This window comes from Syngnathus typhle, linkage group LG6, assembly GCF_033458585.1.
Source record: "Syngnathus typhle isolate RoL2023-S1 ecotype Sweden linkage group LG6, RoL_Styp_1.0, whole genome shotgun sequence".
NCBI classification, from domain to species: domain Eukaryota; kingdom Metazoa; phylum Chordata; class Actinopteri; order Syngnathiformes; family Syngnathidae; genus Syngnathus; species Syngnathus typhle.
The window spans coordinates 13591694-13646201 of NC_083743.1; the positions used below are offsets into that span (position 1 = coordinate 13591694).

General features: G+C 39.3%; 4 protein-coding genes across 5 annotated transcripts; 3 read left to right on the forward strand and 1 right to left on the reverse strand.

Annotated features, from left to right (window-relative positions):
* Window positions 1-8365: 8365 nt before the first annotated feature.
* zgc:162730 (uncharacterized protein LOC564559 homolog) lies at window positions 8366-11059 on the forward strand. The gene is made up of 2 exons (XM_061280769.1): window positions 8366-8523; window positions 8854-11059. The coding sequence occupies exons 1-2, from the start codon at window positions 8491-8493 to the stop codon at window positions 10108-10110; spliced, it is 1290 nt and encodes a 429-aa protein (XP_061136753.1). The 5' UTR covers window positions 8366-8490; the 3' UTR covers window positions 10111-11059.
* A 17111-nt stretch (window positions 11060-28170) lies between these two features.
* Window positions 28171-31557, forward strand: LOC133156063 (mRNA decay activator protein ZFP36L1-like). Of its 2 annotated transcripts, none has more exons than XM_061281811.1 (2): window positions 28171-28621; window positions 29452-31557. In XM_061281811.1, the coding sequence occupies exons 1-2, from the start codon at window positions 28568-28570 to the stop codon at window positions 30628-30630; spliced, it is 1233 nt and encodes a 410-aa protein (XP_061137795.1). In that variant the 5' UTR covers window positions 28171-28567; the 3' UTR covers window positions 30631-31557. The 2 variants fall into 2 exon arrangements, with proteins under 2 accessions (XP_061137795.1, XP_061137796.1); XM_061281812.1 differs by lacking the exon at window positions 28171-28621 and adding an exon at window positions 28629-28767.
* Window positions 31558-34394: 2837 nt separating this feature from the next.
* trappc6bl (trafficking protein particle complex subunit 6B, like) lies at window positions 34395-37253 on the reverse strand. The gene is made up of 7 exons (XM_061281621.1): window positions 36996-37253; window positions 36597-36694; window positions 36412-36479; window positions 36226-36343; window positions 36062-36145; window positions 35875-35968; window positions 34395-35586 (listed from the first exon to the last, which is right to left on the reverse strand). The coding sequence occupies exons 1-7, from the start codon at window positions 36997-36999 to the stop codon at window positions 35555-35557; spliced, it is 498 nt and encodes a 165-aa protein (XP_061137605.1). The 5' UTR covers window positions 37000-37253; the 3' UTR covers window positions 34395-35554.
* Window positions 37254-37351: 98 nt separating this feature from the next.
* On the forward strand, window positions 37352-39654 carry bloc1s3 (biogenesis of lysosomal organelles complex-1, subunit 3). Its single transcript, XM_061281751.1, has 5 exons — window positions 37352-37412; window positions 37563-37681; window positions 37756-37942; window positions 38112-38212; window positions 38918-39654. Exons 2-5 carry the CDS (start codon window positions 37568-37570, stop codon window positions 39116-39118), a joined length of 603 nt encoding a protein of 200 aa, XP_061137735.1. The 5' UTR covers window positions 37352-37412; window positions 37563-37567; the 3' UTR covers window positions 39119-39654.
* Window positions 39655-54508: the final 14854 nt, after the last annotated feature.

A 54508-nucleotide genomic window follows, 5' to 3' on the forward strand; every position in this document is an offset into this window, starting at 1 on the left:
TGACACTGAGTATATGGCGGGTTGTAATACATTTCCTCCTGATTGTGTTATAATTTAGTTCATTTAGAATTTTTGAAGCTATAACTGGTGTGTAAATCTTCAGAGAATCCAGAGGTTATATACGTTGCTTGGTATAGACATATTACGACGTCATATTTGCCGTGTACACACAATGCATACGTTTAGAGCAGTGCTTCTCAAATAGTGGGGCGCGCCCCCCAAGGGGGGCGCGGTGCTATTCCTGGGGGGGCGCGTGTGACCCTGGGGAACAGGCTTTTTTTTTTGGCAGTACTAGAATAAAGTGTAATTGCGCGTTTACTACAGCAGGGTGCAGTGGCGCTCTCATTGTTACTTCTGTCACGTTTGCGACAAGCAACATTTTACGACTTACAAGACAAGTTAGGATAGTCACGGTGGGGAGGGGGGGCGCGAATAGTTTTCTTCTTGCCAGGGGGGGGCGTAACAGAAAATAATTGAGAAGCACTGGTTTAGAGTGACAGTGTAAGGAGGATACGTTCCAAGGGGAAGTGAATCGGCCCAAATGAGTTAAAAGTAGGTCAGAAAAATCATACTTGCTATTGGTAATCTCCATAAAATGGAGGAGGAGGAAATTAGGATGCTTGACATGACGATGATACAGCGTTATTCATGTTATACTTCTAAAGAATTCTGATGCAACAATTATTTTGAACAAGCCCAGGCATATATTTATTGCTTACCTATTGTAAATATTAACCAGATTCTTGTCACACCCATCACATCACCACTGAGTCATATCTTTGAGGGCATCACAATAAGGAAAGTTCATCATTTCCATAACATAGAGAAAGATTGCGCAAATTTACCGGTAATCACGTTGTCTTTAAATTCCAAAAGTCCTGAAGGATTAATAAAAGAAATCCTGATGGGGGAATCTAATCACTATTATAATAGCAAGTGTCAAATTGATTGCCCTCATACTTAATTCATATCTCACAACAGAATGTTAAGCAGTGTTTAGACTCGTAGGGGCATATAGTAGCACCTATATTAGATCATTTTTGACGTGACTTCTTCCCCTTTAAATAGTAATATAATGACTTAGAAATCAACAATGTGGGATGAATTCAGGAAAACTGTGTAGTTGAAAGTCCACGCAAAAAATTGCCTGATAAACAGTACAATCAAGGATGAGAGTGTGGTTTGCTGTAAAATAATAGTTATGCTTACAGCAAACCGAGCTTGTTTTGGTCACTTTTTTCTTTTCCCAAATAGATTCACACTTAGAATGTGTAGGAAAATGAATATAATCTACATTTGACATTCATGACATCTGTGTCCTTAGAGTTTAGAACTTCTAATTTTAGTGGAAAGCAGCATTAGGTATCTTGCTCTGAGACACCACAGCTGTGAATAGTATGTGTGGAGCCTGGGCCAATATTATTATGCCAGTCTAGGGAATCCAGCCAAGGGTGTTTGGGTAAAAGGTTATTTTTCCTGGCCACAGCCCCATTATCATACTAAAATCCAATTAAGCTTTCAAATATGACATATTTGTAAAAATGATGGTCAACATGCCGTTTGTTTTCATTGCATTCGACAATCCAAACAGGGTATTCTGTACTTTACGAGTACTCTAAAATGTGGCGAGCGCTCATTTCCTAGAAGTCATTCCTGCTTGAAGTTCAGGACATTTTGTTTCATTTTTCAACTGCGGTTTCCCATCTGTCCCTCCCCCCTCCTTCTCCCGGCCGGCTCAGTGCCGCTTGGCCCCATTTCCTTGTTTGAAGGAAGTGAGCATGGGCTTGAGAGCGGGAAGAAGAAAACAGAAATCAAGTGCATACATTAAGTCAGGAGGTGACACGAGGAAACAACGTAAAGGAAACAAAAACTGGCTTTGTCAATCATTTGCATCTCCTAGCAGTGATGTTGCTCAATGTGGAAGTTTTGTAATAAAAGAGAACACGATTCCAGTTTTTTGTTATACCCTCCCTGTACTTCAGGCCAAAGATTTCCTAATCCAGAGTCATTCCTGGCAGTCCAACCGTATGCAACATGCCAGAGCAGGCCTTTTTTCCATTTAGTCATCATCTAGTACTTTTTTCCCCTAGAGAACTTTTCTTCGAGAACTATTTCCATTTTTCTTCACCAAATTGTCGTTATGGCCCTGACTCTGACTCTGACTCTGACAAACATTTTATTATAACATAATGAAGCCAAATGGCAACTTTTTTATAGTCAGTGTGATTTCCACTTCCAATGATGTCATACGAGCACCATAAATGGATATCCAAAAACATAACAAGCACAACAAAAACAAAGATCTTAGTGTTCCCTGAACTCTGGATGAAATTTGGAATGAAGTAATAGAACAAAGTGGGAAATCACCTCCATGAGTCATGAGGAATGACAGTTGTAGAAATCTACTGACTCAGTGTTGTCCTTGAACTAAGCAAGCACCTGAAGTGCATTGTACGCACACACGCTGATACGGCATAACTAGAAGAAGAATAACAATGCATTTGATTTAGATATATGACTACTAATTGGGAATTTAAAGCAGATTTAGAGTACCAGATTAATGCCCTTCATTACTGTCAGAATTATTTACCGTAATTTTCGGACTATAAATTGCGGGTTTTTTTCATAGTTTGGGTGGGGGGGCGATTTATACTCAGGAGCGACTTATATATGTTTTTTTTCACAAATTTTTACTTGATCATTAACACATCACTTACAAGTATAGTTGACCACTTCACATATATTTTTTAGTATAGTTGATCACTTCACATGCTTTGATATCTTTATCTTGAACATATTCAAAACATGAAAAATAGAGAGAAAAAATCAAATAAAGTAATTAACACTTTAAAGAACCATATCCTCTGGACATGTCCTCTGTCACCAGGATGACATAAAGGACGAGAAATTTGATCGATGGATTTAATGATTTGGAGGGACACAAATGGTTTGATAATATTGTTGTTTATGTGATAGTTATTTAAAATATAGTTTATATATCGTTGTATGGGCCTGTGGAATAATTTGAACTGCGGCGCGGCACACGGCATTGTTGACAAAGGACGATCGATGAATTTAATGAATTGGAGTGACACAGATGGTTTTATAAATGTGTTATTTATGTGATAGTTTTTTTTAAATAACTGAATGTTACGTCAGGCCCGTTCTCAGCTCCTCGTTTGTGTTTGTCACGTTAGCATAACGTATCGTTAAGCCTGTTGTTGCTCGTTCTTGTCTGTTCTTGGTGTTGGATTTTGTCGAATAAATTGCCCCCCAAAATGCGACTTATACTCCGGAGCGACTTATATATGTTTTTTTTCACATTTTTGGGCATTTTATGGCTGGTGCGACTTATACTCCGGTGCGACTTATAGTCAGAAAATTACGGTAGGTATTTACAGTTTGTTTTGCTTTGCTTCCATCAAGTCATTTCAAGTAAGTTCTACTACTACTGCTTTTTTTATCAAGTCGAATTCCTGGTGCCAACGTTGCCTAGGAAACGCATAAGAGTAAGGGGAACAAATACTTTACTTAGAAAGGGTACATATTGTACTTTAATGTGACAGCTGTTGCAAAATCACAGAGCAGATCTTGCAACACAATTCAGATAAGTATGTCTTACACAAGAGAAACATCGTCAGTCAACGAAAAAGAACATCTTCAACCCAGACCAAAAGTGTCAGTTCCCTTCAGAATCTCTCTATTGTTAAAACCGATTTACGACATGGCATTGTGATTGCAGGTGAGATCACCTGGTGCATTTGAAGCAAAGGTCATTTAGAAAAGAAACGTTTAAAAATATCTCTCACGTGTATTAGCTGCAAGACATTTTTCAGAATTCACTTGAAGAAATCTCCAATTTACCTAGAATGAAAATTATAAGAGGACACTCTTTCAAGTGCAGTCACTCAAAGGTTTCCGTCTCATTGTCTACAATGTTTTTTTAAGTAAAACTTTAATGTCACAAATTGTCAGCCAATCTCCGGGATTTACTTGTTGACATCGTGGGACGACCATGACCCCGTAGGCAACCTTGGCCTTGGAGAAACGGATTGATGACAGACCAAGGAACGGAAGCACTTTGCAAACAATAAGGACAGATGGACAACCATAATATGAATAAGGACGAACTAGCGATGGAGGAAGGGTGCCCATGCCGTGGACGAAAAACGGTGGATGAACTGGCAACATTTTGGTAAGTGCCCCCCTCTGAAACTCACTATGATGAAACTTCCGTCACTATTATAAACCCAATTAGGACTCTCATACAAACTGAAAAGTAGGCTTAAATTCTTTGCTGCAATAAATCTTTCCAGCTGTGAACACCTGGAGAACAAAGATGGGTGTGTGGTTAAAAATAAAAAAATGGCCAAAAATATAGACACACATTCAAAGGGTTGTTTGTGAGTATTGTCTTGACTCACACCTGTTTTGGACATGTAAAAAAGAATCCGAAGAAACCAGTTGAACTCGTCCAGCATCATGCTGATCTTTGCCACAGGCTGCACCTCTAATCTGTGTATTTCAGTTTCAGACCTCAGCTTCATGTGACATCTTCAAAACAAGTCACCGGCAATACGTAATATGTGATTTGATTCTCAAGGATTTTGTAGTTTACGCAATAATACTTATTACAGCGTGGGATCAACAAGGAGAGAATCACAAGAAGGGTTGCGTCCAATTACTGATCCATCGAAACTGGGTCAAAGTGACTTTCAGGGAATGAAAAGAAAGAGCAAAGAAACAAAAAGATCTATTTTGTTTCCTTTGTGTTTTCTTGAGCATCAAAAATGCTGAAGAGTTATTCTTAGACATGCCAGTGGGCGGGTGATGACGCTAAATATTTTGGATGATAATAGAAACATGAAGCTATTTATCAAACACATTTACGTTCCTGGCAAAGAAGACAGCAATTGCAATAATAATTATAGTTGTATAACATCTATGTATTATATAATAATATATTTGTAAAGATTAGCCTATAAAGACCTGTAGGTTTCGCCAAACCCATTTTTCCAGAAAATTTTGGTTGAAATCCAAATCATTTCAGATTGTGGTGCGTTTGACTATTGAGATTCCATTCTACTAATCACAAAATACTTTTTTGTAAATTGCTTCAAATTGGAAGCCCTAATGATATTGCAGAAAAAAAACAGCTAAAAGCTTGATTTTGAAAGACGATAAGTGTCCACAATTCTGAAGCTATGTGTTCTCTTGGCGTGTTTTTTGTGGTGCAGTTTTCCTTTTGATTACCAGTCTCTACCAAATTCTGTGCCAGAGACGCTTAGTAAAGCTATGATAAAGTATTAGCGTGTATATGAGCACAATACAATATTTCATCTTACTATTCTTCTTTCTCACCATTCTGTAGAGTTGTTTTTATATACGGGGAACAAAAAGTTGTCACATTTCTCGAGGAGCCATGCTCTTCTCACAGAGCTGTTGCTAAGAAACTGTTGGAACTGTGCCTGCTTACGAGCATAATGTTGCAATGTTTGACAAGTCTCCATAGTAATGTTTCAATGGGCATGGTTAAATATTTGCAAACAATCACTTATTAGAGCAGTCAAACAGTAAATCTCGGTCGGGAAGGGGGAAAGGCAGGTCATAGAAGGGTTGTGTATTTGAAACGTTAGAAAAAAGGGGGGGGGGGGGGTCATAAATACTGTTGTTGAGATTATGATTATCTTTAGTCACTACCATAATCTTTGTCTTCATCCAACTATATTTCTGTCTCTGGACTATTTTACCATTGTTGTTGTTGTTGACATCACTTTACGATCATCACAAGTGACTAACACAACACAGTGACTAACTCCAGGATGAGTTGGTCTTTGGGATTTCGTTTTGACATCCAAACACTTCTTTCGCCAGGACTTCAGAAGGATGATGAAAATATGAGACTCATTTCTTTCTAAGGAAATTTGTAACAGGGTGATAATCACAGCTAGAGTACTTGCACATAGAGAAAGAGGACAACACATATATGAGAAAAGGAAAATAACAATGAGAGGATGGTGTTTGGAAATATCATGAGCAAAAAACAGTAATCACTACCTTTTATTTTTTGTAAAGTAAATTAAAAACAATTATACTTAATACTTTTATTTATTGACTCCCTATTGTCTCCTTGAATTGTGCTATAAATGACACTCTTAAGACTTAAGTAACCCAAATGGGTTGATAAAGTTATGATTAACTGGGTCCAAAAGGCATTGGGTCCCTGATGCCCATGTCCACAGTCATAGATCACGGAGCCATTCAATCACCACCATCTTCTTCTAATTGGAATGGTGCATTAAGTTTACCTTATGTGGTCTGTGGAAATTTTGGAATTAAAATCGCTTACTCATCTAGGAAAGTATTCAACTATCTGGCAACAGATAAGTAAGTACCTATGTGTGCGCGTGCATGCGCCCATGCATGTGTGTCGGCCCTTCCCTGTTCGGGTGTAACTGACGCGCGTTGCATAACAGAAACAAGTAGGGCGAGGTAACCACTAACACGCATGGGCACAGAAATACACATGACATACTACAAACATACACGGCGCTTCACCGCAAACCTCCCGACTTGTGTCCATTCGGTTCCGCACCCAGCATCATACTACAGTTACAGAGAGTCCAATGCTGTAAGGTTGAGATTTCGCCATGCTATTTATATCTTGCGACAGTTCTAAATTGGTAGACACGAGGGGCCCGTCTGGCCTCTGTCAGTATGCCTGTCCATAGGACTACAAAAAAGACCAATGAGTTACAAGCAAACACTTGTTTAAAACGTATCGAGAACGGACCTCATACAATTTAGTACTGCATAATCTCAAATCCGAAAAATGCCGTGGTAAAATGTTAAATTAGTGATTTATGGCAATTCACAAATTTGCCTCAAAATAAATAACTGCTTCTGAAAGAAAATAATCACTATTTAAGCAGTTGTATTTGTGGCTTTGTTCAAATTTGTGAGTTACCGCATGTCATTTTTGACATTTCTTAAAAAAATGATAAAGAGATTAAACTCTTTCAAAACTATCTTTAATTGCGCACCAATCACACTTGATTCTTTTTTCGCTCAGCTTTGATGACTAATGTACTAAAAGGTTCATTTAAATGAGACTGTTCTGGAAGTATGGCTGCTTACTGTAACTGCAACTGAATGAATATGTTGTAATAGGTTACTGAGCTAATTCTGGAAATGATGAACATAGTACAATATGTGCATGCGGTAACTATTTACAAAACGATCAGATAAGAGAAAAAACACAAACATAGCTTAGAAGTAGAATTGTCTACTGAGAGAACTGCTGTCATTTCCCAGAAATGATTTGAGAAGGTAAAGAAAAATATCTTTGGTAATCTCTGCTTTGAAACTGGCAATTAAAAAGCACACACATACAAAAGAAATCTACTCACCATGATAACAATAATCTTTTGGTAAAGATCTTCAGCTTGAGGGGTGTTTGGTTTTTTTTTTGTTCTTTTTTTTCATTTTCAGTTTTTTCTCAACAGTCAAAGAAAACAGACCACAGGTTTATTTCCACTTGGCCCATGAAGTTAAATGGGATGCAAATCCTCAACCAAAATACCCTGAAAAATTTCCTCATTGTGGTTCAGTGTGAACAATAAAGAAGCCAAAGTTTTTCTTCTCTGGCTTTTTTTTTTAACCAAATGCTTTAAACATCTGCTAATCAATAGGTGTGTTGGCATACCTCTTGGACTCATTCTGTTGAAATATTCATGATGTGCGGTAATGGTAACAGAAACTGAAATTTGGGCGGAAATATTAACCAATCTATTCTCGTAAGATTCAACTTTTTCAGCTGAGTGGGTAAGAACACCCAGAAACTATACAGTGAGCGGTCACCTACACACAATGATTTATGACACTTCCTGGTACCCTATGATTAGTCATGAAAAAAAACATGCTCAAATGTATCATTACGCTTCTCTGTCAGGGCTTTTGCAATGAAAGTTGTTTTGACTTACTGAAAGATCAGAATGGCAAAAAGCAAATGCTGCTTAGTTTTATTTGGGTGCTTAAGATGGTGAAAAAAATCACATAGTTGAATTCGCTTATCGCAATCTGGGGAGAACCTCTTATAGGGATAGATCGTGCACATTCATTGGAAAAACAAATACTCTCCCATTGGACAGCAGGCTAGAAGGGATTTTATTTCAAACAACCACAAAACTGACACAGTTCACGCAGCTACAGTGTCTGTGTGTGTGTGTGTGTTTGTGCGCACATTAATACGTGTATATGTTCTGTCTGTTTTGTAAAAACGCCCAAGCCTGACCTCACATGAAACTTGAGGTGGAGGGAGGGACATCCGGGAACATAGCAGCGGAAACTCCTCCCAACTTGGGAGGAGTTTCTAAGTCAGTCATAAAAAGTGCAGCACACCAGTGGACCTCAGCATACTTGGCTCTGGACACAGGTAGCAAACAGTGAACAGAGGATCTGAGTGAACTCTCTCGGCCTAAAGGGTACAGCATGTCTGAAATGCATGACAATATTTTGACAAAGGTGAGTCGCTTGTTTCCGGAATACTATTTTGAATTATCTTCTGTCATTTTGGCCTTGGGAAGGTGGCTGTTGTATTACTAAGCTAGTGATATGACATTTTGTTTCAGTTAACTAACCAACTGAGCAATTTAGGGTGTGTTTGAGTTATGTCTTCCAGTCATATCTTAAAGTTAAAGACTAAGAACGTTCAGTTGGTACTTTTGGTGTTCCTTTCGTATCTGAAATCTGTACACTATAGAAAAGAGCAAAGAGCAACCATCGCATTTGCTGAAAGAAAGTATGCCTTGAGCTTTATTGCCTGTTTTTAACAAATCAATCCATCTGCAACAGAACCTTTTGAACCTGGCGCTTGATGATGCCTTGCTCCCAAGACCGTCTCAGCTCAAAGTCCCAGGACAGGGTCGACTGAACCGATCCACGTCGTTCTTCGCGCCGCCCTCCCCACCTCTCTCCGCCAATCTCAGTTTCAGCACTGAGCATATCACTGACGATGACAGCGGCAGCTCGCTTTGGTCGTCAAACATCTGGAGCCAGGCCCCCAGTGTCCAAACGAAAGCATCCGCTCTGCAAGGACGCTCCATGAGCCTAACCGAGTCCAGCATCTCCCTGCTTTCTTCCTTTGGACAATTCAAGAACCTGGAAGCTTTCCCTTCAGGACCGGTCACAACTGTGGCTCCTCCACCAGGCTTCCCTCCCGCATCCAACCTGCCCGCCCAGGTGCCACCCATGCTGTCCTCCAACCGTTACAAGACTGAGCTCTGCCGTGGCTTCCAGGAGACAGGCAGCTGTAAATATGGCAACAAGTGCCAATTTGCCCACGGTGAAGCGGAGCTGCGTGGAATGTACCGCCACCCAAAGTACAAGACAGAGCACTGCAGAACCTTCTACAACTTTGGCTACTGCCCATATGGATCTCGCTGCCACTTTATCCACGAGCAAAAAATCAGTGGAGGCCAACTATCATCTGGCAAATTCCAGACTACACGCCAACCAACTCCCAACACAACCAATGGTCAGAATCCACGCCACCAACTCCGCCAGAGTGTGAGCTTTGCAGGGTTCCTGGGCTCGTCACGGACCTCCCCGCCGCCTTCATTCCCTACGTCCTTTACTGATGCAAACCTGGGCTTCAGCAGGGCTGCCTCAGTGTCTCCACCTCCACCAGATCTCATGTCCCCAGTGTTTGGTGACTCCCTCACGCGGGAAGTACCAACATTCCACTTTGGCAACCATCAAACCCGCGCCAGCTCTGGTGACATCCACAACATTCCTCTCATAGTGGAGCCAAAAGCCTCACGCTGCATGTGTGGCCACGGGAACGACTTCTCTGTTTTGCACAGCAACAGCGGCAGAGACTTTACCAAGGCGACAGATGGAAACCAGCAGGACAGCAATGCTTTATTTGTAGCTTCCAACCTCGGTGGATCGATGAAACACGCTAGTCTGCAGCGTTTCTCCTCTGAGGACTCCCTGGAAGACAGCTACAGCAGCAGCAGTGGAGGTTCCAGCGGGTCTGAGTCTCCGATCTTTGATGCCTCAGCCACCAAGAGGCTCACTGTCTTTGAACGCCTGTCCTTGTCCGACTAAGGGAAATAACAGAAGAAAACTGTGTCTAGTCTTTCTCTGGAACCAGAACTGATCAGGACAAGTCAACTTTTGATGACATGATAACACTTAATGTTCTTAATTCATGTTTGTCCCATCTGAACTTCTCTTGGACAAATTGTCATGATCAGTGTAGCAAATGAGACCTTCTTATTTGGTCTTCTGTAGATTTTGACCATACCAGCAATTTGGCTGGTTTGCAAATTTACACTTGTAGTGATCAAAATGGCTCATCGGTTGAGACAACCAATGGTATCGTGCCTTAAAAAATTCTCCCTGCCTAACAAGCCAGTGCTCCGCAGTGCCAAGAACAGTATGTTTGATTCCGTGGCCTTCCCGAGAAAGACCTCACGTGTTTAATTGATGCCATTTTATCTGTGACATGCACTTTACAGCAAATTTAAGAGGGAGAATATCGTCTCCCGGTAGCATTCAACCAAAGCTTCACTCTTCACTCTACTTTGTGCGTGTGTGTGCGTGTGTGGGCCTGTGAGATTGTGTGCGTGTAACCATCGCTTATTTCTGAGACCAGGGGTGCAACCGGATGCAAGATCAAAGTGTGCAACAGAAAATTTGATGTCAAATGTAAATACATGACCCACTTTACCATTTTGTAATTTTTGATGGTTTCTTCATGTCACCCTCCTGTACACCCCCTTTTAAGGTCCCCTGTTTGATTGACAGCCTGGTTCAGGGACTTGAACACAGTATTCTTTTGGTTATTGGTTGCCTCGCATTGTTTAACTTAAAGTAATATATTTATTATGATATTTATTGCTGTTTACATAAAAAGATGTATTTTGTACTTTATTTATGAAGAATTATTCCAAGGTCTGTGAATTACCAATGTGATAAAAGGGAGTTAAAAAAAAAAAGAATCTTATATTTTTAATCGTCCAAAAGTGTCTAAATAAATTTCTGAATAAGAAAACGGGTTTGTGTTCTGTTTTTGTCCTTGGTTGTTCTTGCAAACAATTCCACAAGTATTATGTGAGATAAAACACATATAGTACACACATTCATTTTAATTTGCATTTTATCTTGCACATAGATATTTCAATTTGTTTTTTTTACTAAACTAATAAAAAGTAGTACACAGGGAAATGAAAATTGCCAACTAGCTGATTTTGGGTGAAAGGGGGTCGGGGGTTCTCATTGTTACAAGCATACAGTATAAGATTACAGCTGAATAGAGGAAATGGCGTCTCTGACTCTTATAAAATTGACTGATAGAACAGTCCATTTACATTATGAGAGACTAATGGGACGATTTAGGCATACTGGGCATAAATACTAGTTTCACGTGTGACTAAAATACCCATTGTGTACATAAATTAAATAGAACATCATATAATTTCCAAAAGTATGTGTTGATGTTAATGCTAACTGTTTATTATATACTGCGGGTTAAACAGAATCATCTGAAATTACTGTAATGTGTCTTTGACACGGCACAATTGTTCACTGGCCCTTCTTCCCATGAATAGTGACAGAGCTGCTACAAATTTGTTGGTACAATACAATAGAAATGGGGCATAAGACTTTAGAATTTTGTTTTAAAACATTTCACTTCTCCTAAAATCAGCAGTGTTATTTGCTTTGCTTGCTTTTCAACCATATGAATCACTGCTTCTGTCTGATCTGTATTGCCATTGTCAGCAGAAAGTTTGGTGTTGAAATTTCATGACAATCCTGTGTTGAAATTTCCGCTTAAAAACTCCCAGTTTGGCCTTGTATTGAGCAAACCATCTCCAAAGCAAAAACCCCAGCTAGATACGTATTGTCAAATCACTCGACTCTTTGTGCTACATTTTATAAAAACAGGCATAATATCATGTTTATGCCAGTCCTACATCTTGTGCCCATACTCATTTGGTAACTGCACTCAGCATAAAAATGGGCACATTGTCATTTTCATGCCAGGGCAATAGTCTGGTTCCATGTGTTTAGGAATTTGAGAAACACACTACTTGGCTGGATGTACCCTGCCTACTGCATGAAAGCATTCTGCCTTAGTAAAGTACAATGGTATTATGGGAGTTGTGACCATTACTTTTAGCTAGAATTGGAGACTCTCATCAATCATCTTTCCTGTGCACTGTGTATGTGATAATACCACAGCTTTACTCCAATTTAAGAACACCCAGAATCAAACTTGTGGATCTGGGCTGTGGTTGCTAGTGTGCGTTGTCTTGACCAAAAGTAAACCCAGTTCCTCTTTGTAATGAAGGCAGGATGTGTTACCATGACAATCAACAATGTGTAGTCCACAATGTGTAAACAGTAAAGGCTGAAAGAATGGATCAGCGCCTGAGTGTTTGTGAGAGCGTTCACTTAGAGCTGTAGATTGTAACAGCAAGTAGAATGGTTAAAGTTCACCAAACTGTGTTCGCACAAGAAGCAATGTTTAGCTCAGCAGTCATTTATAATCGATTATATACACTTTTGACATATTGATTTTTCATCAGGGTTCATTTCAGTTTATTCAAGGTCGCCTGTACTTTTCATGAGGATTTTTTTTCTAACATGCTCTCGTGGCAAGGGAAAAGATTAGAAATGTTAGCGAACAACTGTGAAACGTTTACGACCTTGAACGAATCCTGACATGAAAGCACATTCGCTACCTTCGCCACGACTCACAAACCTTCGCCAATCTCTCTAGTAAGGGCTCGGTTCTTCCCTCACAAAATACATAATTTCATATACTGTAATTAAGGCCACTTATTTTTTTGTATATTCCTTCCTTGCTTCATACTACATAATCTAAACCCTGCACCTTATCAACACAGTGCAAAGATTACCAACAGCCGCTGTGGAGCTGTTAATAATCAACCGCAAAGCTGTTACTGTCGAAACCTTTCACCCATGTCAGTTGAGCCTTTACGTCTTCACCTACACCCGCACACAAGTACACGTGCACACACGTACACACACGCACACGTACACATCTACCAATCAGAAAAACACTAGATATGGTACAAGCTATACACGTAAGTAGAAATGAATGCAATGTCTAATACCCTGAACACGTCTACTGACGATGAAAACAATGATTTACCTTTGAAAACTATACGTGGTTAAAATCATGTTAAAAACAGTGAGTCAAATCCACAGAAGTAGCTGAGCCCCACTGTGGTGTCAGAAAGTATCAAAAATGTTTGACAAGGCGGATTAAACGTACAAGAAAAGGAGATTAGAAAAGGTGAAAGTACACCAGGTCCCCTGGGAAAAAAGCATTCAAGCGTAGAAGAGCATGACTTTGTACGTGCCACCAGGTGAGAGTTCCTCTCAGGAATTCTGTTGAAGCTTTTCCACTCGAGGCAACGAGAAACCAGGACAGAAGTCGTAAATCTTTTGGGCTTATGTGTGCCTGTGCACGTCTGTGTTTTATTAATTTATTGTAGTTAATAACAATACAGCTCGAACACTCCCCTCAAAACATCGTCACGGTTTCTGGATGGGAATAAATGATTGAGCAATTAATCGTCTACTGCCGTCAAAGCTTCAGGGAATGACAAAAGAAATTGGGTAACTTCTCCTTTACTCACGAGGTCATCAGACATCAGTTACCTACCATTATTTACTCCAAATATTAAACAAGCGGGAGGTTAATGCACCGAGCACAGTACTTTGCACTTTGACACAGTCCCTTTCCCCCTACGTTATTATGTTGCCTCTGCATTTCCATGAAACATGCTTCAGTTCATTCCTTGCTTTCTTCCTGACTGTAATTGGATCATAAACTGAATTTCACATCCATTGTGTTCTGCATAGTTTTTTAAAAGACCCAGTTTTGCGTAGTTGACGACTTATTTAGAGAAAGATGATGATGTGAGCCAAAATTAAGAAGAAGTTAGAAAGAAAGTGCTATGTCAACAAGTTGGAATGGTGGGGAAGGAAGAAGGAAATGTTTGAGAAGTGACATCACAGCAGCAGCAGAGTGGAAGTGCGATCCTTTTTTAGCCATGTTCGCTCCCTCTGCCACATTCCTCGCCACAGGCCTGAGCTCGTCCCGCCTCCTGCTCTCTTCTCTTCGACCTCACTCCTGCGCCAGAGCTGCTGCTGTGACACAAACCAAGGGAACAGTGGGAGGAGACTATGGGGGAGAGTAGGGAGTGTAAGGGGGGGTTGAGCCGTGAAGTGGAAAGCAGTAAAAATCCCTGAACTCTCCCTTGTTGACGGCTTCACTTTTTTATTTGTGCAGTTTTAACGCTCACTTCCCGGTGCAATTTATGAGATTCCATAAAACAAAAATCCTTATTATTTTACACCTCTCTACATAACTGGAAACTACACATTTATTGCGAATGTGGTGAGCCATCTGGGCCAGAAAGGTCGTCCCTGCTGGTCTAAAAACAAGTATCACGACCAACATTTACAACCTAATTCTAATATGAGTACCATTAAATCGCGTTAATTCATTCGTAACAGTGAATGCTTATATGTGTATGTGGATGTTGGATTTCTTCTGTCCAGATTTCAGACTCAAAGTGTTGCCGTGTCAATCTAATCTGGCTACGGCCTTCAGTTTAAGTATTGCTGTCAAGTGAAAGTTAAATGATAGCAATCAGAATCAAATCAAATTCTTCTCAGAGGGTCCAGTCAATGGCCCATAGCATTCTTCCATCCTTTGATTGGACAAAGTCAAGTCTGTAGCGATTGGCACACAATGCCTTTTATAATCAGCATTTGTGGTGTGTATGATTGATTTGATATAACTGTTTAAGTGTAAGGCGGCTCGGTGGCGCAATGGCTAGCACGTCCGCCTCACAGTACGGGTTCGATTCCACCTCCGGCCCTCCCTGTGTGGACTTTGCATGTTCTCCCCGTGTCCGCGTGGGTTTTCTCCAGGCCCTCCGGTTTCCTCCCACATCCCCAAAAACATGCTTGGTAGACTGATTGAGCGCTCCAAATTGCCCTTAGGTGTGAGTGCGTGTGCGGATGGTTGTTCATCTCTGTGTGCCCTGCGATTGGCTGGCAACCGGTTCAGGGTGTGCCCCGCCTACTGCCCGATGACAGCTGGGATAGGCTCCAGCAAGCCCGCGACCCCCGTGGGGATACGGCGGTACATAAAATGGATGGATGTTTGTCATGTTATATATAAAGATTCAGAAGTCTTCACAGATTGCTTGCGTTCTTCCTATTTTGCAGAATGGGAAGTGAAAATAGATGAGCAAGCGCCGTGCAAAAAGCATTACAGCATTTGATATACTTTGCCAGTGTGTCTGTAGATGCCTTTTCTCGTGGTAGTGTTATAAAAGAGAAATACACTGCCGTTCGGGGGTCACCCAGACAATTGAATGTTTTCCATGAAAACTAACATAGTTGCACAAGGATTTTCTCATCATCTGTTAGACTTCTAACACAATTAGCAACACAATGGACCATTCGAACACGGGTACGGTTGCTGGAAATAGGCTTTTATAGACCTACGTAGTATGTAGATATTCCATTTAAAAAAAAAGACATTTGCAGCTAGAAACAGTCATTATTCACATTAACAATGTATGGATTGTATTCCTGATTAGTTTAGTGCTATCCTCATTGGAAAATAGCGATTTTATTTTAAAAATAAGGACATTTCTAAATTACCCCAAACTTTTGAACGGTAGTATATGTACAATAAAATGTATTTTAGAGACAGGAAACGTGCACTGAGGCATAAAAATGTATGTGTTTTGATTATCGGGGTGATGCGTTTGGGACTTTGGTAGATCGCCCTGCGTCATGCTGGCCATTCCAGCAGACTAGGGGCATTTTATTTTATACGCAGCTAACTGTCAATTTAAAATAGACAAAACTATGGACCAACTGGAAGTAGGTCTCTATTGTTGCGCAAGTAGTGCAATGAGATTTTGGTGAACTAGATTTGAAAGAACTAGATCAAGGTGCAGGCCAACAGATTCTGAGTTTAATGGATAGGTGTGGGGGATGTCATCATTGTTTGTAAATATGACGGCAGCGTTCAACCCTCTGAATCATTGTGGGAATCAATTCATTGAATGCAAGCATTTTCTTGGGGTCACTATATCATTTTGAAAATAAATTGAATAAAAGTTTCATAAAATATTTTTTAACTTCTGATTTCAAAATGAGTTATCTATTGATTTGTTCTTTATACTGTATGTAATGATATGTTGTGGTGGTACATGGTTTCGCAGTCATAAAGGCTCTCTGAGGGAAGCCATAACTATACGGCCTTTCAAAAAAAATCTTTGACACCCCTGACTTAAGTGGGTGGTTAAGTTACAGGTTTGCACCCCTAAAATGAAGGCTCAAAGCCTGGTGGACTTTCAGCTCCTTCACAACCAGTGCTACTTTTTAGAATTCAAACACCTTATGGCCTGACACGCCACGTGTTTGTTTTGACTGCACTTAATTGATTTGTTTACACATTAATTCCACTCCACATCCTGTCTTTGAAAATGAACTGGATTTAAATATGACAAAGTTGTTTAGTTGTAACAGAACAGATAAACAAATCAATTTTATCTTTAGTGTGGTCAGTTGCAAGTTTGCTGTTGAGCAGCAAAAGAAAGTCCCTTCAGGCTATTTCACAGCTGTTTGCGTTATTAAAGCAGATCTTTCACAATGGGCCCATACATGTTCACTGCACGCTTCCTGTTCCCCCTCACACTCTGTGCATGCTTCTGCTTTTAGACTTCATGCTTCCTGTTTTTATGTACTTTTCGTAACTTGGTATGAAAATAAATTATTCCCGTGTCGCTACGCTTATTACAAACAGATGTGTGAGAAGGCACATGGGAACACGGCGTTCTATGCTGACAGCAAAATAACATTCAATATAAACTATGAGGAGATCATCTTATTACAAAACTCGGATTAAAAGAGGTCAACGTGTGGCTGCGTGTCGAGATCCTCAACAATGAATGAAAGTTACATGTATTAGTCGAGGGAGTGAACTTTTTTGAAAATGCCTAATTTATGGACTTGAAAATGATCCACAACCCTTTAACAAACTTTACATAACTGATTTAGAAACTACAAACCTCATATCACAATTAAACAACTAATTAAATGATACACACTAGTTTAAAAAAAAAAAAAGAGATCCAAAAGTTCAACTGAAAAGAATCCTTATAAGGTCACTTATCAATTGTAGAATTTAAAATTTAAGAGAACAGTTTCTAATCAAAATGCTGAGAAGATGAAATTCAGAGAATTTGAACAATTCTAAATTAAACTACATCTAAAAACAATTAATCGATTAATAAATAGAGAAATAGATCATGTGTTTTTTTTATCCCATATATATCTATATTCAGTCAAACGTACCGTAGTATTTCTCGTATTGTGATATACAGTAATTCTTATCCCAACAAAGCCAGACTGCTGAAGCCGTAGTAGCTCAGCTGCTTCCTTTCAAAGTTTGTTAATTCAGGTCCACTGCATTTGTTTTACGCTAAAATCAGATCTTGTGACTGCCAAGCCAACTCATGACACAGCACCACGTCTTAACCTGGCGGACAATAGACCCCTCTGTTAGGGATCGTTTTCACACACAGACACACACACACACACACACACATGCACATATTGTACACACACAGCTATGTTTAAACAGGTGGATTGAAAATTGAGTGGTTAAAGGTCTGCATGTGTGTGTCTGTCTGTGTGTGTGTGTGTGGACGCAGTTCTGGGGAGAAAAGGAATGACTTTAGAGTATGTGTATTCTTGGCTGTGATCCCAGGAATACAAAGTGACACTAGCACAGTGCAGAGTGAAGCTGAATTCCTTCTCATAAATATAAGCATCATGGAAAAGCAGAGGAGAGCCACATGAGCCAACTTGCCAGCTGTTCCTTGTCACACTCAATGGAAGGAGGCAGCTCGGTCAGCAACAATCACATCAGTTGTCTTTTCAAACTTCATATGATGTAAGTCTTCAAAGTCAATGCATTCATTGTACCAGCAAGAGTTTTCATTTGCACCTTAAGATTGTGGTTTGCATTTGTTCACAGATTGCACAGAGGGGCCTTGGTGATATTCTGGTGACAGACTTGAGAGAACTCGTGAGTGATAAATGTTTCCAGGTCTCTAACTGAAGTACCAAGATGGTCATTTCATTAAGTAAATGATTTATAAGGTCTTGCTCTGTCCTACCCGTCACTCACAATGCTGAACATAAGATGTTGCAAAAGTAACTCATTTCTGACTGATGAATTCAAACCGTGTCGATGAAACAGTTTTGGTTTTTTTTGGTTTATTTGTTTGAAACATTACAAAGGTTCACTGGAAAGTGCTTTCCAAAATCATTTATCAGTTGTTTAGGCAATATTGTTTTCTATCATCAGTATATGAAAGTTTACCTTCCAGATTGCAGTTGGGTTGGTCAAAGAAACTCAAAATACAGACAGTGATATTGTCGTATGTGTAATAAATCAATTTATTTTAAATGTCATTTGGCTTAATACATAATATATAGATTTTGTTGGATGAAGAACATTGATCTGAATAAAAAATATATACTTCAGTCTAAGTGTTTTATTTATAGATGTCTGTTCATCAGTTATACCCACCGTGGCAGACATTGTTTGGTCACTACTTTTTTTTTTCCTTTGGAGCACTTGTATTTTGGGACTTTAATTGCAGGGGTCAAATTTCATGTGAAGTATTTTCAGGTTTCACGGTTTTTGCTCAAGGTAATTGCACTGCATTCCACAGCTATCCAGGACGTTGTTTTCCTCTTTGTGTGTATGGCAAATAACACAGAATCAAAAATTCACATTTTTCTAATCACAATTGCCTGTGAGAAAGTAAGGTGACATCAATGACCAACTGCAGCCCAACTGCATATGTTGCTTCTCGTGCTGCTTGAACCTAACTTTGTCTGGTGCCCTCAAGATAAGACTTCCCAATAACACTCCAATTATACATGATCAACGTTTGAATTAATCAATCAGATGTGGAGTTGGATTTATTTGTTACCTGTGTCAATTATTTCAAATTGGTGCACACAGTTTGGAGCATGTTTCTTTCTTCATCATGACTCTGTCCCAGCACACAAGGCAAGGTTCATAAAGACAAGCACGGATGACCTAATTGTGAAATAACTTCACTGGAATGTGGTCTCAAGCTAATTAAAACACTTTGGAATGAATGACAGTGGCCTCTGACTTCACAAATGTTACTGGGATTAAAAGGGCAAAAATTCCCATAGACACGCTTAAAAACCTTGTAGAAAGTCTTCCCCAAAAGATGGAAGCTGTTATATGTAGTTTCATATCAGTTTTTTCAGTTTTCACTTCTTAAGTGTGGATGTGTGTCTCAATATTTTTTTTCTGTAGGTTAGGCTGGCAGTAAAAGTGGCCTGGAAATGATGGCAACAAAATGTGGTAGCAAAGCAGCATTTTCTGAATTGCCACATTTCATATGGGAAGTGGTTTTTTAGCGTGATGCTGGTTGTGAGGTACTAACGACTGTAAGAAAGAGGAAGCTGATTGACGTAGGATCGTTTTTTGGCTTAGTGGTCAAACAATATGTCAACAAGCAAGATAACATTAGCAGTTTTTTTTTTTTTTTTTACATCCTGCTTGCTTACCCCATTTTCAGCGAGCAGCACAATGAAGCGCAGTCATCGAGCATGTTGTTTTTTTACGCACAAAGTCATCTTTCACAACTACCTAATGTTTGCACTGCAACAGCTAAAGCACAACGCTGACAAAAACAAACCGGTGACGCCTAAATAGATGCAATCGTGTTTTTGAGTTTTGAAGTAAAATCACTTGAGCTTGACTGTTGGCCTATCCCTGTTGCAAATAGACTAGATAAAGTTGGGGGCTTGACTGTATAGTTCATTTTTTCATGTTAATAGAGATACAATGTTATGCAGAGGTGTGTTTATAACAATTTTGAGACAAGATAAAATTTATAGTCGTGCTGGAGAGTTGGAGCAGGAAACACTTCTTCCTGGAGGATGTAACAAAAATAATTGAGAAGCACTCACTTACACTGTAGTTGCATTGGTAGAATTGCGTCATTTGAACCATCCATCCATCCATCCATCCATCCATCCATCCATCCATCCATCCATCCATGTTCTATACCACTCATTATTTTCGAGATAAAAAAGAGGTGGAGCCTAACTCAGCTGACTTTGGGTGAAATTGGGAATTCACCCTGGACTGGTAGCATGTCAATCATATGGCACAAAGAGACAAATAACTAGTCATAGTCACATTTACACCATTACAGCAACTGTCCCTAGAACTATGCAGTAGAAAACTATTTGAAAAGGAGGTTTTTGGTGGAGGTAAACAGGTCAGTGAGGCCCACCCACTCTGAGAAAAAAACTGGCAGCTACACACGTTAATTAAACGTTGCCTAGACACCGTCCGGTGAAGTAAAAGCCCCACATTCATCAATATACGTCTGATCAAACAGTGATCAATATTATGAATGGTTGCTTAGATACAGTTACGTGAGGACAGTGTGACTATACACACTGGGAATTGTCGTTTGGCACACACAACACACTTTATCATACGTAAGCCTATTTTCCATCAGAGCTCAGCAGATAAAATATTGTTTAAAGCAAATTTTTCTCCCCAATAAGTAGTAAAATACCCTCCCACGCACAGGTGCATGGATAGATGATAGTAGGAAAAGTAAGGTTGTGATTAAAACTGATTAAAGCTTTCATGGCCAACAACACGTACAAGGGTTTGAATCTGGTAGGAGTAAAGTAGATTTTTGCAAACTTGGTAAACATTCATTGCAGCAGAAAGTTCACTCCCAAACTTCCTGGCTCACTTTTCTCAGGACAAGGACAGGGTCAAACAGTGATAAACATGAGCACGCAAATATGTATTCAGTACATACTTATGTTGACTCTTTGCTTTTAAATTGTAGAACAGTGCTATTAATCATGTAAAATAAAGAATATGAGTATCTAGCAGCCTTGGTTGCTATATTTCACAAGGAAAACAGATGAATCTTTTATGCCTATTTTTGAAGAGACATGTTTTCACAGTTCCAAGGTCTCTGACATTCATCTGTCAACAAAAGATGAAGAATTATAGTTTTGTACACTTAACATCCACCCTAGTTGATATTCTTCTTCTTGTGGGGGGGCACTGATTTTTACTTGTGGAGCCAACACGCCATCACCATCATAACACTTTTACCTAATGCTAATGCTGCTGATCCGCTTTCCTTGTGGCTTTGACATGCTTTTGTGCAGTCTGGCGGTCTAAACAATTTAATATAAACAAAAACACATTGTGGCACCTCTACTGTATTTTGCTACCCAAATGTTTTATTTTTCAATGCAAAACAAATCTGTTTTTGTCCCACTCTTGATTACAGGCAAAAATACGGGGGAGCTGGATGAAGATTGTGTTACTGTTACTGTGCATATTATTTATTAGTTCCTGAGCTGGTTATATGCCTGGTTGTGTAACGTGGTCACTCATTATGTAGACAGAAATCGACATCAGGCTAAGTAGACATAAACCTACAGTGCTATTGGCCTGTTATTGAAACAAAGATTTGTCCATTTGTTTTGTTTTGGGTTTAAAACAATTTTAAAGGACTGGTTGCTTGAATTTCACAAGTTGTGTAGCTCACTCCCAAGGACAAGGCTTGTGTAAATTGTTTGAATTTTTTTTATTTATTCTGACTCTCTTTCAATAATCCCACAGCATGCACCTTTTCAATGTGTTTTGCATTGGACAGACATAAAGAGCTACACAACCCCGGGGCAGGATTTAAATCCACGTTTTCATCTAATCAAATAAAAACGCGTATAGAAATGGGGCAACAGCTCCCCCTGTCATTCGTTTAAAACAAAAACTATATTCACTCTTGCCTGCTGAGACGTAAATAAACTCTCATTTTTAGTTTGTTCATGCAAGTAAATGTATAAAACTCCCCTTGGTAATTTAATTGGCAATCATAATTCTTTTTTTTTTCAATTTTTTTCTAACCCTCTATTTATTTACACACTTATTTATTCATTAACTGTTTGTGGGATGAGACTGAAATATAAAATAAACCAACTGAAAGTCAGTGTTGCGATGAAATGACTAGTCCGTGGGAGCACATCATACAAGGCTAATGTAAATTGTTAAAACAATAATAATAATAACAATCACGTGTCCTTCATGTTCCAGCAGAGGGCAGTATAATATTCTTGCGTGATCTTCATTCATGGAATGGCCATCTCAGTCCCCTGACCTGAATATTATTGAAAATCTGTGGTGTGATTTAAAGCGGGCTGTCCATGCTCGGAAAGCATCAAACCTGACTGAACTGGAGATATTTTGTCAAGAAGAATGGTCAAAAATACCTTCAACCAGAATCCGCTCTCATCGGAAGCTATAGGAAGTGTTTGGAGGCTGTTATTTCTGCAAATGGAGGATCTACTAAATATTGATATCGTTTTTTTGTTGGGGTGCCCAAATACATGCACCTGCCTACTTTTGTTCAAGTGATGATTGCACACTTTCTGTAAATCCTATAAATGTAATTTCACTTCTCAAATACGTATCACTTTTTGTTTGCTACATGATATATTTACCTGAAATTGCTGATCAGAACAACCAAGGAGAATCATAAAAATTATCAGGGGTGCCCAAACTTACATATGACTGTATTTACATTTAGCATTATAGTCGTTTCACATGCATCTGCTGTGGAAACCTGCAGGTCTGATGATCTCTCCAACAAAACAGATTCCTCCTTTGCTTCTATCCACCCAAACCGATGAGTGATTGGACACCCAGACACACACACCCTTCTCTCGAAATGGTGCTTCCCTTTTCCACGCCAGTCTCCGTGTTGACATTTGTTGATGTTATCATGGTTTGAAAGCTTCTTTTGACTTCTCTCTTGCTCTCCTCCACTCTCACCTTCTAACCAAATCCACAGGAGAGAATTCCAGTGAACAGCAGAGAATGGGGAAGGAGGGAATGATGTCAGAGGTTAAAGGTTAGGTTGTGAACTTTGCACCAGGAGTAGAAACCTACGGTGCGTCGTTTGTCGGTGTGCCTTATGTGCTTGCCTAAACAAAAACAAGAGGGAGTCATATATTTAACTTATACTTCTTAACCTGGGTTCGGTAAGTCGGTCTCAGGGGTTCGGCAGAGCCTCCACTGTGGAGGTCCGAACATACCGTGTAAATTTGTGATGACGTATATCTGAACTGGTCTCGCAAAGGCAACAGCAGTAGTCACATTGATTTGCAGGTGTGTAATTTGTTGAGTTCATAAATTGTGTTGGTTTTGTTTCTGCACAGCTCATTTTGTGCACCAGTTAAAAACATCGACGTCTTAAATTTGAAAAACAATTTTATTTTTCACTAAAGAGTGAATGCGCATACGAAACGAGTGGGGTTCGGTACCTCCAACAAGGCTAAGAACCATTGGTTTATACATTTGCTGCGCTTCTAATGACGCACAGTAGTGCATGTGCTAAATCGACAAAGTTGTTGAATATCAGAGAGAGTCAGAGTCAGCTTTATTGTCAATTCCTTCATGCCAAGACACACAAAGAAATCGAAATTACGTTTCCCCTATCCCACGGTGACGAGACACAGTACACGATAAACATACAAGTAAACAACGGAAAATAAAAACAAGAAGGCACAAACAATGAACAATAAGAGTGATGAATAAATAATAAATAAACAAATAACACAGTAAATAAAAAGAGCAAAACGGAGCAAAAGCGCACAGCAGACAGGCAGAACAAAGGGCAAAAGTACAGGACGCCACGCAGAAGGGGGGAGAGAGTTCAGGACCCTAACAGCCTGGAGATCACAAACTCCGCCAGTGGCGAGCAGGGCTCGCATACCACCACAGAGTCCCGGCACCCTCCGGGTGTTTGCATTTACTTTTACTTGAATATTGCCTGTTTGCATTTACTTTTACTTGAATATTGCCTGTTTGCATTTACTTTGACTTGGATATTGCCTGTTTGCATTTACTCTTACTTGAATATTGCCTGTTTGCATTTACTTTTACTTGAATATTGCCTGTTTGCCTTTACTTTTACTTGAATATTGCCTATTTGCATTAACTTTTACTTGAATATTGCCTGTTTGCATATATGTTTACTTGAATATTGCCTTGTTTGCATTTACTTTTATTTCATAGTGGGAAAAGTAAAATAAAACAAGTAGGTTTTAAAATCAATAATGTACTGTACAAGACAATAAGTTATCAAAAAGATGTTTGATCCAATGACAGAAAATATAGTAGAATGCATCCTAGGCCAACTGTTGGCAGAATTTTACTGCTTTTCCTCCCAGGGTCATAAGTGGAGGGAAACTGAAGCTTCAAAGTTACTTTGTGAACCAGACTCCTCTAGATGGCACTGATGGTTTGAAGAGAGAAATGAAGAAACGGCCACGCTTTCAGCCTTAGATTGAACAGTGCCATCTAGAGGAGCCAAAAAATAACAGCATTACAGCAATATACTAAACTGCTGGGACTTTTTTTAGTAGTGGCACAATTAGATTAAAAGAATAATATAAAGCACAAAGTTAGCAAACTCTAAATTTTGGGATTTTCAGGCATCAAAATGTGCTACTTTTTTTAAATGTGTATTTAGTTCTAAAGTGTGCATAGCCCCTCAAATCCAAAGACTCTCTGAAAGAAGGAACACTCACACATTGGTGGTTCATTATTGAAAGTTAGGGGGCTGAAGGGTGGGGGTAGGGGAAAGGAAAAAAGGAGCAGATGTTCATCAGGTCTACGGAAACCCGCCCCACCCCAACACATGGAACCCCCCAGCCCCCCCCCTCCAGCCACCCTCTTTATTATGTCATTGGTTATAGTAGCCTCTTATCTCAAGAATCGTTTGTGGGTCTGCAGAGGAATTCCTTCACTTACACACAAAATAATTATTTGGCTGTGAGTTAAACTCAGGAAAGATAACAACTCTGACTCGTTTATACATCAGTAACTAATGTTTTTGTCATCAATTTGTGTTCTCAATCCCCTAAGCAGCATTTCAATGCGTCTTTTCCCTACAGGGAAGGAATGCTACAGTGATTAGTGAAAAAAATATTGGGAATATTCCTTCATCGTTTCTTCAAACATGATGTCAAAATGAGGCACCCCGCTGCCAGAGATTCGTCTACATCACAGTCACGTCTCCTCTCATCTCTTCTCATACCAAGCAGATGTCAAATAGGCAAGCGCCTCTCAAACAACAACCCGGTTAATCATTTCATGGAAAAGAAGCTAGACAAAGAATACAAATGTACATATCTACTGACACATGTCTGTACATCTGCCTGATTCACTCAATAACTACCGCAAAATACTTAATAATGCTTTCCGTAATTGTAGTCCTCACTTTCATGATTCCTCTATAAACCGTCCATTCCACGACTCTCTCCTCACAATCCATTGCTCCAAACAATCCCTCTTCCCTCCCATTCACTCATCTGTGTTAGGCCCACCATGCGTGTGTGTGCGCGTGTGCATGCGTGCGTGTGTAGGGCTCGCATGGTGGAAGGCGGGCCATTAGTTTGTTATTTGGTTCTGCAGCTCATTGAGCTCATTGTGCACCAAAGGTACTCTCGCCCAGCTGGACTCGACAAGAAGCAAACTCCCTTTCAGGATTTCTCCTACTTTGTCACCCTCCCCCTCTTCTTTCAGATGCCTCCTATGCACCCAGTAATCCCAAAATAACCCAAAGAGATTTGTTTATAGAATTAAACTTAATTTGCCGACCAAATAGCTTGTTTGCAGATGACGTTTGTTTACCTAAGCACATCAGCAGAAGAGCCACTTTCCTCAAGGCACTTAATGTTGTTGACTTTTTGTTAATTGTACGTTGCTTGTTAACAGTGTGGTCTTAATCTGAGGCTAAATGCAGAAAAAAATGGCTTTGGACTCTGAACTAATTACAGCAGTTTGTTGTTGCCTAACATAATTAGCTGTTGTTCACACTTAGCACACTATGGTTGGACCTCCTAAACTATGAACACATCTGAATGACACATAGTCACTACAATCTAACCTCTCAGTGGTATGCTGCACATTTTTATGCATACAGAATTCAGACAGCAATGCTAACTCACAAGTAACGTCATCACAAAGTCTATCTTCAGTCTATCTTGTGAGTGACGTTGTTAGAAAGGTATTCAACCAACAGCGTTTCTTATTGTAATTGTGGTGTAGTGTACAACTACAATGCATCATATTGAGAGCTGGCTACTATTCTAGTTCCCTCATAATTACTCTCGTGAGAGGAATGAAATATTAGAAACACATTTTAGCTCGAGGCAGCACCCCTGCAACGATTATAATAAATGTGTGACCTTCCCATGTATGGATGAAAACAACCATATGCAGCAGTTGCTCTATCTTGGAGTTTTATCAATCATTTAACTTTTTTTTGTGGGAGAGGGGGGTTGTAAAAACAGATTTGTTTCTCATTGTGTGTCCCTCATATTGTTACCAAAGTCTACTCACATTTCAACTTTGGAAGAGTAACTTTAGAACAAACTTACATACAAATCCTACACCTGTTGTCCTGTTGGGTCAGACCGCCTAGTGTGAACCTTGTACAACTACATTATTACAATCGTGCGTGTGTGTGTGCATGCGTGTGTGTGTAGGAGTGGGGCAACCCTCTCGTCGAATACAAAAGCACACACAATAATAATCACACACACGCACACACGGAGACAATTCCACTAGAACTCTTTGGACTCTATTTTTGTGCAAGTACAATTTAGTGTAATGGCGTTTGCGCCTTTGTGCACCATTGTGAAGTGAAAGTAGACTTTTCCCAGCCAATCCTCATGGCATCTCTCATTTGCATCAAACACTGTGGTCGTAGCGCACACCAAAGTATCCTTTGGCTTTGTTTATTTTTGTTTTAACATCTATAATGCTTGCTAGTGAGTATGTGATAAGAGAAACACAGTCAACTCACATACTGTATTGTCATGGCTCTTTTCTGCAGTGGAATGTTTCACACATTTACTACCTTTGAAATCAAAGACCTCACTCCTCCCAGTCTGTGTCATAGGGATAGGCTGTCTCCAAGTCGTCCCTTCAATCCATATGTTTCTGTCTCACCATTATCTTTCTGTGCTTTGGGCTCTACATTTGCATTTTCAAGCAGTTTATTTGCACATCGTCTCCATGCACCCTCCCTAGAAAGTAGAAAGAATACCGCTCATGAGAAGATTTCAAACATCTTTGTCATTCTATATATAGATGCATTTAAATTTACACATAGTTTTATCAGATTTTTTTTCCCATCACTACAAATTGAGTAAATGTGTAAAGATGCTTAGAAAGTTCATGGAGAACAACAAAATTATTTTAGCAATAAAATATAATCTCATTGAAATGTCTTTTACATGGTGTCTGTTGTATTAATAATTACAAAAACATTAGAAACATTTTGGCGAATACTGAAGAAAAGTTGCTGAGGAAAAGTGACCATTCTCCTATACAAAAAAAGGAGCTTCAAACATCCAAGCCCACTTGTGAAGTGCTTTTATTGGCATTATAAACATTTATTTCCATGCACTAAATGTAACGTAGCATTGGCTCAACTTTTATGCTATCACAATGTGTTCCTGTGGTTTCTTGTGAACTAATATAACAAAAAAAAGGCTACATTAGCAACTGAAAAAAAACTTGTTTCAACTTCCCCTCCTCTCCTCCGATTAGATGGGAGTATTTTTTAAATTCTCAAATTAGAAGTTTATTTTTTACACCATTTCAGCATAACACAATAAGAAACTAATTGTTTTTGTTGTCTAATTTTCATACCGATGGGGAATATCTTGCGTCTCCCAATTTTGTGAGGTCATGAATGGTCCTTGTCTTACGTTCCTGTATGATGTCACTGCTCTCTCTGTATTTATATTCTCTCCTTTTTTTTTTCCTTTCTTATTTATTTATTTTATTTTTTGTGCTTTCTTAAGACTCCAAGAACTCAATGAAGGAATATTTCCATCAAGGTTGATCATACCTCTTACCTCTGAAAAATACATTCGCGCAAACTCCGGTAACAAAGCCCCTTTGCGCATTGCAATTTCCCACCACTGCACGGAAGGCTATCAGAAGTTCTGATTCAGAACAAACTTTTTCAGTTCGACTGAAGCGTGTTTACTCGAGTGAGCGATGCAGCAAGGTCTACGCTCATGTATAGTGAAGGTAATTGTAGATCCGTGTCCGTTTTATTGAAGTTAACTTCAAAAGGAGGCGTAGGACTGCCAGACATAGGGTGAACTAAACTTTTGGGCTGGCTGAGTCGTGAATGGACGGCGTGGGAGTGGCCTGCAGCAACCGTGTCCGCTTTTAAACCCACACGTGGTCGGTGTCTTGAGCTTGTTTCGCACTCCACTCACTTACTAGAAACTTCTGATCGACTCATGCCACACACTGGGTCGCGTCCATCGCTGCGGGAGCGGGCAGGAGCACACTGAGAGCTGTGCACGTATCATGCCGTCTTACCAACTCGACCAGTTCGCTGGCCTGGACGAGATGATGTGCAAGGTAAAAGACGCACCGACAACAACAATCGATCGAAAGCGGAAGCTTGTGCGCGCGTTGGTGGTTTTTGCCATGGCTACTGTTAGCCTTCCACAACTTTGCTGTTTTATGTATGTCGGCTTGATCGGGCGAACTTTATTATCAAGTTGGTAAGAATGTGACTATTGCATAGTGCCAAAGTTAGCCAGGCATGAAGCTAACTTATGATGTTGTTGCTGGCAAACTGCTGTTTGCTGAATTTAAACGAAAATATTTTGCACTCGTGTGCAACATTTTTAACGTGTGGGAATTGATGTCAATGTCAAACTTAAATCATGCATCCTATGTTCAAATGTAAGTTACTAAACTGTTGATCGTGTGTTCAGGGGGCTCTATTTAGTTAGATTGGTCTGAAAATTATTTACAGTACTTCAAATATTGCATGCAGAATAATGTAATTATCGTGCATTAGGTTTTCATGACTTTTTTCTAATGTAATACTTGGGTCTTTGTGCAACAACGAGATTTTAAACTTAATTAGTCCAAAATGAATTATTACTCAATAAGAAGATAGTTAGGGTGTCATTGTAAAAATGTAATTTTGGACTTTTTTTTTTTTTAATTTGTAGATTTTGGAAAAAAGGTGATGTTTTTTGTATGAGAAACTTGCTAGTCAGCTGATGCAAATCCCACAAGGGGGGGAGAGAATGAGTTAGTGCGACATGCTTAAAGTACACTTTCAATGAAGTAAACATCAACTGTTGTTGGGAAAAAGGTTTTGCTTTCTGGAGTTAAGTCGGGCAAATAGAAATATTCTTTCATGACAATGGTGCAATTTTTTATTCTTTGTGCAGCAATTCCAGAGTCTTGACCTGAGAGGACAGGACAGTCAGTCGTCAGCCCTCAGCTTAGCCATGAAGACACCAGGCTACATTGGACGGCAACGTAGCTGTGATCCATCTTTGTCTCTCTGCACCGGTCCGCTAGACAATGACGATCTGTCCACCACTATTTTGGGGCATCGACCAGAGAGCAACCAGGCTTCCCTTCTTCTTAATTCCACCCAATGGCGAAAGCAACGCTTCCTATCTCAGCGCTCAGTCAGCATGGTAGAGACCTCCAGTGTCACAGCAGCAAGTCTTGGCTGGCCTGATTCAGATATGAAAGACCCTCAAGAAGGCATCAGCTCCACACTGCTGAACCCCAGCATGTCTTCATCTACTTCCTCCACCACGACCCGTTACAAGACAGAACTGTGTCGTTCCTTCACAGAGAACGGGACGTGCAAGTATGGCGGCAAATGCCAGTTCGCCCATGGCGTTGAGGAGCTGCGGGACCTCAGCAGGCATCCGAAATACAAAACTGAACCCTGCCGCACCTTCCACACCATCGGCTTCTGCCCTTATGGTATCCGCTGCCACTTTGTTCACAACAATGAGGAGGAAAAAAATCATATGTCTCGCTCCTCTTCTTCCTCAAGCTTTGCACCGCTGTCTCTTCCCTCTGCACGCTCCCATAGAGTCCCACTGATCAGACAGAGCGTCAGCTTTGCAGGATTTCCCTCTGCTCCCCAACAAAGCCTTCCTCCTCATCCTCCCCCTGCCTCTTTCTCACGAGCGCCATCTATCTCACCTCCTTGTGCCGATATCACCAATCTTCTCTCTAACGTCTTCTTGGAGATGGACTCTACTACCTTCGAGGCCTCCCCTACCCCCCAGTATCAACCCTTCGCTGCTGCAAATCCACGCTCTCCCTTCCTGCCTTCCCCAGACTCTGGCTGTTCCCCGTCTGGGTTGTCTCCATCTGCATCTCCATCCCTGACGGAGAGCCCCGGCGCATCTACGTTCTTTTCGCGGTCGCTCGGCACAAGATCCCTGTCCTATACCTCCCTTTCAGATCAGGAACAGGACGGGAGCAACTCTCCCAGCTCGCTTAATGAAGCGGAGTCCTGCAGCGGGATCAATGATGGAAAACGCCTCGCCGTGTTCAGTCAGCTCTCAGTTCCTGAGGATACTGCTGGACTCAGCCTTTAGGCTGTATCACAACACACACACGCAAACACATTTAACACAGGCATACCCAGATTTTCCCCTTACTTCCATAAACATTTTATATTAAATGCCATATTGCAGAAAGGTCTTCCTAAGGGCTACGAAAACATAGCAAAGACAGATGGGACAAAAGTGCTAGCTAGAAGTCCCATTGAGATTATTGTATGTGTGTAAAACCAAAGACCTTACATTTTGTAGTTGAATGTTGTGTGGCGGAATCAGGACCACTGCGTGGCCTGATGTTTAAGAAGCACTGTACCGTTTTGTTTTATAAGCTGCTCTTTCCATCTAACTGTGCAGACTGGGGTTATGGTGCGGTCACTGGCCTCAGATCAGAGGCTTTAAAATTCGTTGTTGTGTTTTTAAACAACTTAAGTACCTGTAGTGTTGCAGGTCATGTTCAACAGCTAGGGGGTTTGTTCCAGAGAGTGTTCAATGTGTCTTTTTTTGGGGGGGGTGGCTGTCTTGAAATATAGATTGCAAACATTCCCAGATTTTTATTTTTTGCTTTTTTTGTGTGACTGGCGCACTGTTTTGATGAGCACATCATCTTATTTCCACTCATTCAGTATTCTCACCGTAATGGCTTTTTGTATTGTAATGATTGTGTAGCTTTATTTTTCCCCCATCACTTAGGCTGCAAATGAAAGCTAAACCTTTTAGAGATGTTAGTAGCTTCTTCTTGTGTGTTAAAGGTAATTAGCGCAACAATATGTGATCAGCTATTTAAAAGGGCGTTTTCATCAACGTATTTTGAGGCCTTTTTAGTGTTGTAGGTGATACTCTTTAGTAAATTTATTTAATTTATTTTAACCTATTTATAGATGACCAAGTTGTTCATGCTTGTATCAAGTTTAATATATTTGTTTTTTCATTTTTGTTCTTGAAATAAAGTCGTTTTAAAATAAACTGAGTCTGATGCAAGTGAGTTGTAACCAGCCGAGTGTCCCAAATTTAGCTGGATTTGGCTCCACCTCACTCGCGAGTCGTAATTAACGAGGGCAAGTGTTATGTAAAATTGATAGCCGAATAAATATATTCAAATAAAATTGAATGAATTGGATAGTTTGACGCTGCTCTGTTTTCGTTGACACTATCGGATGCATCATTTTAATATTTTGTAGTTTATGATCAGTCAAAAACTACTGTATCATACTGAGGGGATGTTTGAATTTAGGTAATGCAATACAAAACATTGATAAAAAATGTTACAACTTAACTGTGACTATGTCAATCAAAGATGAGCACAAGTCAAACGCATTTTGAATCTTGTTAACTATACCAACAGTATTTGAGGTAACATTGGCCAAAAATGTCATAGGTTTTCAATGAGGTTATGAAACCTAGTAGATTCAGTGTTACCCAGACAATACCTAAATAGGAAGTTAAAGATACAACAAAGCTGACCTTAGAAGTAATTGTGTTGTTTACGGTACATGTACAGTGTCATTAACAACTGGAAGATGCCCAGGGGTATCCGTTTATGGTCTGAGTGCATTTTGATAAAGCTCCTGTTGTTCACCAGTGATTATATTTAAATCTATGTGACAGCTCTGTTCACATGCGGAAAGTTTGCCAAAAATGAATAGAAGAAACGAACATTCCCCAAGGCCTGCTGGAGCCTGTGTGACAGCAGCATGCTGCCATGGAGATCTCATGCGGAGATAAGAAGTCTTTTGTTTGCGAGTTTAATCTTACAGAGCTTGGTCTCCCACCCATTTCCTTTCTCTCAACTCGCCACCAAGACAGTCCAACCCCCCACCCCTTCGTCTTCCCTTTCTTTATTCCACTCCTTCAGTGATGTCCCCCTCACATTGTAGTCTCAGTAGTTTATAGGGCTATTGGGAGCTATTGGCTTCATTAGCACAACACTGCTTACATTATAATGTATTACTGGACTATATACACATGGGCGATTCTCTTTTCATAATTTTAGTTTCATTCTTCATGCATTACATATAGTAGACACATTGGTCCAATCCACACACATGCACAACTGGGACAAGAAGGGGGGTGTCTTGCACAAGACACTAAAACAATGCTTGGCTCTACTTTGTAAGCAGCGATCGGAAAATAAGCTTGGGATATAACAGTACTTTTTTGTTTTTTTAAGAATATCTTCTCGGCAAACATTAGCTATATAGTTAAAATGCCCCCCAAAAAATGCACCAACAGCAGCTTGTTGATAACTGCCAGCTATAAATTACTTTCATCCACACTCATTCAAGAGCAATTATCATGTCACTTTTAACATGAGGGGTGTCTGAGAATGATTAGTGGCTGTAAAGGGGTTAAAGGCATGTGTGTGTCGTGTGAGTGTGTGTGTTGTATTGTATCTTATAGACATTCTCCCACACTCTTGCCCTGTGGGGCATAGGAAAAGGCTGGCAGATGGCCGTATTCAGGTCCACCACGGGTCAACATATGGCCCATAGAGACAAAGTTTGTGCTTGTGTGTGAGAGTGGGAGACTCATTCTCACTATGCATGAGCAAAAGAGGTTGAATGACAAGGCTAAGGCGGAAAGAAGTCATCTCAAAAGTAAGGGTAAAAAAAATGTAGCCATGGGCCGTGAGTGGCATCCCATGAGAACGTTCACACACACAAAAAGATAGCAACAAAACACAATAACACAATCCTGGGACTCTAACTCTTCCTTTTATCAAGTTTTCAGAAAATGTTGATCAACCAAGATGTTTTGGATTGAGTACGTAAACTTTGGAGTGAGTATGTAAACTCTTGCATGATAGATTATAAATGTGTACGCATGTTTAGTGAATTTGCACAATTAAACAAAACATTTGTTTTATGTTGATGCTAATGAAAATTTTGCATGGCACAAGGTACACGTGTCAGCAGTTAATTTGTGTATTATTTTTTTATTCTTCCTACAGGACATCTATTACATTTTGTCCCCAATTTCCATATAAAGTGTGTGGGGGAAAATGGAAAGGGTGTTTCAACTTCAGGAGATTCTGACCATGAGGCAATGAAGGTAAATATTAAGGGGCAGATTCAGTTGACTTCCTATTTTCAGATTACCCTCTCTTATTTGGCCTTGTTTTTTTTCAGGCCTAGCTCCCTCCCTACCCCCAACTCCTACTATCTCTTGTGAACTCCCCTTTTTTACATTTCATTTCCTTCATTTCCTGTAGTGGTTTCTAAATCTTTCCAACTCAAGTCTCCTTCTCTCTACAACTCCTGGCCCTTCCTCCGTCTCGTTGGCTCTCTCTCTAATCCTGCCTCCAGACAGTTAGTTATTTTTGATTTGTTTCAATCAACGTAGTTTATTTTGAAAGTGCGAATTGCTGTTGTTCCATTCGTATGACACGGGATGATTTTAATTTAGATCAGAGAATAAATACTCTTGTTTCATGGGCTTTAACCCTGTTTTTGCACAATTACAAGCAGAATGTAAAGAGGGAATTAAAAACTTAAGTGAGAATCCCAACAATTCAACCGTTTTCCCTGGCAACATTTAATATTACCAGTAAATTGTATTAGGCAGTTTAACATTTTGAATAAAATGATGAGTATAATTATTCTGTTGGCTCACAGAAGACTGGATTGACTTTGAATATTCAGGAATCACATAATTAGTTGTAGTAATAATAACAGATTTATGACTCAAAAACAACGTACTAACATTGGTACATAAAGGAATGAGCTTGAAATGAACTCAGAAAATTGTGATCTTTGGACTTGTAAATGGATCATGTAATCAAGAAGTTGTTCTCAACACACAAGTTATATGAAATGACTTTTTATAGCTCTTAAAAGGGACGCCAAGAACACATTACAGACTTTTCCTGGTTACAAGATGAACAACAATATAACTACGAGAACAAATCACTAGTTTGTCATTGTTCAAATGTTTGAAAACTGACTGAATGAATGTACAGAAATTAAGGTTGAGGTTTGTGAGGGCGAGATAGATCTGAACAGCATCTAGTTGTACATTGCAGTTGCAAGGCTTACATCAGAATAACAGCGCTGCACTTCCCTCTAGTGGTGGCAATGTCAATATCCACAATGAGATTCATTGCATTACGGTACTCAAACGTTTTATTTTTTATTCCGACAAAAACAGACAAAACGATGCACTCAAATGATACAAATTGCATCGACTACTTGTAGCTTTTTATACAGACCATTTGCTGCCCTCAGAGGAGCACATAATTATGTGACTTTTCTTTCATTTGACACATATCTCCAATGCTAAGCCACATTATTAGACAGTCTGTGATTAAAAGACCATCCAGCATCATTAAGTACTTTAAAAAGGACTTCTTCAATTTCGGCGAGCTGCTGGGATTTTACCATTTTGCTTTTAAACCCGAATTTGAACCAACTGGCTGTCTCATAAGTCAAATATGAATCAAGCATAACATTCAACCCCCAAACCACAGTTTCTGAACACAGTTTTAGTAGGTACAGAAATGGAATTTACTGAAAGCCTTTTTAAAATTTACTTGTAAACATGATTACGTGGCACAAGCATATCAACCAGACTGAACTCCGTCAGTCAGCTTAGTTCCACCTATTTTCCTACGATAGAAGAAGAATTATTTTGACGAGATTCATGTCTTCGTAATGCTATACTTTTATTCAGACAATGAAAATTTTAGTCTGTGTATAGAAGACAAAAATGTTTGTAGACAGATGAGAAAGTCACCAAGGAGAAACTCTACACCTGTATCTGATTTGTACAAGTTAAAATGTAGAAACTCCATTTAGTCCTACAACTATGGGCATCAGAACATGCTGTGGGCACCTTGGGAACTATTTGATTCTTTCTGGTGTATATAAATCGGATAAGACAATGGCAGCCACTTTACTTTTTGGTAACATCAGATCTTGACGTGAAGGTCAAGGATGGTTGAACTCAGTAGTAAGGTAGGACTTTGTCATAATTTTTGGATGACCACTTGAAACTTACCTGCAAAGATAACAGCACAGTTAATCATTTGTTTTCATTTACTTTTCACTTCATTTACTTAAATCACCTTCATTCCTCACATGAACAGTAACAGTTTGGCTTCCAAGAGCTTTTGAAGGCAAATAAACGGAATACTTTTCTATCATCAATTTACCAGCCCAGATCTCAACCCAAATACTTCTGGACATAAATATAAATATTTATGCAACTTCAGAGGAATATTTTTTTTAGAGGTTGCAACTTTGCATTGAATTCAAAATGATATACAATAAGTCTGTTGGTACTTACATGATGGCATAACAGAGACCTCAGCTGTAACGACACTTTCAAGACCTAAATTCGACAGAGCTCCTCTCACCACACCACATGAAAAGGCGAGATACTGAGGGTGGGTAGCGGAACACACATTAAAATTAGACATGTCAATCATTTATGAAGGAGGGGGAAAAAAATCATACAAAATGTGTGCCCTGACCTTAGGTGCTTGATCCAGGTACTGTTTACCATTAGAGAGCTGAGTCAGCATATTAAATTTGTTATCCTGCAATACATAGGTGCCCTAAAAATATCATATAAAGAAACATAAGATGTGACACCTCAGAAGCGAATATGAATAAAACAGTTTGGTTTAATTATCACCTGATGGTTTGTTCTGAGATTGTCCACCTGCCTCCTGAAAACCTTTGTCCAGAAGTCTTTACAAATGAATTTCATTACATCCAACTCATCTTTGAAGCAGGGGGAATCCCTCGTCAATCTAGAAGTACAAAAAAGTACAACATAAATATAAAGATAAGATACTGCAATAAAATAGTAATGACCTACCTCTCAATGAGTCCTTGTCCCACTCTGTAGCCCATCCCCTCCAAAATAGAAACACGGGAGGCTCTGTCCTATATGGAACACATAATACTGACAGTGTCATATGCATGGCTAAAAGTGATTTTAATCATGAAAAAGAAGAAGAAAGTCATGCGAATTCTTGACTACAATAACCAATGTATACAAACCTTGTTGTCAGTCTCTCCTTTAATGGATTGCAGATCCCTGTATACGTGTGCCACAATCTCCATATGGAGAAACTCAAAGAGAGCGTCGTCTGCCATCCCTGACAACCACAAAATGAGAAACAGAACGAAAGTCATGAGAAACCTTGACAAACGTGTAAGTTGTTGTTATTGAGATTCGGAACTAAAATCATTAATGGAACCGATGACAACAAGCAGCGAGCCTAGCTTGAGCTAGCTTAGTTATTAGCTGTCACCAAGCATCCCCTTTTCATTGTGCGTTTAGGTTAGTTTACTTTAAATATAACACAGATTAAATTGGGGCACATTTTAATTCATTTAAATGTTATCTTAAATTCAACCGAGACAGATGACACGGGTAAAATAAATTGTTAAACCTACCCATCAGATGAATGGCAACTACGAAAGTAAACAGAGACACTTCCGGGGTTTGCTCGTAATTAAATTCACAAGCAGTCCGCGGGTACAACTACTCAACTGACTATGGCACAACCTACATTAAAGGGGTGATACATTACAGCGATTCTACTAAACTAAAGAAACATATTCCTAAACTTCTATTTGTGTCCAATTTTGTTTGTGTTTTTTAAGCAGAAAGCACGTAGGGGTGAATATCCACGCCAACTCTGCGGTGTACGCCAACAAATTAAGCGTCCACTTTTACTGTCAGCTGACAGCCTCCTGCCGAATTGGAGCGCCGTTTACCACGTGACATACATACTGCATTTTGATTGGACTTTAGTAACAAACTATTTCCTGTCTGCTCACGTGATTTGAATTCGGTGTTGACAATCTTGGGTTTGTTTTACCTTCTTTTATATTGCATCATTTGGTATTTAATTTCAATGAGACAATATGTGACCATATGACTCACTTTTGATATTTTATCTGAATTAAAATGCGATATGCTCTGACCCAAGTGCTGCTTTTTTGCTCTTATGTGTACAGTGGTCATGTCCAGCAGATACCCGATAGTGGTGCAGGGTGAGGCATCCGAAACAGACTCAGATGATGAAGTTTACATTACCTCCCTGCCAACTCCCCAGACGGCCATTGTAGGAGCCAAGGTAGTTTTGTTGTCTGCGGAGATCAAAGCTACATAAACCTCCACCTCTTTCAGAAATCGTGTTGCTCTCCCCAGGTTCAAGGGGAAGCTTCTGAAACAGAGAGCGAGGATGAAGTGGAGACGTCGACCCGAGGTTCTGCATTGAGTCACGAAAGTGCTAAGATACTCAAAAGAGATCTACCTCCGCTTATTGTCGTAAGAGATCACCCAAATATACAATCTGTTGTGGAAGACAGACCAAGTCCTACACATAAGCCTGTTGGTGAGTAATGCCAAATATAAATACCTGCACTGTACTAAATGAAATTGTCATTGTCTTGACATTAACCAAAATAATGACTGGACTGTTTTATTCTGGGTGGACTAACCATTTTGACCAAATGCATAGTATGTAATTGGTGCTTCACTAATTTATTCTGTTGAATTTCTAGGTGATACATTATTGCAGCAGAAATTGCAGGAGTCAAACAGCCGGCTCTATTCCAATGTGGGGCAAATGCTACGACACGTTTATGGCAATGCTAGCAAGGAGGTACTGCACACTAATTCAAATGAAAACCAAGTGTCCATAACGTATATGACCGGTAGCATGCGGTAATGGCATCCAGCACAAGAGCTTGATCATAGTCTACCTTTTAAAATATAATAATGTTCTGTTCTGATTGACATTGTCTGACAGGTTTCCGTTTACAATATACTAGGTCAGTATATTATTGTGGCGGTTGTTGCAGTGGTCTAAAACTACACTGCATCATACTAAAAGATGTTTTTAATGTTTCCTTGTCTGTTCCTTTTAATGTAGCTAAACAAGGTAACAAACATCACCATCTAGATGTGTTATGCTATTTTACACCACTATCAACCACAATACTAAGATTCAACTAATTCCCCACTGACAAGCACAAATTCACAACTGTGCACTATTTTTTTGCAAAGGAAGAATTTGATTATAATATAGTAAATGTCATTAGATGCATGTGCGAGGGTCATAATAGTCTACTTGGTGTATTATGTATGACTTAAAGACAAGACCATTTTTAGCCAGCACAGAGGTATTTGAATTGATAATGTAAAGGGAAGTTAAAACTGATCGAGGCACTTATGATATTAGGCTAATGATACTGTATGCTCTCAATTCAATAATTTTAGACTGTTCATTAATTTACCTTGTGCATAAGTTTTAATGTATGAAAAAGTATTGAAACTCTTTCATTGTGACTAAATGTTGTTTTCAAAGGTGCGCAGTACAACGGCACAGCTTAACGCATCACAGAGCGCTATCATCAACGCTTCTCATAGCATCCGGCTGATTTTGGATGACTTGAAGGCCGTGTCTGAGAAGATCGACATCATCACCAGTTGTCAGATATTACCTGATATCAAGTTGAATGATTCAGAGGAAAATAACACTCCTTTATCCCAAAGAAAAGAAGTATAGATATTATGCATATTAGCAAGTGAAAATATTTTGCAACAGCTAATATTTATTACTCTCGTTTGATACGAATTGATTATTGGAATGTTTATTTAATGTTCTTTTGTTCCATCTCTTTTAAATAACAAATCAGACTTGAACTGCAGATTTTTCTCAATGTACATTTTTAAATGTTTTATTCTATGTGTCATTCTATATTATTTTACAATGTAAATTTACAATTCAAACCAATTTATAAGCCGTGTAAAGAGAGGCTCCTAGTGATGTAGCGACCGTTCTTACCACACGATGGCGGTAACAGTACATAGATTCCAACTACAGTGCTTTAGGTTGCAGTACTCTTGCCGTTTGCTTTATACACCATTCGAGCTATATAAATTTGTTATTCTTACAGATAATTGCTGTATTTGTAGATTATCAGCAAAAGGTGTGTCTCAATAACATCTTTTGCAGCCTTTTCTTGATATTGATAACTAGAGTTGCACAGTTGCATTGCATTGTTGAACAAGTCCTCATGATAAAACGAGACTCCACATGTGGCTTTTTGCTTCTGTGTCATATTTATCCTATTTATATCAAGTTATAATCTTGCAAAGTAGCTCTGATACCCACGTGTCCACACTGTCTCGTGTCACCAAGAGTGAAGAGGCATTGGTTTCTCTGTGGTGACATGTTTGTTTAGGTATTGTAATCATCACTTTGTCCATTTGTGTGTGATGGATGGGATTTGACTCTGTCTTTCAGAAAGTGATTCACTCCTTGATGAAGCTGTGGAAAAGTCCCTGGTGATTAGTTCACTGTATGGACACATATATTATCCAGTTTTCTGCCAAGGCACTTTGCTCCTTCTCATTGATTGTGTTTGAAGCAGGGTTGCAGTCAGAATCACAGGAGACAAAAATACTATGTGATACGTGACCCTTCGCTACGATATGTAAATGAGCGTTAATTGATTTAAAAGTCATTCATTCTATCAGATTCTGCGTCGTCAACATCTTTATATATTTGCATTTCGCAGACATGATTACACATCTCTCATCCTAAAGACCTCATTAATGCATTGATCAGTTTCTACGTAATACAGATCGCATTAGTATAATGAGACCTCAGGGACACTGAGGATTCTGGGATCTTAATTGGAGAGATCAGCGTTTCAGCTAAAGAAGCATTTCTCATATCCCATGGTATCTATTATCTCTCTTTTAATGAGAATCTACTACCAGCACGTGTTTGATAATCATCCCCTGCAGTGCTGAATGTGTGCAAGGATTCAATTTTCACATGTGGAATTTGGGGGATGGGCACGCGCCAATATAAATGAACTGGATACATCTGGCCATGCAGTAGCTTTTATGCAAAATTGGCATGGTGGTGAACGACATCATGTGTATTGGAGATAGCAGCTCTCATTGTAAAATTCCCACCATGTTGGCCAGGAACATATACAATGATGTTTCTTCCCCTTCTGGTCTTTATCAGCAGCCTTATGAATGTCATTTTGGTATGAAATCGGACAAAATTGTAAGAAAACAACAGAAAACATACAAAAGTCTGTGAATCACTGAAGATTTTCTTTTAAGGCTAAGTTGATGTCCGAGGGGGTCTGCACTTAATGCTCAATAGTCTAAAAGGACATTAATTATATTTCAGTTTACATAAAACATATTTCCTTATTTCAGTGACAGTAGCTTGGGGCTCAAAGCTAAAATTGAGGTTCATGCTTGAGCTGGCCTGCGAATGAAAGGCTAAAAAGGAACTCTTCAAAATGAAAGAAAGCACTGAGCAGAAAACATAGCATAATGTTAGTGGCGTACAAAGGAACGATACATGAAAGTGTGTCGCTCCCCTGAATTAACAGAGCAATTTTGTCAGACGTGTGCTTCGAAAGACTGATGCGTGTCGTTTGCTTGTGAGAATAGACGTGTTTCTGTGTGTGAGTGCGCGTGAGCTCATGTGTGTGTCTGGGAAAAGGGCATTCACCCACATTAGCCAGGTCATTGGCTGTCTCATGGAGTGCCTGAGGATACACTCTTAGTTTATCTGGCTGGCTGAGCATGGGTGCACACAACAGCACAGGTCTTCCAGAGCAATGGTAATCGGGTGGGGGGACGGGGACTGACGCTCTGTGACTAATACTCTTAGTGCATTCATGAAAGCACTGAATTAAGAAGCATCGAAGAGGTAATACCTAGAAAGGTAACATATTCTCTGCACTTGTTACGTAAGGTCAAATGCAATACAGAGGAAGCTCTAAGGTCAAACAATGTGTGTTCTAGAATGCTGGTGAAACTCTAATTTGTCAGACTAGAGCTCTTTTGTTTCGCGAGCCGCATTGTAGTCATAGCTTCTTTTGGAGGGCCATTATGACTGTCAACCCAAATAAATGTATGAGCACCTCATATTATATACAGTAAAAGATGCAAAACAAACTGGGGGTGTAAATCGCGGGTTTTGTCACGATACGATATCATATCGATACAAAGAACAACGATACGATACTTGCCGATATCTTAAAGCCTGCTGTGATTCATTCACGATACATCACGATATAGTCCTCTACGATCGATATAGAACAATATCCTGATTTATAACAATTCATACGCAAAATCAACAAGGTATTGCAAACTTTTTATTTAGGAAATTACAAAGTGCTTCCAAACGAATGACTTGAAGCCCAAAGGCGAGCGAATTTCCTCGTCTTCTTGGACACTAGCCATAGCACCAGCCCAGGAGCCGCGTAGTTGTCGGCTCCCCTTTCACGTGCCTGCTCTGCTCACAACACAACACGCCGCGCACTGCTCCCGGAAAGAGGAACCAAGCAACAATGAACTGGATTTCAAAATAAAGTCGCGTCTAATGTCCGAGGTAAAAAACGGGCGATATAGATCGATGTTTACGTTTAGCATCGATGCCAACATTATATCGATTAATCGATGTGTATCGATGAATCGTTACACCCCTAGTAAAAACTGATCCTTTTAAATATTTTATCAAAAGTGAAGACAATCTGCAATTCTAGTAATGACACACGAATTTGATGCACAATTTGTCTTCGCGGGCCACATAAAATGATGTGGTGGGCCGCATCTGGCCCCCGGGCTTTGAGTTTGACACCAGTGGACTAGAGGAATCTTTTTCCTCGAAGGAACCAATGACAATTTAATTCAACGTCATACACACTTTATTGACTGTAAAGTTTTAAATAAGGATTGGATAGTCATTATAGTGTAATGACTGTTAAAACAATACAAATGTTGATATCCTCAGTTTTATTTGTTACTGTATATTATATATATATTTTTTTTAATCCACAGTTGACTAATGTCAAATTGCGGTGTCTTTGAATCGGTAAGAAACAGATGAGAAGATCTGGTGGAAACAACAACAAAATGAGATTGTGACATCTTCTTACAGAGTAATGAAGTAGAAAAAAATGTGCATGTGTAATTTTGTCTTATAATTATTATAATGGAGAAAGTGTCTTGTCTGTTTATAATGGAGAAAGTGTCTTGTCTGTTTGACTTTGTCTTCTTGTGTTTCTTTCAGTTCCTTCTGTCCTTTCTGTTCTGCTATGGATGGCCACTTGCCAAGTAGACATCATTCATGAGCACCCCTTCTATGAATGCTGCCTAGAGTCAAGCGGCTAGGCAAATATGTGAAGTGAGTATCTGTATCTTTGTCTCTTTATCTTTGTCAGATGTGTCGTTTAGTATAGTACTGAAAGATTTTTCTTTTGGCTTTTATTAGTAAAAACACTTATCGAAGTCAACTTGGCATCAAATCAAAGAAATGATCACGCTACTATGCATGAAGAGCATAAACAGTAAGCATAAAATTCATTATGATGTGAAAAAATATCTATAGATGACAAATGATAGATGATGTTTGCTTTTTTACACAATGTAACTTATTAATGGCGGAGGAAAATCATGGCCACAACTTTACCCAGTTCGCACCACTGTAAACATGTTTAAAAAAAAAAAAACTCTGAATCATACTTATGCTGACTTTCTGTGTGAAAGTTTTTTTTAAATAGGTTTGTGAATCGTAATTTTCTTTTAAAAAGTCAACAACTTTTGTATTTTCCTTTTGTCTGAATTCATCAAAACCAAATATTGCCTATATGCATATTGGTATTTAATTTATCTCGCAATGACTTATTTCACTACAATATTCATTAACAATTACAATATTTCCAGCACTCCCTTTTGGAGATTCTTTTTCCCCTTCAGTCTCAGGCAGGCTTAGTCCAAGATGCTCTCTCAGGCTGAAAATCAATTCATATCTCATAAATCATCATAAGAAAAGTGAAAATCGAATTATTTAGTCATGGCAGGCTCAAACTTGGAATGAACATTTCAGAATACAGATGCAGAATGTAGAAACGGTTTTATATTAATATTTATTCTTGCGCGTGCAGTCCAAGATGTGCGCATCTGTTTTTCCTGTGGCAACAAAGGCGCTTTCCATTAGTGGTGTGAACTAAAATTCATTTGTAAAAAAATAAAAATAAAAAAAAGGCACCAACAAGAACACACGGCAAAAAAACATTATTATAAATGTAAAGTGTGCGTGTGTTTGTGTGTGTGCGTGCATGCGTGTGTGTTTGTATGTGCGTGCGTGCATGCGTGTGTGTGCGTGTGTTTGTGTGTGTGTGTGTGTGTACAATGACAGGGTGGCTCTGGGTGTCTGTGGGCACAGCAGATGGCCTGGACCCGTCCGCCGGGCTTTCCGCTTTTGTCAAGATCGAGTCTGCAATTTTTTCTCAACCAAATTTAACCAAACTAAAAGTAACCTCAAATTCATGCAGAATATAGGAGTAATATATTTCTAACATACTTAAATTGCAGAGCCTGAAACATTGTACTTAGTCATAAAAAAATCATAAAATAAAATACAAATTGTTAATAAATAATATTGATTTTGGTCATGTAACCATTGGCAACAAGAACATCATTATTTTATTGTTCTTATTTTAGACTTGTTATATAGCTTTTTCTGGGGCTAATCATCCATCACTGACAATATTGGTAATAAATATAGCATTTGAAAGGGAAAATTCTTAGGTTAAAAAAATATTGAATTAGCTTCTTTCTAAAAATATATACATGAACAGTTGTTGTTGTTTAGTGAGAGGTGATCTTTGAAAAGTCACATTGGTAAGAACGCCGCCTGAGCTGGTTAAATGCTTTTCTGTATTTGTTTTTCACAATTCAAGAGGACTTAATTAACCTGTAAGGTATAATACATTAAAGTGACTTTACTGTTGTAACCTTCATTTCTTGAAGCATAGATATCTACACGCTGATGCTTTTCTTTTCTTCTAAGATGTATGAGGATATCATTATAGTTAACGAAGAGTGATGCAATTACAGTATCTGCACTCAGTCGTTCTGTCTTTGTAAGGACCAGCTGAGCGAAGATATTTGCATGAAACACATCTTGATTTTTATAGATATGAATACATTTATGCTGAGGGTAATTAAGATCGCAATTAACAGTTTAGCAAGCTATCGTTACTTAATATATCTTAGCGTTATGCTCGGCAAGTAACGACCATGACAATGCCTGTTAGATCTAAAAAGGAAAAAATAGACGGCAGTGTAAACGCACAATTAAAGACAGTTTGGGTAATGCCAGTGTATTCTCACAACTAAATGGCAGCATTGGTTAATTGGTTGAATGAGAATCGAAGTAACTATTTAACCACTGTCTTCAAACACATACCTTGCAGAATTTAGGCTACACAATGTTACAGGTATGTGCGGCACGGAACCCAGCAGTGGTTGAGGACCACTTTTTCTAAATGACAAATTACCGTGATTTTCCATGTAAAATACGCCCCCGTGCATAATACGCACCCTAAAAACGGCATGTCGATGCTGGAAAAAAGCCTGTACCCATGTATAATACGCACCCAAATTTTGACTCTTACGTAAACGTAAAATTATTTCAGAAAAAAAGATCATCTTTGGGAACAACCGGATGTTATTCTGCCGGTCAGTATCACTGCGCATGCGCTAGCAAACTCGATAGCGAAGAAATGTTTCGGATTTATACGTAGGGTACATTGTGACAGCAAACGAGCAGGTGATCGAGCAAGCCTTGTCTGATACGAGAGCATTGTGTTCGTATGGAGCGTGTTTGAAGTGAACAGCAGAGAAGAACAAGAACAAGGCAAAGTGTTGTGAAATAAAATATTACCTGTAATACACATTTTGTTATTTGGTGATTGAAACTGCTAATTAAACTGTGAATTGAAACTAATAGGTAGAGAACTGAACTCTCGCTCTTTATATAGCTGACATGTCTTGCGCATCTGTTCTGCACATACTGTCATGGCAGCCTCCGTATGATATCCGGTCTGCGATGGAGATTAAAAAACAAACAATATTTGACAATAACACACCATCAAGGATTGCATCATCGCATCAAACGATGTGTCGTCAATTATGAATTTTACTGATTAAGTGTGTTGGGCAGGATGGCTGAATGTGATGGGCGATTGACAAAAAACAAGAAGAAAAGTGTGATTTCAAGTTTTATTTCGAGGGAGATTTTCTTCAAAAATTGTTGTACCCAGGCATAATGCGCACCCCAGATTTTAGGACAATAAATTAGTTAAATTTTGCACATTATGCATGGAAAATCATGGTACAAATGTTTTGCTGGTCAGTCTCCTTGTCTCAAGTTGAATTTTTTATGTATAAACTTTAAGTGACTACAAATAGAATGTGAAATGTACACACATCTGTCATATATTCATTTTAATAGATGAACTCCCCAAAAAACTTTTAAGCCTTATTTAAACAAAATTTAATGTCCCAAGCAATAAAAAGGCTAAAGCTGAGATATCCAAATGCTTTTGGAATGTAATGTGACGTGTTTTTTAAGGGTCTTGTCAGTCCATTAGCAAGTAGTGAGTAAAATATTATCATGCTATCAGAAGATTTTTGACTTCTTGTTTGTCTAGAGATTTGTTTGTTTGTTTGTTTGTTTGTACACATACATGTATGTATATTTGAACATATTTTCAATAATGCAGATATGTGCAACTGTACAATGATTCTTTCACTGTATTGATGAAAAACTCTTAAAAAAAACTTTTAACAAGCCAAAAAGAAAAATTAGGTCGCTTCCGTGATTCATTGTCAGCTTGTTCTCAAAATTTAAATATACTGATTGCAATATAAAAGTGATGTGCTTCACAGCAGAGAGTCATATGGGTCCATTTGGCATTATGTCTTCTCTGGTTTGAGCTTGTTGGTAGAGAAGAGAATGATGAAGATCAGATGAAGATTCAGATCTGTCCTTGCTGCTTTCTTGGCCTGTGCATCGTATCCACGCTGGAATGGGCCTCCAGTGGAAAAGATGGAACCCACTTTCAGATAGTTTTTGGAATAATCCCATGATAAGAAACCACAACCAGATGATTGAGTCTTTTTTATGTCAAATAATACCCACTGGTTCAGATGATCTCTTCTGCAAACATCCTGCCCCTTTAAATCGTGTTGCAGCATCACACGGTCTTGATTTGTGTGACATTGTCTCATTTTCAAAGCTTCACACCTCTGACAGTGCTCCGCGACTGACTCACAAATCCAATTAAAAAGACATGGCAAGAGGAAATAAACTATTATTCTATGACATTGAGCAGGATCTTTGCACTTATGATGAACTGCTGCGTACGCTCGCTCTCGTTCCATCTTGTTGTGTTTGATAGTTTGAACACGAAAAGGCATAAAGCGCAAACAACATTAATTCAATTACATCTGTCAGCTCAATTAGCACATAACTAAGATCACAAAGCAAGTTAAAATAAACATGTCTCGATGTTCATCTCAACTGGGGTAGGTTTATACAATACAACCTGAAGGGTGCAGAACTTCAGTCAAAATATCAGATATGTTGAGAGGACATGAATATCTCATTTTGAGATATGCAGTATAGATTATTAAACTCAGTGTTAGCTGAAGGATATTTACATGCTTCCATGAAATCTGCCTTATGCTTAGTATTACATTTCCTGACAGTGTGTTTGAATGAGCCGTTTCTCAACTGGATGTGTATATGTAGACAAAGGCGAGCAGCAAAAGATTGAGCATGATGCCGATGACCCCGAGCACTGCCAGGAATCTCTCTTCTGGTGTGCTCAGGTATGGACACGTTAGGTCCATGGAAATGTTTTTTTTAAATCCCACTTAATACAATAATTGATATTATGCAATAAGATGAGTCCATTAAGTTGCAACTTTTAAGGAGAGACACAAAGGCCCTTCAGTCGATAGTTCCTAGTAACCTTTTAGTCAGTCTGCTACTTCCGTTTGGGTGAATATTCATCTGGCAATGAAACAAACCTCACCTTATGAACAGACACACTTACATAAGCTTCTTTTATAGTCTCGTATTAAAAACAGCGTGTTAAAATCCACCCTTGGATAAAATCCCATTTTCATAAAAATGCCAAGTCATGAGTATAGGCAGTGACTGTCAGCAATGATTTTTCAGGAGGTTTTCTTGAAATGACAAGTTCAATATAGGCAGGAAGGGAGAGAAGATGCCTCATGGAACTCCTTTCTGTCGTGACATTTGGCAGGAGTCCGCTGGAAATGGCGAGGGACTATTCTTACGGCAGTGAATTGATACACTTGCAGTTGGCCACAATTCAGGCTGTACACACTGCCAAGAATCTTTCTATCTTAGCACATAATGATCTAACCCTCAACGCACATAAATACTTGAAGAGATGTATGGCGGGAGGGACGTTGGGTGGGCGCAAGTCATTCTTATTTTAGCCTATTTCAAGGTCTTAGGTGACAGAAGTGTAGATGTAGACGAAGATGACCACTAAAAGATTGAGAATGGTTCCGATGATGCCCAGCACGGCTAAAATTCTCTCCTCTCGATCGTTCGTGGAGTCGTCCTCTCTTGCATGAGTGCTGCAGATATAGTGGCTGCCGGGGATCATGGTTACCATCACAGAACCCCACAGCCACAGGGCACCACGCCTGGATAAGACACAACAAATATGCGGCTGAGAAATCCAATCAGATTTATGAAACGATTTCATGTCTGAAAGGTGCCGACGATCACATGGTGTATAAACACACACACACCCTCACACACAATAGCATACAGTTGCTGTCTCAGGACCAGCAGAGCAGTTCATGAATACAAATGATTGCTTTGGACGGATTCAGCACGAGGTGTGACAAGCAATGTTTTCACAGGCATCATTGTGTGTTATATAAAAGAAAAAGACTTTTAAAAAAAGTGTTTATGGAATATGGGAGAAAACCAGCATACCCTGAGCAAACCCACACAAGCACGGGAAGGACATTTAAATTTGACAAAAGAAAGGTGTTGGAACCCTGGATTGGACCCCCTAACCTTGTGCCGAACATTAATTTACGAATCTCTTGTCCTCTATACTGCCAAAAACCCACAGTATTGTCAAAGTTAAATGCATTTCCCCCTTCTGTGTTTTTGAGTGACTTTAAATTGCCTATAGCTGAGTGGGTGTCAATGGCTGTCCATGTGATTGACTGGTAATCTGTCTTGGGTGTCATACGCCTCCAGCTTTCAAATGCTGTCGTACCCCAATTTCCTGCACAGGATAAGGTGTATATAAATGATAGATAGATTGAAGAATGGATAGATTTCAATCAAAACATCTAGTCTTGGACGCGTTCTTATTGTCCTCTTTTCTTTGTTTGTCTAGTCTTTCCTCTGTCACTAAGGGTGACGGAAGATCGGTTTAGCATCGGTTAAAAAAATTAACAAATCTCAATGCCGATGAGTGAATCACATGGAGTCTCCAGGGACAGTTTTTAGGTGCGAAAGCGAGAAAAGAAGGATATGGTGCGTGTGTGTCTGTGTGTGTGCGTGCGTCAGCTGAGATAAGAATGACTTCCAGGCATAGAAAGGCGGATTGTATTGAGCTGTCGCATAAGATCCACTGGTCAATTGCCTCTCCCAGTTCCGTCAATAATGCAGCCACTACCGATACACTTCTTGACTAATGCAGACTTTTACACACAGTGTGCACAATTGCAAGGCAATTCATGATTATTGTCGTGCAAGTACATGGCAGTCAAAATCAGCCAAGCAAGCATATAATACAAAAATGATCAGACATACAAACCACATAAAAATAATATTTCATTTAAAAAATACAGCTGCCCACCTTCCTTTCCAAGGATTTAAGCGACGATTTCATTTATTGGGTCTTCTTTGATCCCTTCCGTTTACACAGACTGTTGTAGTAAGTTGTTTACTTGGTTCTCCCTTCCCTTCTCAATGCAGGTTTTTAATAGCTAGCCACTGGTGTCAGGTTAAGTATTTGATCCATAGTTTCTCTCCTGACTCAAAGGCAACACATAGCGGCACACGTTCTCTGCCTTACTGGTCCATCGTTATTATTTGTACACACTTTTTAACATTATAGTAATAATAGTTTTTGGACTTATGCATTCATTTATAAAATTGCATCATGCACATGCATAAAAAACATGCAGTTTATTTTTTTTAAACCCTGATGATGAATATTGCCTAACTTTAGAGTCCCTGGTGATAACCCTTCAGAATGGCTGTTGCACATACAGCTACTATCTGACAAGTAATTATCCAATTTGTATGTTTGTTTATTTGTGTTTGGTCCACTTAAGCTAATTTAGTGAGGATTCATTTGGTTTCTCTTAAGTTTCTTAACAAACCAAACAATATGTGAATACTTAAAATGGACCAAAGGTATGCACAGGGGCAGAGCCTTCTCTTTTGATGCTGCTTAGTCGTTCAGCAGTGTAATTTGATTATTTCCAACCCAATTATGAAAAATACAACGCACACCTTAAAACCCATTGGAAGACTAAGTGCATTGATTTTTAAAAAGTAATAATATGACACTCACGGGAAATTGGTAGTACATAGTGATATGAAGCATAAACAATAGCATTGTACATGAATTGTACCTTTATAAAAGTAATCCAAAATGTGCGTGGTGCACTGTTTACATTTCATCATACTTACAGTATGTGCATGCATATTTATTCCGTATGTGTAAAAGGAAATTTAGTGAGTCAGTCACTGCACTTGCTTTAGAATGATTAATCACATCAATGCAAAGCCTGCTATCCAAATGAATCACTATCAATAGATTTCCAAGAGCAAGTTCTCACTCATAGTGTCCACTCCCTCACCCCTCTCCCCCGCTCACCCTCTTCAAAGTCATACATCTTAATGAGAGGAGGCTGCTCAAGCATAAAGTCAATTCAAATTAACATTTGAATGCAACCCTTCCATTTTAGCAATTCTAACATCTCGTATGTCATTAAAGCACAGCAATACATAACCGAAAAATAGAATGTGATGGTTTAATAACCGTAATACAGTTTTGGGTTGTTTGGTTCTGCATCAAATGATATTACGTAAAACACTGGCATGATTTTAATCCCAAACTGTAGTAAGTATAGTGTGAACAGATTTTATTGATGCCTCCATTATATTGTGCCATATAAAAGACTAAACACTTCATGCAAAAGCATATATTCATGGTATCTGATTGATCAAATAGTGTGCTAAGTGCAAACCAAAAAGACATTTTCCTACTGAACGAGCAATGTAAGGTCTGACGAAACTCATGAATATTAAATTCATCAGTACAACTGACGATTGCTTCTCTGCTTAGTTCGCTGTCAAATTAATTCATAAAGGCCGTGATATGAATTCCCCGCAGATGGTGCATCCGCAATGAAGCGTGCAGTACAGTCAAAGTCAGAATCACTTTCAAGTTAATCTCACAGTCATATCAACACAGAAATAGGAGCCTCTGAGATTCACATCCAGTACATGCAAGGACGAAGCAAATGCTGGCTACCAGCTGACAAGCTTAAATACACAGAAAAGCGCTATCGACTGACAAACAAGGACATGCAGTAAACCAATGAAAGAGTTGTATTACGGACTAATGATAATTGTGATTCTACATGAGTATTGCCTCAATGGCACACTACTGGAATCCAAATACCCACAGCTATTTGTTAGACCAAAAATCCTCCATGTGATGTAGTAACCTATTTCCAATTCGGAAGAGCCATCCACCTTCAAAGAATAGTGGCCTAATTTTTGGAAGTTGCTGACTCTTATCATATTTCAATGTGCTGAAAAAGACCTCACACGCTCCTCCTCATCCCCAATTAAGAGAATGCGTTCCGGAGCTCCCCAAAGCAGTGACCTTGTAACAATTGATTGTCTTAACACCTACTGGGAACATGTTGGACGTGATGCCGAGCATACAGACACGGCTCTCTTCTTGATTATACAGGTTGACAATTGCTTATTCTAGCACCCCATAACTCATCCACCCTTATCAGCATATGACATTGAGACATTTCCATCAACTATCCCACCAAATGCTCACAGAAAGTTATATTACATACTACATTCTAGTTTGTGTTAATTGGAGCCCAATGCCTTTGTGGGTTTGTTTTTGTCTGCCTTTAGCATGTAGCTGACTTCACATCTACCGTATTTCCCGCACTATAAGGCACACCTAAAAACCTCCAATTTTCTCAAAAGCCAACAGTGCGCCTTATAATCTGGTGGGCCTTATATATGGACCAAAATGAATTTGTGGATGAAGACATCTTGGGAGCTTAAGATCAGGGGATGCTTTGAGAATAATTGTCAATTTTTGTCTATGTGAAGCCCTTTGAGACTGCTTGTGATTTAGGGCTATACAAATAAACTTGACTTGACTTGACTTGACTAATTTATTAAAGTAAGCTTTACGTGTTTATTTTGTGTGTTGTGTGATATTAACGTTTGAGCAACATTGAGTTATTGATATATTGTTATTGTTTTCACTATTTCGAGTGTTACTATATTGTGATTGCATTAACGTTTGAACAAAGTTGAGTTATTTATTCTATGCGCCGTATAAAATGGGCCATTCATTGAAGGTGCACCTTATAATCCGGTGCGCCTTATAGTGGGGAAAATACGTTACTCCAAATCAAATACGAGAGCATTGCTGTAGAATGAAATGCAAGTATAGTATAGTCCCCCCCTTAACAGTTATTTACAAGGATCTTGACATTGGCTGCCATTGACAAGGTTCTGCTCTGTGAAGAATAGCTTGTATTTCCCAATCTTGCGAGCCAATATCTTCAACCGCTTTCCTGTTACTCTACTTGATCAATGGTTGAACGAGAAAGACAGATGCAACATTAACAAGAGCTTTACTGTGGAGGACTGGGGTGTGTCTGGTAGCAGGTCATTCTGTAGCGATTGTGGAGGAAAAGTGTATAAAGAAATTGATTGACAATGTCATTGATGACATCATTTTTGGGGAATTGCTCTACATTATTATAGTCTGTGCAGAAATCAATGATCCAAGCTGACAAGCACATCAATATTTTTCTGCTGTTTTAGCTTAAGGGTTTATTATTCTTCAGAAGAGGCATAGCATATATGTATATAAAAAGATCAACATTATATTATCTCATTGCTCAGCTACTATGACACACATGACATGGTGTGGGGACCATATCCGTATGCAACTTAGAACGTCCAACAATCTCATTATGAGCACGACAAGCCAACGCTGCTAGAGTACGAGGCCGGCGGCCATGAAGGGACTGTCACATTTCCTCAGCCACAACTCAGCTTGGCTCCCGTGTTAGTGTGCATGTGTGTGTGCATGTGTGTGTGCGTGCGTGTGTGCCTGCGTGTGTTGTTACAGTGAGAGTATGAGAGGATGAACGAGAATGACAGAGTGAGTATACTTGTATGTACTGTTTGTGTTTCAACAGAAGAGGCGAGATGTTATGTTTGTTTGCAACCAGTCACTTGCTACCAGTCTTATAACGTTTAGATTTTTAATGATTGATGTGACAAAGTTGACCTAATGACCTGAGTCCTAATTTCAGCTGACCTTTGCAAAATGACATATCAGGTACACACTGAACCTTCATTGATATTGTTAGCATTGCAGCGCAAACCACCTAATATTGATATCGGACAACATCTGGCTAGGAAGCAAATTGATTATTGTGCTTGTAAAAAAGCACCACTACTTCATACTGAGTGGTATTTTTAAGCTTTTGTCTGCTTTGTTTAGCCAAGAGTGATTGATAAAATATTACAAATGCCTCTCAGCAGGCTGCAACAGGCTACGACAGGGGTGTCAAACTATTTTTTTCGCGGGCCGCATTGTAGTCATAGTTTCTTTCGGAGGGCCATTATGACTGTCAACCCAAATAAATGTATGAGCTCCTCATATTATACAATATAAGCTGCAAAACACACTGACAAATAACTCGTTTTCAAATCAGACGAGTAAAAACTGGTCAAATATTTAAAAAAAAAAGATATTTTTAAAAGTGAAGACAATTAGCAATTTTAGTAATGACACACGGATTTGATGCACAATTTGTCTTTGCGGGCCACATGAAATGATGTGGCGGGCCGTATCTGGCTTTGTGTTTGACACCTGTGGGCTACGACAACGATCAATATAGAATTAATGGAACCTTTCTGGCAGCATTCATTGTGTTGTGGACATGCATTAAGTGAAAATTGATGTCAATTCACCTTCGACTTACCCTTTGACCAACATCCTGAGGCAATGTTGTCGTTCACGTGTCTCTCTCACACACACACACGAACAAACACACTCACATGCGCACTCGTGTGTACTCACCACACATTGCAGCCGGAAACTCTTTTCTTTCTTCTGTTTATCCGAGCATGCTGTCAGTGTTTTCCCATCCTTGCGCCTGTTAGTTTCTTTCTCCTTCCTATTCTCCTCCTCCCAGTGCCCCCGCTCACCACTGCTGTTCAGGTCCAGCTCTGTTGCTGGTGGGCAGAATCCAGGCAACACAGGCAGCCATGGGTGTCATTTGAGGGAGGGAGGCGGGGGGGTCAGACAGCTGGTTTCAAAGCTTGGCTGGCACACACACGTTTACAACATCACTCAAGCGTGTATAGCAGAGCTCCTCGACAGTCCTGCAAACATTCTTGAAGAACAAGCCAGTCTTTCTTGGGTTCAAGATGAGAGACTGTTTGCTGTCTTGATTTCTTGATGGGATGTTTTGAAGAATCAGATATTCAGGTTAGAACTTGGTGACAGTCCAACTTGGGGCGAATTTAAAAAATCAGACCATTTTTTTCCAGAGCAACTCGGAAAGGTTATATTCAGTTCAAGTGGAAATACAAAATGATGGATCTCACTGCAGTTAGTAACGCTAAGTGAATTTCTGATTATACAATATGCGATCGTCTTTAGAAGCCAAGGATTAGTTCACATAGAATAAATAAACCCTATGTCATTTCAACTGTCTCACAAATGTTTATTTCTTCCCCCTTGACAGTCACAGCGTCATGTCTTCTGCC

What these genes read in the sequence shown, in the direction of transcription:
- zgc:162730 (XM_061280769.1), top strand. Translation starts at nt 8,491, where the DNA reads ATGTCTGAAATGCATGACAATATTTTGACAAAG. An exon ending in ATGACAATATTTTGACAAAG is followed by an intron (nt 8,524 to 8,853) that starts GTGAGTCGCTTG and finishes CATCTGCAACAG; the next exon opens with AACCTTTTGAACCTGGCGCT.
- LOC133156063 (XM_061281811.1), top strand. Translation starts at nt 28,568, where the DNA reads ATGCCGTCTTACCAACTCGACCAGTTCGCTGGCCTGGACGAGATGATG. An exon ending in TGGACGAGATGATGTGCAAG is followed by an intron (nt 28,622 to 29,451) that starts GTAAAAGACGCA and finishes TTCTTTGTGCAG; the next exon opens with CAATTCCAGAGTCTTGACCT.
- trappc6bl (XM_061281621.1), bottom strand. An exon ending in AAGGAGAGACTGACAACAAG is followed by an intron (nt 36,480 to 36,596) that starts GTTTGTATACAT and finishes TGTTCCATATAG; the next exon opens with GACAGAGCCTCCCGTGTTTC. An exon ending in ATCTCAGAACAAACCATCAG is followed by an intron (nt 36,146 to 36,225) that starts GTGATAATTAAA and finishes TGATATTTTTAG; the next exon opens with GGCACCTATGTATTGCAGGA.
- bloc1s3 (XM_061281751.1), top strand. Translation starts at nt 37,568, where the DNA reads ATGTCCAGCAGATACCCGATAGTGGTGCAGGGTGAGGCATCCGAAACA. An exon ending in CGGCCATTGTAGGAGCCAAG is followed by an intron (nt 37,682 to 37,755) that starts GTAGTTTTGTTG and finishes TGCTCTCCCCAG; the next exon opens with GTTCAAGGGGAAGCTTCTGA. An exon ending in TCCTACACATAAGCCTGTTG is followed by an intron (nt 37,943 to 38,111) that starts GTGAGTAATGCC and finishes TTGAATTTCTAG; the next exon opens with GTGATACATTATTGCAGCAG.